The 60,948-nt window shown below is 41.3% G+C and overlaps 4 protein-coding genes across 8 annotated transcripts in view; 2 read left to right on the forward strand and 2 right to left on the reverse strand.

Moving 5' to 3' along the window:
• Window positions 1-2,854, reverse strand: part of LOC139447222 (E3 ubiquitin-protein ligase TRIM45-like) — a 12,334-nt gene extending 9,480 nt beyond the window's left edge. For both annotated transcript variants that reach the window (XM_071228455.1, XM_071228454.1), the window contains exon 1: window positions 2,838-2,854. The gene's annotated coding sequence lies outside the window, so the exon portion shown is untranslated. The remainder of the gene's footprint in view (window positions 1-2,837) is intronic.
• A 10,652-nt stretch (window positions 2,855-13,506) lies between these two features.
• On the forward strand, window positions 13,507-56,751 carry LOC139447223 (peptide methionine sulfoxide reductase MsrB-like). Of its 4 annotated transcripts, none has more exons than XM_071228459.1 (4): window positions 13,507-13,589; window positions 44,854-45,078; window positions 46,052-46,224; window positions 54,792-56,751. In XM_071228459.1, the coding sequence occupies exons 2-4, from the start codon at window positions 44,870-44,872 to the stop codon at window positions 54,929-54,931; spliced, it is 522 nt and encodes a 173-aa protein (XP_071084560.1). In that variant the 5' UTR covers window positions 13,507-13,589; window positions 44,854-44,869; the 3' UTR covers window positions 54,932-56,751. The 4 variants fall into 4 exon arrangements, with proteins under 4 accessions (XP_071084560.1, XP_071084557.1, XP_071084558.1 ...); XM_071228456.1 differs by lacking the exon at window positions 54,792-56,751 and adding an exon at window positions 47,255-47,473; XM_071228457.1 differs by lacking the exons at window positions 13,507-13,589; window positions 54,792-56,751 and adding exons at window positions 21,105-21,151; window positions 47,255-47,473.
• LOC139448847 (uncharacterized) lies at window positions 28,279-29,181 on the forward strand. Its single transcript, XM_071230371.1, has one exon. It carries the CDS (start codon window positions 28,279-28,281, stop codon window positions 29,179-29,181), a length of 903 nt encoding a protein of 300 aa, XP_071086472.1.
• LOC139448848 (mucin-6-like) lies at window positions 41,989-42,852 on the reverse strand. Its single transcript, XM_071230372.1, has one exon. It carries the CDS (start codon window positions 42,850-42,852, stop codon window positions 41,989-41,991), a length of 864 nt encoding a protein of 287 aa, XP_071086473.1.
• Window positions 56,752-60,948: the final 4,197 nt, after the last annotated feature.

Here is a 60,948-nt window from a genome sequence, read left to right on the forward strand (position 1 = left end):
TTGCCAGACCACCGTTAAACAACAAACAAACAAACAAAATATATTGCTCCTTGAGATAACCTCCCTGAGATCAAATTCACTAGCCTAAAATCAACAGAATAATTTAGGATTTATATCACTGGCTAGAAAAATGTTTGGCACTATCTTGTTGCAGCACACGACATGTGCATTCAGATACACCATATACGCTTCATGCACTCAAACAAAAAAGAACCAGTTCCTTCACTCTGCATTCAGGATCACAAAGCGACCACAAATACCATCACAGTAACAACGTGTGTGTTTCCATGCAGGATATGTCATGGCAGTACAGCTGCTGAACAAAAGTTTGTTACATTGACAAATTTCGTAACAGTTGTTGCATTCGTTTCCCCAAAAATTATTAAAGATGGTCTTTTCTTGTCAAAATAAGATAGTCCACACATTTTACATGCAAATAAGGCAAAACAAATGTTGGTATTATGCAGAACATTGAGATTATGGATGCATTACAATTACTGCTCAAGTTGCGGAGGTAATTTCTACAGGTATCGCCAGTCTCTCTCGGTGAGTACATTCATTTTGAACATGTACTTTCTAATGTTTATGAAACAACTAAACTGCATATTTCTTCGAAACACTAATGCTTTTGAATGTAATATACTCATTTTGGAATCTAATACAAAGATTCCTACACTGTACAAAGGATTTCATGACTTGATGTCCGTAGCCATTAAAATTTGGCATTACCAAAAAAGATTTTATCTGTTTTCTTTTGCAGAATTTTCTTAGATAACGGATTTTTTCAATATCTGCTGCCGCTAATATGACAAAGCAAAGAAATTTAACTTTTAGTGAAAGAACCCGGATTGTCACCCTCAGGCATACTGGACTGAAATGGAAGGAAATTCAGAAAGTGATGGCCGAAAAATACATTTGCAGTGTCACAATACATGGTATGATGAAAAAATTTGATGGCACAGGAGATGTTATTGATGCACCCAGATCTGGCAGACCAAGATGCACAACAGAAAGAGAAGACAGATTGATACGCAAACAGTGTATGATAAACAGATTCTCAACTCTCAACATTTTGAGGGGTATTGTGCGGAAAAGTGTTGGTTTGCGGATCAGTCACATGACAATCTCAAGACGTCTACAACAATTTGGGTTGAAATGTTACGTCCCTTGTAGAAAACCCCTTCTAAATGCAAGGCACAGAAAACTGAGACGGGACTGGGCAAGAGCACACGCACATTTCAGAGTGGCAGATTGGAACCGTGTACTTTTCTCCGATGAATCTATTTTCAGATGTTTTAGTAATAGGCGTAGGATGAAAGTAAGGCCTCTCCAAAATGAGAGATACCGCAGTTATTGTTCACAGGTGACCGTAAAACACCCACCCCAGGTTCATGTTTGGGGACTCATGTCAGCAAATGGTACCGGTATTCTTAAAAAGGTGCATGGTACTCTTAATTCCCAGAAATATCAGACTGAGATCATCAATGACCTCAAAACACAGTGTGAATGCCGAGTAAAACATTCCTATTTCAGCAAGATAAAGCCCCTGCCCATTTTTCCAAGAACACTCGTGTATTTTTGGCTGTCAGAAACATACCATTATTGGAATGGCCTGGTAATTCCCCTGATATGAGCCCTATTGAGACTCTCGGGGACATTATTGGCAAGAGAGTTGCTAGGGAAATGCCTACATCAAGCCAGGAGCTCTGGAATTTGGTAAAGAAATATTGGTATTCTGTCTCAAAAGATGCCTGTCATAGTCTCTTGGAATCGATGCCTAAAAGAATAAAGGTACTACGAAAAGCAAAAGGGGGTAATACTCCTTATTGAATGTACTTTCTTCTGATACCAAATAGCGCTACAATAAAAGTATTAATAACCTTGTAATATGTGTATAAAGTCTTCATAGCCATGTAAACATAGCAATGTAACAAACTTTTGTTCAGCAGCTGTACAATCAATAGCAGTCTAGTGTTAAGAGGTACATGTCTGTACACAGCACGTGTCAACGGTTATCCGACACGACCGAGGTTTATCTATACACAATATAACAATAGTTAAAGTGGGCCATGACTTGTATGAATAACGACTGCACTCGTTGTAAACCGAAAGTAGGAATGTGTGGCAGTCAGTCAACACTAATATCTAGTCTATACACTGTATGAATAGAGGTATAGATACCACCTTCTGCAGCCTGATAGTGTCCTGACATATACATGGAAGACGTGACCCTGATTATCGAACTGTTATCTGTGTGTTTGGGGACAAAGTCAGAGACGAGACACAAAACACCTACCTGGACATTTAACTTCCTTCACTGTTGACACGCAGGTCACTTCAGGGATGTGACGTGATTTTACAAGTGTGTTATATTAGACGTTGTAACACGAGTGGCATGGCCATGAGAGAAAATATTTCCTTGCCACCCGTCACGAGATCAGAGAAACATGGTATATCACGAGTCACATTAAATATCTTATCTATCGTATATTTTTTACAAACGTAAACCTTTAAAACGTAAATTCTCCCTACCTACACACCCTTCCTCTGTTAAACACGGCGACACGGCCGAGGGTTTTCGATTATGCACTTTAAAAGTAAAAGTGGGTCAATACTTGTGTACATGAAGCCCGGCCACGGTGTAAACCGAAAGTAGGAATGTGTGGCAGTCAGTCAACACTAATATCTCGTCTATACACTGTATGAATAGAGGTATAGATACCACCTTCTGCAGCCTGATAGTGTCTTGACATATTCATGGACGTTGTTACCCTGATTATCGAACTGTTATCTGTGTGTAGGGGGACAAAGTGAGAGACGAGACACAACACACCTACCTGGACAAGTAACTTCCTTCAAGGTTGACACGCAGGTCACTTCCGGGATGAGACGTGATTTTACAAGTGTGTTCTCTGTGACACAAACGTCACTTCCGGGGGATAACGCGGGAACGCTGTCTTATTACAAATGTGTCTGAACTGAATTTAATAACAATGCCTATTTCTTTTACGTACCATGCATACCTCTTTAGTATCAGTATAAAATACGTGGAGAATGATGTATATATGCCTTTTTAATGTGTAACATAGCCAATTTACGAAAGCCTAAATATTTCAGCCATTTTACGGATCAAAAATTAAAAGAAGAAAACGCGTAATTTTCTCCTGTTGGTGGAAATCTTACACATCGTAACTTTGGAAATAAATAAATCTACATTTCAAACATTGTAGGGGTTATGTGGTTGCAAATTCATTTCCCAAGTCTTCCTTGAAACATTTTATTATTGCAAAAATTACCCAGCCACAGATCACCTTTTGCATACTGTTTCAAGAATGAGTGATGGGTAAATAGACACACATGTAATCACATTTAACAACAGTTCTTTCAACTTTCAGTTTTCAATAAAAATAAAACAAGTTGGGTGTACCTTACTTGCCCTTAAGAAGTCAAACAGATATTCATTTTACATCGTCAAACAGCAGTACACAGGAAGATACTACATGTTTTCATAGGAATTAGGCGATGGCATCTTTGATTAATGGGATTTTTTCAGATTTTGGTGAAACTATCTGAGTGAGTACATGTTCACTGCATACAACCCAGTAACTTTTGTAATTCGCTTTGGATGGTAGATGCATTTCCCAATTTTGACAATATGTTCCCATGTTGTTTTTTTCAGGTAACAGTTGACTTGCCTTTGCATGTGTTTGTGACGGGTGTCTTCGGTTGGGCAGGATACGCCAACCTTTTTCATAAACAGCTGGTATGATCTCTATTCATTTTGATTCATAAACACATCTTATGATATAGTCGGAATCGTACCGCGGAGGCCCGTTTATACATATCAGGATCAGGGCTAGTTTGTGTTCGTTGTTCTTCTCCCAATGTCAAATGCATGTCACCCAAGTCGTAGCATGGATTAGTCCCGAACATGTTCCATTTGATTTGTCAGACACGTCACGAAAATATACGACATAATTAACAAATGGGCTTTAATAATATTGATAGGCGTCAATAGGCACACAACTAACTAAGAGCCAAACCAGTTTCACCAGTCTGCACACAGCACCCAAATACTGCATTGCGGTCTTGACCCAAAGAGTCAACTGGTCTTTGAGTCTACCAAGGCGGTTTTCTATCTCTCGGGAAACTCCGAGGTGGGGGAGCCCAACTGACCAATTTTCATTTTGTCTGCTTTTTCGATTCGCTTTATGATCTCGATAAGACGGAAAATGTTTTGGTATCTGCAGGACAGACTGGCCTTCAGAAGACCGTTGAAACCTTCAAGGCTGTTGTTGATTCTAGGACCGTATGTCTCATGGTGTTTCCACATTGGAATAGTGAAGAGTGACGAATCGTCAACCCAGGTGGTGTCAAGGGGTGAATGTGATGGCAATGATGGAGGCGTCCTGAAGATCGTACCTGAGCACTACGTCTTGGTAGAGGGCCATAGGCAGTTCTCGGGCTCGTTTCCTCATTGTGCTCATGAACTTGGCACGGGTTGTGTCAACTGGTGGATGGCTGTGTTCATTGTGACTCCTCACAATATCACCGACTGTCGTGCACATCCCTGTACATGTCTTAATTACGCATCTCCAGTGAACACATACTTTCCTAATCTTGTTCTTGCTGTAGAGGTGATGTTGAAGTAGAACTTGAGGCGTACCTCTCTGCGATGTTACAGGTCAACTTTCTGCAAACCTGACAAATATCTCTTTCGATATATGCACCATTTACGGAAATCATATAAATTTAGAAAATTCAACATTTTCGTGGAGAACTGTACATGTAAGACACAAGATCGTGACAGAAGTAAAAGGCGACGATGCTTTTCCTACGAGGCGACTAACGGGGTCGGGAGGTCAGGCTCGCTGACTTGGTTGATGCATGTCATCATATCCCAATTGCGCGTATCGATGCTCATGATGTCAATCACTGGATTGTCTGGTCCAGACTTGATCATTTACAGACTGGCGTCATATAGCTGGAATATTGCTGAGTGCAAACAAACAAACAAATGAAGAAGTATAAATATGATGCGCGCGGACCTCAGAGAGGTTAATCTCTTCTGGACAGCCGGCGATTCCAATAGCCTGACTCGCTTAGCCAAAATGTATTTATAAACACAGGTAAAACACAAATCGCAAACTACCTTCTTTATCCATGCTTGGGGCGCACTGTGAGATGTATCAGTGGGGTGTGGAGGATCCATGCTTAGAACACACTGTGAGATGTAGGAGTAGGGCGTGGAGGATCCATGCTTAGAGTACACTGTGATATGTAGAGGTAGGGCCTGGAAGACCCATGCTTAGAGCACACTGTGAGATGTAGGAGTAGGGCGTAGAGGCTCCAAGCTTAGAGCTCACTGTGTGATGTAGGCGTAGGGTGTGGAGGTACCATGCTTAGAGCACACTGTGTTATGTAGAAGTGGGGCGTGGAGGTACCATGCTTTGTGCACACCATGTGATGTAGGAATGGGACGTAGAGGATCCATGCTTAGAGCACACTATGTCATGTAGGAGTGGGGCGTGTAGGATCCAAGCTTTGAGCACACTGTGAGATGTAGAAGTGGGGCGTTGGGGATCCAAGCTGAGAGTACACTGTGTGATGTAGGAGTAGGGCGTGGAGGATCCATGCTTTGAGCACACTGTGTGATGTAGGAGTAGGGCGTGGAGGATCCAAGCTTAGAGCACACTGTGTGATGTAGGAGTGGGGCGTAGAGGATCCATGCTGAGAGCACGCTGTGTAATGTAGGAGTAGGGCGTGGAGGATCCATGCTTAGAGCACACTGTGAGATGTAGGAGTGGGGCGTGGAGGATCCATGCTTAGAGCACACTGTGTGATGTAGAAGAAGGGCGTAGAGGATCAAAGCTGAGAGCACACTGTGTGATGTAGGAGTAGGGCGTGGAGGATCCATGCTTAGAGCTCACTGTGTGATGTAGGAGTGGGGCGTAGAGGGTCCATGCTTTGAGCTCACTGTGTGATGAAGGAGTAGGGCGTAGATGATCCATGCTTAGAGTACACTGTGAGATGTAGAAGTGGGGCGTAGAGGATCCAAGCTTCGAGCTCACTGTGTGATGTAGAAGTAGGGCGTGGAGCATCCATGCTTTGGGCACACTGTGACATGTAGAAGTAGGGCGAGGAGGATCCATACTTAGAGTACACTGTGAGATGTAGGAGTAGGGCGTGAAGGATCCATGTTTAGGGCACACTGTGACATGTAGAAGTAGGGCGAGGAGGATCCACACTTAGAGCACACTGTGAGATGTAGGAGTAGGGCGTGAAGGATCCACACTTAGAGTACACTGTGAGATGTAGGAGTAGGGCGTGAAGGATCCATGTTTAGGGCACACTGTGACATGTAGAAGTAGGGCGAGGAGGATCCACACTTAGAGCACACTGTGAGATGTAGAAGTAGGGCGTGGAGTATCAATGCTTAGAGTACACTGTGAGATATAGAAGTAGGGCGTGAAGGTTCTAGACTGGGACACAGTGTGAAATGTAGAAGTAGGGCGTGAAGGTCCCAGTATGGGACACACTGTGAGATGTAGAAGTAGGGCGTGAAGGTCCCAGACTGGTGCACACTAGGAGATGTAGAAGTAAGGCGTGAAGGTCCCAGACTGGGACACACTGTTAGATGTAGAAGTAGGGCGTGAAGGTCCCAGACTAGGACACAGTGTGAGATGTAGAAGTAGGGCGTGGAGGATCCAAGCTTAGAGTACACTGTGAGATGTAGAAGTAGGGCGTGAAGGTCCCAGACTGGGACACAGTGTGCGATGTAGAAGTAGGGCGTGGAGGATCCAAGCTTAGAGTACACTGTGAGATATAGAAGTAGGGCGTGAAGGTCCCAGACTGGGACACAGTGTGAGATGTAGAAGTGGGGCGTGAAGGTCCCAGGCTGGGACACACTATGAGATGTAGAAGTAAGGGGGCGAGGTCCCAGACTGGGACACAGTGTGAGATGTAGAAGTAGGGCGTGAAGGTCCCAGACTGGGACACAGTGTGAGATGTAGAAGTAGGGCGTGAAGGTCCCAGACTGACACACAGTGTGAGATGTAGAAGTAAGGCGGGGAGGTCCCAGACTGGGACACACTGTGAGATGTAGAAGTGGGGCGTGAAGGTCCCAGACTGGAACACATTTGGAGATTTAGGAGTCAGGACGTGCTACTTGTGGATGCAGTGATCTGTTGTTATCAGCGTAATATGTAAGTTGTCCTTTGTGTATGGAAGAATGTGTGAATTATAAAGTTAAAGAAACGCTAATAAAATCCACATGATTTCCCAACTTCAGACGAGGTTCTGGTCATTGTGAAACGTGCAGGCGAAACGGGTATTGCTGAACCATCAATAAACGTCAGTAGGTGACGTCACGGGATTTAACCCGTTCAGAGAACAGTGGGATGATGTTACAGAAGTTTTATATCAATCTTTATTTCCAGTACTGAAAAGGACATAGGCCTAAAGTACATAGTATACATGCATACAGTAGCGATGGGTGCAATAGGAATTACATGATCGAAAATATCACATCTATAATGCAGAGGATCTGATTTCATTGCATGGTCTATATACATTGCAAGATATTTTGTGACTGTTTGATTTTGTGATGACATGAGGATATAAAATTTGTCTATTCTATGATTCAGATAAAAATATTGTATGTATGTATTTGCAGACCAGGCCAGCAAAAAATGGAAGTCATCTATGTATCATGCAAGTACAATATTTACACAATCTGTTTTCCCTTGATATCGCTAAATGTCTACCTTTTTTTCTATTAAAAGGTCATGAGAACTGAGTTGGGTGAGTGTGTATTACGTTCAAGGTATGAGTTGGGTGAGTGTGTATTACGTACAAGGTATGAGTGGAGAGAGTGTGTATTACGTTCAAGGTATGAGTGGGGTGAGAGTGTATTACGTTCAAGGTATGAGTGGGGTGATTACGTTCAAGGTATGAGTGGAGTGAGTGTGTATTACGTTCAAGATATGAGTGGAGTGAGTGTGTATAACGTTCAAGGTATGAGTGGAGTGAGTGTGTATTACGTTCAAGGTATGAGTGGAGAGAGTGTGTATTACGTTCAAGGTATGAGTGGGGTGAGAGTGTATTACGTTCAAGGTATGAGTGGGGTGATTACGTTCAAGGTATGAGTGGAGTGAGTGTGTATTACGTTCAAGATATGAGTGGAGTGAGTGTGTATAACGTTCAAGGTATGAGTGGGGTGATTACGTTCAGGGTATGAGTGGAGTGAGTGTGTATTACGTTCAAGATATGAGTGGAGTGAGTGTGTATTACGTTCAAGGTATGAGTGGAGTGAGAGTGTATTACGTTCAAGATATGAGTGGAGTGAGTGTGTATTACGTTCAGGGTATGAGTGGAGTGAGTGTGTATTACGTTCAAGATATGAGTGGAGTGAGTGTGTATTACGTTCAAGGTATGAGTGGGGTGATTACGTTCAGGGTATGAGTGGAGTGAGTTTGTATTACGTTCAAGATATGAGTGGAGTGAGTGTGTATTACGTTCAAGGTATGAGTGGAGTGAGTGTGTATTACGTTCAAGGTATGAGTGGGGTGAGTGTGTATTACGTTCAAGGTATGAGTGGAGTGAGTGTGTATTACGTTCAAGGTATGAGTGGAGTGAGTGTGTATTACGTTCAAGGTATGAGTGGGGTGAGTGTGTATTACGTTGAAGATATGAGTGGGGTGGGTGCGTATTACGTTCAGGGTATGAGTGGAGTGAGTGTGTATTACGTTCAAGATATGAGTGGGGTGAGTGTGTATTACGTTCAAGGTATGAGTGTGGTGAGTGTGTATTACGTTCAAGGTATGAGAGGAGTGAGTGTGCATTACGTTCAAAGTGAGAGTGGAGAGAGTGTGTATTACGTTCAAGATATGAGTGGAGTGAGTGTGTATTACGTTTAAGGTACGAGCGGAGTGAGTGTGTATTACGTTCAAGGTGTGAGTGGAGTGAGAGTGTATTACGTTCAAGGTATGAGTGGAGTGAGTGTGTATTACGTTCAAGGTGTGAGTGGAGTGAGAGTGTATTACGTTCAAGGTATGAGTGGAGTGAGTGTGTATTACGTTCAAGGTATGAGTGTGGTGAGTGTGTATTACGTTCAAGGTATGAGAGGAGTGAGTGTGCATTACGTTCAAAGTGAGAGTGGAGAGAGTGTGTATTACGTTCAAGATATGAGTGGAGTGAGTGTGTATTACGTTTAAGGTACGAGCGGAGTGAGTGTGTATTACGTTCAAGGTGTGAGTGGAGTGAGAGTGTATTACGTTCAAGGTATGAGTGGGGTGAGTGTTTATTACGTTCAAGGTATGAGTGTGGTGAGTGTGTATTACGTTCAAGGTAGGAGTGTGGTGAGCGTTTATTACGTTCAAAGTAGGAGTGGGGTGAGTGTGTATTACGTTCAAGGTATATATGAGTGGGGTGGGTGTGTATTACGTTCAAGGTATGAGTGGAGTGAGTGTGTATTACGTTCAAGGTAGGAGTGTGGTGAGTGTTTATTACGTTCAAGGTATGAGTGTGGTGAGTGTGTATTACGTTCAAGGTAGGAGTGTGGTGAGCGTTTATTACGTTCAAAGTAGGAGTGGGGTGAGTGTGTATTACGTTCAAGGAAGGAGTGGAGTAAGATCGTATTACGTTGAAGATATGAGTGGGGTGAGTGTTTATTACGTTCAAGGTATGAGTGGGGTGAGTGTTTATTACGTTCAAGGTAGGAGTGGGGTTAGTGTTTATTACGTTCAAGGTATGAGTGGAGTGAGTGTTTATTACTTTCAAGGTATGATCAGGCTGAGTGTTTATTACGTTCAAGGTAGGAGTTGGGTGAATGTGCATGAGATGGTTGCTTTACTCAAGGTCCTAATCTGTTTCCCTCTGGGGGGACGACGGAAACTGACGCAAACGACGCGTCGACTACGACATGGACTACCGAACATCCTCGTCAGGCAGGGGCAGCTGGGCCATTACAGGATTACAGACGGGGATTTTTCAATGGAGTTAAAACAACAGAATTCAAATAATGTTAATTAAAAAAATGGATATGCTTGTAGATGACGATGAGCCGTCTCGATGGGATTTCGGGGAGTGAAGCGCAACGTCGGCATCACTCTTCCAGAATATTTATGGAGTAGATGTGTCTTGCATGCAACTCCCACAGAGGTTATAGATACGTTGGCTATGGAATCGAATAGTTATAAAGAACATTACTTCATTTCAAGTTACAACATATGCATATTTTCCAGCCTGGGAGAAGTTATGTAGATAATACCATCGTCTCAAACATGAGATGTATAGCCTAATCATATTTATATAACTAAACATGATTATATATGCAAAAGTAGTTATTGCATTCTGTTACTGGCGGTGTATTGTTTTATCTTTCCTTTCAGCCAAATGTGCTGTGGGTAAAACCATATATGTCATTTGTTTGTCAGTCGTCAGGTTTTTAATTCTTTTATTTTAGAAAAAATTCAACAGTATTCGGTAATAAGCACGTGCTATGTGGTTCACGCAATCTTTATACATAACATCATTAATAACTGACACCTTCACACACACACACACACACACACACACACACACACACACACACACACACACACACACCAGTTATAGTACCGTACATCCTACCCTAATTATTGAGTCACCGAAAGAAGTACACACCATCTTGAATAACTCCGGGAGCATCGACGCAACTAAAAAATAAACGTCTGCTTGTTAAAATATGTTTTCTTAAAACTTGGAGAATAGAGATGAGATATTGAAACAGAACTGAACATAAAAACTGGTGAAAACGCCTCTCTGAAATATATAATGACCTGCCCCGAACAAATACCTGTCTAAAACAACGCCCTCTAATAACCTACCGAAATATTATTTTAAAACATGACCTCATATAGCGTTTTTTCGAGGAATTACGTAAGGTATGCCAACCCTACGTTTGATTAAAACACAGATCCAAGTTCTCAAACGAGAAGAAAAAGGAATAGGGCCTACTTTTGATCCCAAACATAGCATCAAATTATTATTTTAGCACCATTTTAAAATTGTAATTTAAGTACTGTGAAATCTTAGCTAATGACGATCATAATAATATAATCTTCAGTTTAGCCTACTTTACATGGATCTATGTCTATCACGTGACATTGAAAACTTTTCTTTTTACTTTTATCTCAAAATGTACATGACGTCATTCTTCAGAAGACACAAATTAATTAATACTATTCAAAAGCAGGGCGATTTTAATCCCAAATATCATTTGAGGCTGTTATTAATTATTATCTTTCCCGTCTGAATATCTCAACCTGTCATTCGAAACCAGTTTTTCCTAGAGGTATAAACTTACACCAGAAAGTCCTATCAGTTTTTAGTGTGAACCGCTGAGCGTATAGCTATCAACGTTGGAATAAAATGCATTTGAAAGGCAGAATTTAATCAAGCCTACTGCCGGTTGCGTGAAGTGGGGCGCTCTTAGTATTAGTTATAGATTTGAACTGCGCAGTATCTGTGTGTGCGGACTGCCGCTTGCCAAATATGTACACTCCCTCAAGAACAGCAGAAGAAATGTTCCTGGAGATCGAAGACCTTGCTACTATCCTCACAACTAGCTGTGGTATTGTAGGCTGTCGTGAAGGCGTCAGCTGAAGTACGGATATACATTGCGTGGTGGCGAGTGACAAAGCCAATATCTTCAGAATTTGACAAGTAGAGTTTTATAGCTCTGTTTGCTAATACCTTGCAGAAAAAACGATAAATCTCACCGCCATCTTGACAACGACGTCATATTTGAGTATGATGATCATCTCTCGTGCGTTTAATTCCATTTGACAGTGAATGTTACTATGACAGATAGATTGTGAAATAGACACAATATATGGATAACAACCCCTTTATTACAATAAAAATGTATTTTACAATAAAATAAAGAAGTTGTCCATAAATTGTGTCTACTTTGTGATTCGTCAACTTCTAAGAAATGCCATTCATACAACTCAAAAGATAGAGTGTTGATGATAACTTGACGCAAAACTTAAAGCACATCACAATAAAGAAGAAATGACGACCAGCCTTCATATCTGCTACCCACGTACTTCACATAGGGATGTGACCCAAGGAGATCAGGGTTAGAATAGGTCTTCAGCAACCCGGGGCCATGCTTTCCGTAAAAGGCGACTGGCGGGATCGGGTGGTCAGGCTCGCTGACTTGCTTGATGCATGTCATCTCATCTAGTGAAACAATCCAGGCAATGTGTGCGTGCGTGCGTGCGTGCGTACGTGCGTGTATGTGTGTTATATGATTTTCAGTTGACATCAACATATTAAGAATTAACAGTTACAATTGCTTATTAACGGGCACGTGTGGTCCCAAGTGTAGAGCGTCTGCCCGTAGAGCGGAAGGTCTGTGCAGGGAGATAATACAAATACTCCCTGGACTGTGTTTCGATCCCGCGTCATACCAAAATACGTTGGAAATGGCACCTGCCTGGCGCTCGGCATTGGGGAAACAATGCCTGGCCGACTCGGTGTCAGTATACGGTGTCTGAGTGGGGAGTCCATGTTGAAACTGCGGCATGATATCTCAGTGGGTTGGCACTATAAACCGTTGTTTGTCCGGACTAATAAACACACATGTCATCGTACCCAGACGGGGTTGATGCTGTGCTCTCGCCGACACTGGTTTGTCGCGTCCGGACTTACTAACAGGCCGCGTTGCTATTGGGCTGAAAGTTTGCTGACTACTTGGAAACACAGAAAACAAACCATGAAACTATTTTTCAATGTGTGGTAATGATGTTAGTTTGATGGGTGCTAAAATGTACACACTAACATAGATCCAAAGCACATATTTTGAAATCAAGTCTTAAAGATTTATATACCTTTAAAGAAATTTATCATCCAAAACTGGCTCCCACAGGAGATATCGCTTGGATTAGATCAAGCGATATCTACACTGTAGATATCGCTGCAATGAAATTACATCACAATGCTTTGCAAACCATTGTGACGTCACTGTTACATGACGTCACTATCAAATGACATCACTAATGACTCTGCTACTGAAGCTGTTAGCAGTACGTTTTACACTGAAGACACTACTAATTACTGTCTACAAATTGAAAAAGTTGGAAGAATGATGTTGGATGATAAATATAATCTCACCCGATTGTCTTTTGATATCAAATATATCAACACTCGTTGATAAAAGTGGCCAAAATCCTCGGCAAGCCTCGGAATGTTTCCACTTTTATCAACTCGTGTTGATATATTTGGTATCAAAAGACACTCGGGTGAGTTTCTCTTTATCTAAACTATTACATACTATATATTCATTTAGAGAATGTAGAAGAAAATGCTCGCCACGTCTCGGTAATTAAAATTTAATTCACTGTTATGAACAAATGATCCGTAATTCCTGCGTAGTCATTTCAATTATTCTAAAAAAATAGATTATCTCAACAGACGCCCCCTAGCGTCAAGCTGTCTGTAGTAAGTTGTACTACTAGCATTATCTGTACCGATAATATGGCTGATGGGCGAAGAACGTGAAATACGGAGGCATCTACCGGAATTTGTGCTTTAATTAACAGGTAAGAGTCCGTGACAGTTTAATTAGGCTGTAGTAATTAATCAACAGTGTTATTTATGACGCGCTCTGACGCTCTGGCTACCAAATCGCGGAAGAAACGCAATGAACAACACGACTTGATGAAATTGTTTATTGAAAGTGGAAGTGTCAGTTGTATCAAGCTGACGTTTGTGTAGAAACTGTTTCTATATCCATAGAAGGTATCCACGTGAACTCAACCACTTTATGTGCTCTGGTTGAGCCATCAGATAAACATATGAAATATTACAATAATATACACCACGGCCAATGTTTGTGTGAGTTGTCTGGTAGGGCCTAGGCTATTGTAGATTCTCTTTCATCAGAGCCCGTGAAGGTCCGGCTTAGAATTGGATTTCAGCAACCATGCTTGTCGTACGAGACGACACAAGGGATCGGGTGGTCAGGTTCACTGACTTGGTTGAGGCATGTCATTGTATCTCAATTTGAAGATCGATGCTCATTATGTCAATCACTGGCTTTCCTGGTCCAGACTCGATTATTTACAGACCACTTTAACCTAGCTGGAACATTGCTGAGTGCAGCGTTAAACAACAAACCAACATTTACAACGAGTCAAGCACCATTGTGTCAAACTTTGATGTGTTGAAGTTACAGATGTCTCGAAGTAAAAACTTTGTCCCTGTGTATTCCCTATTTATTCATTATATAACGGTTGTGTTGAACCGCTGATGACGCGGAATATTAACAAAGGTCCCTTCAACTGTGACGCAACAGTGTTTGACTAATACTGAAATCAATGGATTGCTAAGTCATGCTATGACAGGCGATATGCTCTAACCAGAAACATCTTTCTCCAATCTGCTGTAGTGTTTCCATTAGGGCTGGGAAGGGTAACTCGGGTACTCGAGTCGGGTGGGTACTGAGAAGGGTACCCACAGAACTACCCGGACCCGTGGTTAGTCATGTGATATTGTTGAATGACAATAATGATCTTGAACTATATCGTTTCACGGCAAGTCACTAATGTTTGTATTTCTTTCTGACAATGCACCCAGACGTTTATATGTTTGAAAAAAGATATACTTCAGTCAACTTCAGTGTATGCATGAACAAATCGTTCAAACGTGTATCTGAATACATTTTGTCCCGGGCTACAGTCAAACTATTCCCAATCGGACATTTTGTACCTATCTCTTGAGACCTACAGCGGGTACCCGGTTAGGGTTGGGTAATAGGTGGGTACCCGGGTAGTAAATTTGGGCTCGTCCCAGCCCTAGTTTCAATCCACGTGATGGTGATAGGGGTAGTCCACAAGGAAATAGGACTAGTACTTCCTGACTTGACTAGTCTTTGACTAGCAGACTTATGTGAACCATGTATCTGGATATGTAGCTTCCGTTTTAGAAAATCACAATTGACCCAACTTGACAAACCAGTGAGCTTTGTTAAACTGACAGTGAAAATCTATCCTTTCTCATTGGATGTTGGATAAAATTTCTCATTTTTCATATTCACAGTGACATATTTCGTTTGGAGGCAAATTCCTATCAATGCTCAGTTGCTTGTTATATTCCACTGAGTAATCTACCGTATTCGACGTAATAAGCGCCCCGCTCTAATAAGCGCCCATGGTGATATTTGCTAATATATTTGCTAGTGAACAATCCCAATTAGCACCCCTTCCGAATGATCAATGTACACAAGACTTATTGATTTGTGTATAATACGCACTCGTGTGTTATATATGAACCCTTAATTGTGGGCAATTAAATTCTGGAAAATATATCTGTTGTGAATGATACACACATAATTTTCTTTTGTATCATGTCAGGCTGTCAGCATAAACTTCGAAATTTACAATTTTTCAACTCTGTTTAAGAGTCCACGATTTCCAATTTTGAGAGCGCCCCGGGCGCTTATTAAGTCGAATACGGTATTTGTTATTGGCTTGAAATCAGCAATGTCAATTTGAGTTAGATATGTAGAACACAATAGAATTGTAATGGAAATCGTTCTGTTGCCTTACTGATGGCTTGGTGTTTATCAACAAAACACTTTTAATGTTTTTACTTTATTCTGTCTTTATTCTTTATTCTGTTCAGCTATTTACATAGTGGCATATATACAATATTGGCAGAACGCAATTAACAGTATATTCCTTGAGCAAGAAAATGTATCTACGTGTAATGGTTTAGCTGTATTAATTTTTAAGGAGGCTGGAGATAATTTGCTCGCTAGTGAGTTTGACATGCGCTTCTTGCTAAACCCAAGAACATGTCAACCTGCAGGTGACGTTATGAACACTGTTTGTCTCAAGATTGTAAACCTCATCGGCTTGATGTTACCATGAAAAGATCTAGCATGGTCACTGACATGTTTTCACACAAGCCTAGTGGATATTTAGAACAGGAGCATGTTATTGCAAGTCCAGCCAGGGGAAACCATCTGCCGTAGCATACAACATAAATAACGTCTATATTATCAGTGCACATTGCTGCATGTGCTGTGGGGAGGCTGGGCCCTTAGTTTCCAATGAAATACGCCCATTATGTGGACATGGGTTAGTGTTAAGTGATATGTAAGTTAACCTGGGTTATCACTTGTGTTCAAGGGATGCATGTTTCCGTGGTTTATGTTGGGGCAGCATGAAGTGAAAACATCGCAACAGATGCTGAAATTACAGACTTAAGTGAAAAGTTTGTTTGGACAATGCTGAAGAACATGCCGTTAGGAACTTCATTGCAAGCTTGCTTGAATTTCACATGCTACATGAAGCAACATGTTGGTATTCTTTAAATGAATATTGATGGTTTTGGGGTGTAACGTTTCAGTCATATTGCACTACGATACACAGCTGTCTGCATTAGGGCTGGGATGGGTAACTCGGGTACTCGGGTCGAGTGGGTCCTGAGTAGGACACGGTTACCCACCGGACTACCCGGACCCGTCACGTGATATATTGTTTAATGACAAAAATTATCTAAAACTCTATGGTTACACTACAAGTAACTAATGTTCCCATTTCGTTCTGTTGATGCATGTCATCAATCCCAATTGCGTGGATCGATGCTTATGATATTAATCACTGGATTGTCTGGTCCAGACTCGATTATTTACAGACCGCCGTCATATAGCTGGAACATTGCTGAGTGCGTTGTTAAACAACAAACCAACCAACCAACCCATTTCGTTCTGACTATGCAGCCATTCCTTCTGACTTTTATATATTTGATTTAAGATAAAACTTCATGCAGTAAACTTCAGGGTATGCATGACCAGATCGTTTTACATGTGTATCTAAATACATTTTGCAAGGGCTACAGTCACACTTTTCCAAATCGGCAGTTTGTACTTATCTCTAGATATCTACAGCGGGTATCCGGGTAGGGTCGGGTAATAGGGTGATGGGTACCCGGGTAGTAAATTTTGACTCGTCCAAGCCCTAGTCTGCATTATGAATTCATTTACAACTGTTGTATTTGTGATACGTGTGAGGAGTGTCTTCAACATAGGTCCCTGATTATAATAGGTAATAGAAGACATCATGTTATCTTTATCCTGTTTTTATTTCAAATTGTCCGTATAAGAAAATATGCAGATTCCTGTTAGGGCTGGGACGTGTAAATCGGGTACCCGGGGCGGGTGGGTACCGAGTGGGTTAGTCACGTGATATATTGTTTAATGACAAAAATTATCTAGAACTCTATGGTTGCACTACAAGTCACTAATGTTTGCATTTCTTTCTGACTATGCACCCATTCCTCCTGAACTTTATATGTTGGAATAAAGATATAACTTAGTCAACTTCAGTGTATGCATGACCAGATTGTTTAATACATGTATCCAAATACGTTTTGCCAGGACTATGGTAAAAAATTCTGAATCAGACATTTTGTACCTGTAAGTGTGATGGCAAATGATCATGATGTAACTGTCATCGTGGAGTTTGGCAAGGTTGACGGAATGCCCGTTTATAATTTCAAAATAAGTTGATGATTTGCTAATCAAATACGCAGGGTTTACTTCACAATATTTTGATGATACGCACAAGTTTTATTTTTGTAGCTTATCTGTAATGTTTGTTGCGTATTTGATACACTTGGATTTTATTTTACTGCATATTTCTGCATTTCTGATATGTATATAACACAGATAGGCAGCTTATCTGGAGCTCTGCAAGTGTAATGATAAACTCATGAAAATGACCATGGTGACTAAGGGTGTGCGGTATTACAGGTGAATCGGTGAATTGAGATTCATTCTTACCATGATACGTATCACAATATTATTTTTTCATACTCGATATATCATGTGATTTCAGATAGTGATCTTCCTGCATTACCACAGGGAATGTAGTGGTGATATATGTCATACAAAAGGGAATATCTGGAATACAGTCAAACACTGGTGTGTCGAAGTTGAAGAAACCTATTTAAATACTTTGAGCTCTCGGATTCGACGCAACCGAAAAATGATGAATAAAAATTGAATTGGCAGGGATCAAGTTGTTTTTTAAAAACAACCGTAAGTTCAACACAACGGTGTTTGACTTTGTGTGAGAAAAAAAGGACATATTTTTTTCAGAATGAATATGAGTTATCCTGTGTTGTGGTAGAGTGTATCACAGTCACATTGTCTGGACATGAGAAAGACTTTTTGTATCATGACAGGGAGAATGGGGATGACATATATAATTTCATGTGAAAACAGACTTTGAAATTCATTCACTTCATCATGTGGCAGTCATGTGATATATAGTCAGAGGCGACTACCCAGGGATCAGGTGATCAGACTCGCTGACTAGGTTGATCCATGTCATTGTTATCCCAAGTGAGTGAATCAATGCTCATTAATCGATATATCAATCACTGGATTGTCTGGTCCAGATTTGATTGTTTACAGACTGCACTCATATGGCTGGAATATTGCTGTGTGCGGCATTAAACAACAATATATACAGGCAATATGGCAGTCATATATGTTATAACAAGATTTCCTGTGACATGACAGGGAATATGGTAGTTATATATGTTATAACAAAGCTTCCTGATATAAAGGCAATATAGCAGTCATATATTACAACAAAGCTCCCTGATATATAGGCAATATGGCAGTCATATGTTACGACAATGTGTTGGGATATGCAGGTTATGTAAAGTGACAAGACAGTAGGTAAATAAGTGTTATGCATTAAAACCAAGCCTTCTTTCCTGGAATATAAATGATATGACCTCTATGACCTAGCTGGGACAACCTGTTCCTGGTTGCAACATGTGGGATGTTTCACGTTTGCCCTTTAAACAGGCAGACTTGCAGCTGCAGGCAGCGTGGGGAAAGGTGTATGTGAGGTGAAATGGGAATTAAGGTTGCGTTCAGGATTATTACACTTATATAGGGATGTGTGTGTGTGCATGTGCATTTGTGTGTCTGCTTGTACTAATCCAGACTGAGGCCGATTTTAAAGTGCTAGCCCACTGAGATACCATGCTTCACTTTAACCAGAATACTCCTTTCAGACACATTTGTTAATGTTAATGTTTGTTAATGTTAATGTCAATGTTAACTCCTTAATGCGGAGTGCCTGCAGAGTTTCAACGAGTACCATCTTTTAATGTCTTTCGGTATGATGAGGATGAGGATCGAACCCCCGCCTTTCCACTCTCTGGGCATATTCTCTATCTACTGGACCCAAAGGCGGTTGGAGGTGTGTGTTTGTATGTAGAGAGTATTGACACATAAGGGACTGTCCATTTGAAACAATAACTTTTTCCAAAGATGCCAGAAAAAATGGTTGACTCATATTTTACAACAGGACTGTTTCCTCTACACCCTTAGAGAAAATGTGCTTTGAGTTTTAGAAAAAGAATTCTTACAGATGTGGCAGAAAAAATATTCCGTTTCTGACTGCACCATGACAACCATGAAACTGGGTCCCAAATGATCGGTGGTGTATATATGTACAAGAGGCAAGGTGATTAAGTCCTCAGGATGCTAGTGTGATTGTTACCCACACAGATTTGAAAGCAGTGATAAGGGAAACTCCTCAACAGAAGGACCTCGCTAAATCAATAATGTCAGTTTGTGGGATGTGATAGGTATTAATGTTTTATGTCAAGAAGTGAGATTTCCAAGTTGTTTGCCAGGAGCTGAACATCAAATGACATTGTGGGATGGCCACACCATCGTGACTTGAGCGAGACTGAGGCTCACATGGGTGACAACAGATCCTAACATGTATGTAGCTGGCACCACTGATGTAAGATCGCTGATGGTGCTCGACAAGTCTCTATATCCACTTTCTAAATGTAGGATTGAAGTTTGCCATAACAGGGAGAAAAATCTAACATTACTCGACAATCATGATATTTGATGTGCATGGTTATAAGGTGATCTGTGAAATCTTTGTAGCACGGGAGACCTGTATCAAGTCTGTATACATGTGACTCCCCCCAAACTGTTTCTTCCTGTGTTGATAGTAAAACCTGTATCAAGTCTACATTGAGTATCATTATGATCACTGATCTGTCTCTTGAAACTGCTAATATGTGACAAATGATAGGCGATCTGCATTATGTCAACATAATCATGTTATAATCACTGTATTGTATGAGATTTTCTGTTACTCTGACTGTAACACTTGATGGCAGACCTGTATCAAGTCTACATGTTATTCCCCTGATACTATTCCTGTATCAAGTCTACAAACGATGTTTCTCTGTGTGTTAATCTGCAACATGATAGGAAACCTGTATCAAGTCTACATATTAGTCCCTTGATAATATTCTGGTATCAAGTCTACCAATAATGTCTATGTTAATCTGTAACACAAGATAGGAAACCTGTATCAAGTCTACATATTAGTCCCCTGATAATATTCAAGTCTACCAATGATGTCTGTGTTAATCTGTAACATGATAGGAGACCTGTATCAAGTCTACATATTAGTCCCCTGATATTATTCCGGTATCAAGTCTACCAGTGATATCTGTGTTAATCTGTAACATGATAGGAGACCTGTATCAAGTCTACATATTAGTCCCCTGATAATTTTCCGGTATCAAGTTTACCATTGAGGTCTGTGTTAATCTGTAACACAAGATAGGAAACCTGTATCAAGTCTACATATTCATCCCCTGATACTATTCCTGTATCAAGTCTACAAATGCTGATTCTCTGTGTGTTAATCTGCAACATGATAGGAGACCTGTATCAAGTCTACATATTAGTCCCCTGATAATATTCTGGTAATATTCCGGTATCTACCAATGATGTCTGTTTTAATCTGTAACACAAGATAGGAAACCTGTATCAAGTCTACAAAATGCTGTTTTTCTGTGTGTTAATCTGCAACATGATAGGAGACCTGTAGCAAGTCTACATGTATACTCTCACCCCACCATTTCCTGCAGCAAGGAGTGTTTACCTTTATCACTGCCTGTTAATCTCAGCTACTTGTGGTATCTCCCGGATACTGCTCTGAGCTTCCGTGTTCTGGCTCCTGTTGTGAGACCAGTAGTATCCTGTTTTCTACATGTAAGCAGTTGTACAGAGAGCAGTGTCTGTAACTGGGACTCAAGCAAGGTATGTAGGTGTTGTGGGCGGGCAGTCTTGTCAGTGGTTGCTTGTTGCTTGTTCTGTTCTAGAAACATGGGAAACTTCAGTTTGGAAAATCACAGAGGGATAAATCTCCTTTGATCAATCTTTGTTGATGATACATTACCAAACATTAGGGAAACAAAACCAAAAGCATTTTTTTTTAAGGTTGTAAAAATATTGTTGAATGTAGGTATGGAGAAAAAAATGAAATTTTCAGATAGATATTTTTTTTAGAGTTTACTGAACGACGAGTTACCATTGTTATCAATCAGACTTGCAATTGAGAAGATGTTCATTGACCGGAAACAGTGAGTTCTGTTTATGTATTGTAGAAATTTAAGTACCGTATTCGACGTAATAAGCGCCCCGTTAAAAATAATAAGCGCCCACAGCGATAATTGCTAGCTTATTGGCTAGTGAACAATCCCAATTAGCACCCGTTCCAATTGATCAATGTACACAAGACTTATTTATTCGCGTATAATACGCACCGTGTTATATGCACCTTTAATTATGGGCAATTAAATTCTGGAATAATATATCTTTCGTATATGAACATTTCAGGCTGTCAGCATAAACCATGAAATTTATCTTTCAACTATGTTTCTTCCACCAAAATAATATTCTAATAAGAGGCCCCTATTTCTAATTTTGAGAGTACCCAGGGCGCTTATTACGTCAAATACAGTACCTTTTTGGTTAGATCGCTGACTTTGTGTGCTGGAATTAGGTGCCTCACTCTGGCAGTGTGGGTTCAAATCCTGTACTGGGACTCAACCCAAAAAGTAGAATCTGTACTTTACTAAGAAAGTGTTATCTCAAATATACCATTTGTAACATTTGACCACTTCCTAAATGGCATTATGTGTTCCTAGAAATTTCAAATTTGAAAAAGACAGACAAGAAAAATTAATCTTCTCTGGATTACCGTGTCTGTTTAGTGACTAGTCATTTGTTATGTTACATGTATTTTTGAGAGGCATGACAAAATGTTATATTAAGAGGAGGGGAGGGTGTGTGTGTGTGTGTGTGTGGGGGGGGGTAATGATACAATCCTAAGATCACTGATATTCAATGCATAGATTTCTTCAAAGACAACACTCTTTTTCTTTTATATTTAATTTGACAATATTTTTATCTCTGGTCATTGTCACATTTGAGCAGATACTAGTACCTGGATAAGTGCAGTATATAACTGTATAATAAATTGATAATTAACAAACAAAATTTATTTTGTTATTGTTTCACTGAATATCATAAATAATACATCAAATGCTGACTTGTTATTGTATTCGTGAATGAATATTTGTATTCGTTACCCTATATCCATGATATGAATCGTATTCGCCTGATAGTGTAATCTTTTCAGCCCTAGTGACAGTTAGGTTTATACATAAAATAAGAAGATAATAGGATTAGATTCAAAATGGGAAATAAGTGGTTTTGTTTGTCATTTCTTTGAATTTATGTGATTATTGCCTTGAAAATATTTCGTTCTTCTCATGCAAGATGTCAGTGCAATTAATTCTGAACATTACGATCAGGTTCTGCTCCACCTGGTCAGCTTTCAATGAACTAATTTGATAAAGTTTGAGGTTTATAAATTACTATTGATCATGTGAGTTTTGCAAGGAAAGTGTCCCATCCACTTTTATCAATGGAGGCATTAGACTGGAATCAATATTCCCCGACATCTAGTTGGGGCTTGTGGAGATGCGAGATACAGTAGCCTTGCTGCTGGAGGGGCAATGTTTCACATCCTCCAGAATCAAAATAATCACTTGACCTTTCTAACTAACTTCATTGTGCTGTGACATTGCTGTTATTCAATTATCCTTTTTAACGGATTAGTTGTCACTTGATGTCGTACTCCATTTTGGTCAATTTTCAATGCGGTCAGGCCGTCACTAGGTGATTTATGGCTGCAGTCTTGTCAAGGAAATTGCTTTAAGGAGGTGAGATTTTTCAAGTTGTATTCCTGAACATGGATTGTGTCAAGTCTCAAGGTACATGGCAGTTAACTGCTCAGAGTTCCACTGTTCCAAAGTGAGCTGTGAACGAGTTGCATTTAGCAGGGTTTCAGGATTAGAAACTAACAGTTTTCGTCCACTAGTCCTTATAATGATAACATACAGCAAAACACTTAAAAAGGGCAAATTTCTACTAGTCCTTATGATACCTTTACCATTGGGTAGTTAGGCAAGGACTATAGGACTAGTGCCAATTTCTAACAGTGGGTTTGCCTTGACTTACGAAAGTAGGTTGGTTTGTTGTTTAACGCCTTACTCAGCAATATTCCAGCTATATGACGGCGGTCTGTAAATAATCGAGTCTGGACCAGACAATCCAGTGATTGACATCATGAGCATCGACCCACGCAATTGGGATCGATGACATGCATCAACCAAGTCAGCAAGCCTGGCCACCCGATCCTGTTAGTCGCCTTTTACGACAAGCATAGTCACCTTTTATGACAAGCATGGGTTGCTGAAGACCTATTCTACCCCGGATCTTCACGGGTCTACAAAAGTAGGGGTCCAGGAGACCCAGTCATTCATTTGAATGATCCTTGCAGGCAATATGATGGTCCTGTACAGTAATGAAATGGCGTAGTGTACTGTGTGTTTTGATAATTACTCTTAGAGCCGGGAATGAATCAATGATCATGTGGACAGTGGTCATTATTGATGGATGAAATGAATGTCACCATTACCACTCTTGATGCGCTGTGGGCACAATGAATATTATTTTGTGTCCCTCTGGATGCACTATATTCTTTTTAATTTTAACACTTTTGTGTACTGGATGCCGATTTGTGTGTCACGTAAAACTCTGATTTAATCAATTATCATGGCGTCTTTGTTCAAGAACTAGCCACTCATAATACCTGCTGACCCGTGAAGGTTACGGGGTAGAATAGGTCTTCAGCAACCCATGCTTACCATAAAAGACTTGTCGTAAAAGGCGACTAACGGGATCAGGTGGTCAGGCTCGCTGACTTGGTTGATGCATGTCACGATCCAAAATGCGTGTATTGATGCTCATGATATCAATCACTGGATTGTCTGGTCCAGACTTGACTATTTACAGACCGCCGTCATATAGCTGAATGTTGCTGAGTGCGGCGTTAAACAACAAACCAACAACAACAACATAATACCTGCTATTAATGATTTCTTAGGTTGAGGGGTGCACAGTGGCCTAGTTGTCTAAGTTGTTTGACAGCCTCACTACTAAACCTGTTTTCCAGACTTATTACTTCATGTGTTCCATAGCTAGTAGGGGTCACGGTGGCCGCTATTCGCTTTGTAGAGCGGCGCCCCTTAGGTATGGGAGAAACCTATGATCGTGGATTTGAATCCCAGATTCTCACTGATTATGATAATTATTTGTCAGTACCAAATCCCTTCTTGTGGGTTTGTACCAAAGTGGTAATGAGTTAAAGCCAGAATCACTTCTGACACCAGGCTGTGATATATCTGAAATACTGTTGAAAGCTGCATTATACCTAATTTACTCACTCCTTAGGGACCTGTGAAGATCCGGGGTAGAATAGGTCTTCAGCAACCCATGCTTGCTGTAAAAGGCGACTATGCTTGTCGTAAGAGGCGACTAACGGGATAGGATGGTCAGGCTTGCTGACTTGGTTGATGCTTGTCATCGTATCCCAATTGCGTGGATCGATGCTCAGAATGTCAGTCACTGGATTGTCTGGCCCAGACTTGATTATTCACAGACTGCCGTCTTATAGCTGGAATATTGACAAAACAACAAACAAACAAAGAAACAAACACTCCTTAGTTCAGGGCTCAGAGACTCACATTTTATCCACATTTGACGTGTGGCGTCATGTTGAAGATAAGTCGGTCCAGCAGTGTGAGCAGGTGATTATCAGGTTCCTCAGCACAGACTGCATGTCGTTTTGTCAGCTGACATTCTTACCCCAGCTTTCTAAAACATGTTAGAGAGGCAGTTTTGGAATATAGGCGCTTCTTGTTTCTATCACCAGCCGATTGTCATTGTCATGCTCAGTGTCATTGTCTACGGTGTGACACTTTTTAATTGCCCGGATTTGTCAAAGCTGTAATGAGGCAACAGTTGATAGTCACGTTAACAGATAAGGCTACGCACAGTATCAAGATGGATATTGATAATGTCTGCAGAACTGGTGTATGCATGGAGCTCATGATTCGGTAACAAGACATGCAGTTTGCTTTTATCATGTTGGTGACATTGAACCAGGGTATGCGTTTATGGTGAGTGTGTGGAAACATGGTAATTGTTTTCTCCTGATTTATGATACAGACACTTGATGGTTGAAGTCTCCAGTTGTTGTGGTGTACGCTAGTAAACATACCTGACCTCATTCGGGCTGGAGGTTCCTGGAGTATAAAGTACAGTACATGTGCCCGGGTCTATATATATATACCTGTGCTGTGTTCATTCTACACTGGTTATTCCCAGGATTGCAGACAGACTGATTATACATAAAAGAGGGGTGGTGGTTGTGTCACAGACATTCTACACTACCGTATTCCCAGGGCTGCAGACAGCCTGATTATACATAAACATAGGTGTGGAGTGGGGGTGGGGGTAGTGGTGGTGGTGGTGGTGGTGGTGGGAGTGTCAGAGACATTCTACACTACCGTATTCCCAGGGCTGCAGACAGCCTGATTATACATAAACATAGGTATGGAGTGGGGGTGGGGGTAGTGGTGGTGGTGGTTGTGGTGGGAGTGTCAGAGACATTCTACACTACCGTATTCCCAGGGCTGCAGACAGCCTGATTATACATAAACATAGGTATGGAGTGGGGGTGGGGGTAGTGGTGGTGGTGGTTGTGGTGGGAGTGTCAGAGACATTCTACACTACCGTATTCCCAGGGCTGCAGACAGCCTGATTATACATAAACATAGGTATGGAGTGGGGGTGGGGGTAGTGATGGTGGTGGTGGTGGCCGTGTCAGAGACATTCTACACTACCGTATTCCCAGGGCTGCAGACAGCCTGATTATACATAAACATAGGTATGGAGTGGGGGTGGGGGTAGTGGTGGTGGTGCCAGATGGTGGGAGTGTCAGAGACATTCTACTCTACCGTATTCCCAGGGCTGCAGACAGCCTGATTATACATAAACATAGGTATGGGTTGGGGGTGGGGGTAGTGGTGGTGGTGGTGGTGGTGGTGGCAGTGTCACAGACATTCTACTCTACTGTATTCCCAGGGCTGCAGACAGCCTGATTATACATAAACATAGGTATGGGTTGGGGGTGGGGGTAGTGGTGGTGGTGGTGGTGGTGGTGGCAGTGTCACAGACATTCTACACTACTGTATTCCCAGGGCTGCAGACAGCCTGATTATACATAAACATAGGTATGGAGTGGGGGTGGGGGTAGTGGTGGTGGTGGCAGTGTCACAGACATTCAACACTACTGTATTCCCAGGGCTGCAGACAGCCTGATTATACATAAACATAGGTATGGAGTGGGGGTGGGGGTAGTGGTGGTGATGGCAGTGTCACAGACATTCAACACTACTGTATTCCCAGGGCTGCAGACAGCCTGATTATACATAAACATAGGTATGGGGTGGGGGTGGCAGTGCCACTTTTGCAACCTGTATTGTGTACATTCTACACAGTGCCAGTTTGGAGAGGTGAGATTTTTGTTTATCAGCAAAAGGGTTGTGAGGTGGTTGTAGAAGGGGTTTGATGGCCACCATAACCGGTGTGTTTATGTTTCACTTACTGACAGGTTGATGGTAGAGTATCGATGCACTCTGCAGAGACCAGTTGTTAGCCAAAGGGTCAGGCAATTATTGAAACATTTCTAATTCTGGGCAGGGAATGGCAAAGAATGTCAGGTATGGTGGAGGGGAGATGCAGGATAGAGGGACTGAGAAATAACATGTTGACACAGAGTACAGGTCAGTCTGACTTACATTTCAGGCTCCAAAATAAAATACTAGTATCTCGTGAAGCTGATTGTCGCTGTATTTCAGTGGTTAACACAAATGTTTTTGTCACATCTTAATCAGGCAATCCGCTGTCAAGAAAACTCATACAAACATAGATTTGATAATCCTAATTCTCCTCCATATTGGTATGTGTGTGTTACCTGTAACACAAGTACCGTATTCGACGTAATACAGGTCCCGCTCTAATAAGCTCCCACGGCGATTATTTGCTAATATATTGGCTTGTGAACAATCCCAATTAGCACCCCTTCCGATTGATCAATGTACACAAGACTTATTTAATAGTGTATAATACGCACTCGTGTGTTATGTGCACCCTTAATTATGGGCAATTTGATTCTGGAAAAATATTTCTGTCTTATATAAACATTTCATTGTGTCAGCATAAACCACAAAATTTACAATCTTTACGATCTTTCAACTTTGGTTTTTTCACCAAAATGATATTCTAATAAGAGCCCCCTATTTCTAATTTGAGAGCGCCCTGGGTGCTTAATACGTCGAATTTGGTATTTGTTTATTTTTGTCTTACGTAGTGCTGGGACAAGGCACATGGTCCCAGTCACACAGCCATATGCACACTTGATGTAAGACTGTTGCACACTGCAACAGCACACCTGCCACAATAGTGTTGCTGTACACTGTAAACAGTTCTGCAATCCTAATGTAAGGACTTGTGGTATGAGGTTAATGTGGCAACCTTCAGACCAGAAGTATTTTTGGAACCAGTGCATCTGGGCTGACATCACTGTTGGCAACACAGATCTATATGGTGTACACATGGTGAATATGAGAGGTCCCAGATGAGCCTGATGTATCTGCGTTGTTTATCTGGGGTCACTAACACTGGATGGAGTATTGGGTTGTGTCAGTGACTAGATGGAGACATATAGATCCCTGCTAATGTAGTCCTGTAGTTATCCTTGCTCCATGTCTGTACTGAATAATATGTCCATAGTTGTATAGTAACTCTATCCTTATAATAGGCAAGTCTAGATAAGCGGACAGTGCAGTCTTTTATAGGCACAACTTGTAATTTATATAATCTACAAAGTATGATTTAAACAATTAATTATTGCCTTAGAGACTTGTGCAAGTCTATCTTGTTTCGTGCTACTGTGTTGTCGGGTAGTCCAGATGGGGATACAGGACATGGGTAGAGCATTGCGGGTGGTCCAGATGGGGATACAGGACATGGGTAGAGCATTGCGGGTGGTCCAGATGGGGATACAGGACATGGGTAGAGCATTGCGGGTAGTCCAGATGGGGATACAGGACATGGGTAGAGCATTGCGGGTGGTCCAGATGGGGATACAGGACATGGGTAGAGCATTGCGGGTAGTCCAGATGGGGATACAGGACATGGGTAGAGCATTGCGGGTAGTCCAGATGGGGATACAGGACATGGGTAGAGCATTGCGGGTGGTCCAGATGGGGATACAGGACATGGGTAGAGCATTGCGGGTGGTCCAGATGGGGATACAGGACATGGGTAGAGCATTGCGGGTGGTCCAGATGGGGATACAGGACATGGGTAGAGCATTGCGGGTGGTCCAGATGGAGATACAGGACATGGGTAGAGCATTGCGGGTGGTCCAGATGGAGATACAGGACATGGGTAGAGCATTGCGGGTGGTCCAGATGGAGATACAGGACATGGGTAGAGCATTGCGGGTAGTCCAGATGGGGATACAGGACATGGGTAGAGCATTGCGGGTGATACAGGACATGGGTAGAGCATTGCGGGTGATACAGGACATGGGTAGAGCATTGCGGGTGGTCCAGATGGGGATACAGGACATGGGTAGAGCATTGCGGGTGGTCCAGATGGAGATACAGGACATGGGTAGAGCATTGCGGGTGGTCCAGATGGAGATACAGGACATGGGTAGAGCATTGCGGGTGGTCCAGATGGGGATACAGGACATGGGTAGAGCATTGCGGGTGGTCCAGATGGGGATACAGGACATGGGTAGAGCATTGCGGGTGGTCCAGATGGGGATACAGGACATGGGTAGAGCATTGCGGGTTGTGAAGTAACAGATGAAGGATGGGGATGAGGGATGGGGGTGGCGGTAGTAGGTGTGAGAGGGTGTGTGTGGGTTGAGGATTGATTCGCGTGGCAGTGGCTGGGGGTTGTAGTGGTGTATTAGGGTGCTTGTTTGTTTGTTCATGTTTTATGTCACTTAACAATATTCCTGCTATTAGATGGCGGTCTGTAAATAATCAAGTCTGGACCAGACTATCCAGTGATTGACATTATGAGCATCCATCTATGCAATTGGGATACGATGACATGTGTCAACCAAGTCAGCGAGCATGACCACCTAAAGCCTGTTAGTCGCCTCTTATGACAAGCATAGTCGCCTTTTGTGGCAAGCATTGATTGCTGAAGACCTATTCTACCCCGGATCTTCACGGGTAAGATAAGTGATGTCATTTGATGACATCTTGGTAACCAATGACATCACTTTGGTCTGCAAAGCAAAGTGATGCAATTTAATTGTAGTGATATTACCTTGGAGATAATGCTTGACCCAAGCGTCATCAACTGTGAAAGCCAATTTTGGATGATGAATTAAATTTCCTCCACATTTTACCAGCAAAGGTTGCTGGGGACCTACTCTAGCCTGTAATCGGCTGATGAGGTGTTATAGTCACTTGTGGAAGTTAAATATAGGCTGTGGTCGTTGCAGTGCAGTTGTGGATGAGTTGGTTGAGGAGGTAGGTGACTGTACGAAGGAAGGTGTGTGTGCAGGGTGGCTTAAGTGTCAGTGGTGTGTGTAGGGTGGCTTAAGCGTCAGTGTGTAGGGTGGCTTTAGCGTCAGTGTGTGTGTGTAGGTAGGCTTAAGCGTCAGTGTGTAGGGTGGCTTAAGTGTCAGTGTGTAGGGTGGCTTAAGCGTCAGTGTTTAGGGTGGCTTAAGCATCAGTGTGTAGGGTGGAGGTTGTAGGTCGTCTATTATGAGGAGTTGCTTGGGGTGGGAGTGGAAAGTGTGGCTGTGGTCGTTGCAATGCAGTGGTGGATAAGTTGGTTGAGGAGGTAGGTGACTGTGTACAAAGGAGGTTGTGTGTGCAGGATGGCTCAAGTGTCAGTGGTGTGTGTAGGGTGACTTAAGCGTCTGTGTGTAGGGTGGCTTTAGCGTCAATGTGTAGGGTGGATTAAGCGTCAGTGTGTAGGGTGGATTAAGTGTCAGTGTGTAGGGTTGATTAGGCGTTAGTGTGTAGGGTGGCCTTAAGCGTGAGTGTGTAGGGTGGCCTTAAGCGTCAGTGTGTAGGGTGGATTAAGCGTCAGTGTGTAGGGTGGCCTTAAGCGTCAGTGTGTAGGGTGGCTTAAGCGTCTGTGTGTAGGGTGGGCTTAAGTGTCAGTGTGTGTGTGTAGGGTGGCTTAAGCGTCAGTGTGTAGGGTGACTTAAGCGTCAGTGTGTAGGGTGGCTTTATCGTCAGTGTGTAGGGTGGCTTTAGCGTCAGTGTGTGTAGAGTGGAGGTTGTAGTTCGTCTTGTATGAGGAGCTGCTTGGGGTGGGAGTGGAAAGTGTAGTTGTGGTCGTTGCAATGCAGTGGTGGATGAGTTGGTTGAGGAGGTAGGTGACTGTGTATGGAGGATGGGAGTGGAAAGTGTGGCAGGTATTCTTCAAAATCTTCATGCGGCTGCTCTTATGCCCTTGGCTGGTGATCTCATATCAGTACCATAGTTTCAAAGTTTTGTATTGGTTCTTCTGGTCTGTATCTTCACCAATCATGGTCTGAATCTACATGTCAACTTATTTTATCACAATAATCTGTAGGTTCTTAAATGAGGGCCTGAAGAGTTCAGTCAGGGCCTGCAGCTTCTATTAGTCTGTGGGTCCTGATAGCCATTTGTTTTATTTCAAACACTGGTGGCAGTTCCCTAGATATCAAACTATGTTCCCAACACTATGTCATACATCATGTTCAGGCCTATAAGCGCCAGGTGACAGGCCTAAGGCTTGGAAGGATTTGTACTTCAGAGATTTGTCAAGTTTGAAGTTTAATATGAATAGAATATTTGATTAATCTTTGTCAGATGACACATTTATCCTATTTCAAGTCATGCCAAGATTGATATTTTCTCTCATGGTTATGGTCACCTACTTCGTAGGGCAAGCTGGTGAGACGGACATGTCAGGTGACAAGACTTCCTTAATACCTGCTATAGATGTCCTCTTGTGTTGACTGTAGTAGTGGGACGATGCTTTGGGCGATTGCGATTTTCTTTTTCTTCTCAATGCAAATATTAATCGACAGTCGCATGCTATGTAAAATATATTGATGCTTATCTTCAGTGTTTGCTTAGTAGCCGTTACACCAAACAAGAATTAGTTGTGAAAAGTAGTACTATATAATAGTGAAAACGTAAATATTTACATCTATTGTGCCATACTTGACACTGCCAACTGTAAATCGTGTGCCAGGTATTTGGCTATCCTGTCCATAAAAAAGATGGCTGACACACCACAGATAAGAGCACATGCAAGTATATCGTGATACGTATCAGATTGTGAGCAAGTATCGTGATACGCATCACATCGTGAGCAAGTATCGTGATACGTATCAAATCACACAGTTGGTGTATCGTCCCAGCCCTAGCATGCAATGTATTGTGGTACTTATCGTAATAAATCGAGCTCAATGAAACATGACCAATTACACATAACACAGGGATTAGTTATGTATGGTAAATAAGTTTTACAGGTATTGAGTATAATCAAAGATTGATGTTGTGAGAATTTTTTTAAATGCCATTGGTGCATCATGGTGCATGTAGACATAAATATTACGATGCATTTTTCAATAATAGGTTGCGCTAGTGCATGTTGTACATAGCTAAATCGAGCCATGACAAGACAGGGACAGCCTCCTTTCAGGGGGAATGTTTTAGTAATGTCATGTGTGGATACAAAACAATAGCCCTGTGAGGAATTGGTGTTAGAATTGGTTTCCAGGAAGCTTATATTAATGCTTGTCATAAGCAAGACTAACAGGATCGGGGGGTTAGGCTGACTGACTTGGTTGATGCATGTCATCGTATCCCAGTTGCGTGTTTCGATGTTCATGACATCAATCACTGGATTGTCTGGTCTAGATTCGATTATTTACAGACCGCCGCCATAGAGCTGGAATATTGCTGAGTGCGGCAGGAAACAACAAACAAACAAACAAACAGATATGAGGTCCGACAGTGAGGGATGTTGCTCATATTGTTGATCATTGGCTTGTCTGGTCCAACCGAATTACTTACAGGCTCCTTGGTTGGTGCATGTCATCAATCCCAATTGCGTGGATCGATGCTCATGTTGTCAATCACTGGATTGTCTGGTCCAGACTTACTTACAGACCGCCGTCATATAGCTGGAATATTGCCGAGTGCGGCGTTAAACAACAAACAACACACTAACTTTCAGGCTCTCGTCTGCGGCTTTAAATAAGCAAACAAATCAATGCACTAGGGCTGCAATCAACAAACCAGGCCTGCAGTCAGTCCAGTTGACACACAATCGTCACTTGTATTTCCCTTGAGTACGCATGCTCTGCCCTTGATTCTGTCTGTATGTTTGTAGTGTATGTTACATTTACACACTAGGCTTTGTTTTTACACACAATGCTTAACTTACCTTGAAACAGGAAGAAACAGGTATTCTGTTTGGTTCCCCGTGATATAGATCTCAACACAGGTGATTAATGTCTGACAGTGTGATACTGTGTTTGCTGGCAGACAGGGGCCTCATTGTATGTGGGGGAGAGTCTGTAGGCTTGTTGGCTGTTCCCCTTGCGGAGACAACACAGACAACAGAGGCAGTACATTGTACAGATCACTGTACATAAGTCACAGACGAATTCTGTGATTCCGGAATCGCTGAATGATTTGCATATATTGTAACTCACCGCTGAAGTGCAGGAGAATCTCGGAATACAATACACTAAATTTTCATTATTTTTTAAAGCTTTTCTATTGAATTTTGCGCTTTAATTTAGAATTTAACATGTGATTCAAACATACAAAATATCAATCCTGCAATAACACAAAATTTGAACTAAATAATTTTATGTTCACAGCTTTTTCCCTAAATTTGAATGGTTGGTTGTCAAGATATAAATGAACATGACATTTTGTCAGTCACATGAAATAAATGACAAAAACTGAAATAAATGGAGTTTTTTTGCTCCAATGTTGAACTGCTCTTCATGTTTGTCATGACTGAAAGCATTGAAAAGACTACTAAGAAAAAAAGACATTTTGCAAAAATCATATTTTTAATTCCACATCCATTTTATGAAAATTTAATATGTTAAAGTTGATAAAAACACGGAATGACTTTAAGGAGTTTTCCCCAAACACCAGTGGTTGTATACTGATAGCTTCACCTTGGGGTGCAGTGTGGAACAGTCCATGACAGGTAACTGGCATAGAATGTAGCAAGTGTCAAAACAAAACATTGTTTGTCTGAATATTTCAGTGCTTAACTTCCAGTAGCCTGGGAATATTTAGAGTGAGTGAGTGAGTGAGTGTTTTATGCCTGTGATCTTTGAAACTTTCGGAAACTTTTTCATTGCTTTTTTAGACTATGAATATGTTTTTGATGCATTATATTGAACCCTCAGGGTGCATTGTAAGCAAGGCCTGTTGACTGATCCACTGGGCCATGATGGTGACCAGATCTACTGAGCGAGTGAGTGAATATGGTTTTACGCCGCTTTTAGCAATATTCCAGCAATATCACGGCAGGGGACACCAGAAATGGGCTTCACACATTGTACCCATGTCAGGAATCGAACCCGGGTCTTGGGCGTGACGAGCGAATGCTTTAACCACTAGGCTACCCGACTGCCCCCCCCGATCTACTGACCCTTCACGTTCTAAAAAGTGTGGACATAAAAATCTGAAAACTTTGGGTGGGGGGGTTATGGCAACTGCAATTATTCCCCACAAAATATATGCTAAATTGTAATATATGTTGCTTTGTGATCATTATTTAAAAACACTGCACATGACATAACGACATGTTTAAATAAAGTTCTTCTTAAAGAATGAAAATAAATTCTAAGATGTATTTTCTAATGTAACCACCTGCCTACCAGGATTTTTCGCAAAAAAGTTTGTAAACACGAAAATAATAGCCTGGCCTAATGTCAACTAACAGAGGGCCTCTTCTGTTTGTGCTGGCCACAGGCCAGTTAGGTAGGACCAGCAGTTATATCAACTCCTGTTTTGTGGGTATGTGATTGTCCCAGGCCTCAGCCAGATTGGCAAAGGGCAAATAAAAATGATTTTAACATTAAGCCCAGGTCCCCACGGCTATCGATCTTGGAACATTAGATTTACATGGGGCAGCTTATTTGCATTCTTCAGTCGTGAAGAAGTCTTCTCGAACCTCTGCCTAACAGTCCCAAGCAGACCATCTTGACCGTGACTGACCCCTACTGACCCTTTAAATATCACCTCAAGTGTTGGCATGAAATACAGGAGATAACATGAACTCTCATCACCATAAAAACATGATTGCCTGGTCAGCTGATTCCTCCCAACACTGCAGTTGGTAGCACAGTCTGGGCTACACAGCTCGTCAGTGTAGTCACTGGTCAGCCATCTCCCTGCTGTAGGGCTTGAGTGTACGTCTATCTGCTGAAGATCGCATGTTTACTGCAAACACAGGTATTGTGTTGATTCTCTTGATTGTATTTAGCGTGGAGACCCTCGAGTGGTATACTCACTGATTTATTGCTTTGTGTTTACTTTTATGTGGCTACTCAGGATCTGCTTGTCATGGATTCAGACCTGCAAAGATCCGGGGTAGAATAGGTCTTCAGCAACCTAGCTTGCTGTAAAAGGCGACTATGCTTGTTGTAAGAGGCGGCTAACGGGATCAGGTGGTCAGGCTCGCAGACTTGGTTGATGCATCTCATTGATCCCAATTACGTGGCTCGATGCTCAAGATATTAATTACTGGATTGTCTGGTCCAGACTCCATTATTTACAAACCGCTGTCATATAGCTGGAATATTGCTGAGTGCGGCGTTAAACAGCAAACCAACCAACCAATGTCATGGATTCAAATCCCATATTCACTTGTGATTGTCATGTCTGTAACTATTTCAAAGGTAAACTGGTCAGTGTCTGTGATCTGCAGCTTTTTGTTTTTCTCTCCGTATTCAACTTCGCCATACGATTGTATACCGTTTAACATCACTACTGCCCGTGTGAAGATCGGGGTTTGAATTGGTCTTCAGCAACTCGTGCTTGTTGTAACTTCTTTGATAGGCATTTAGAAGTTGGAGCACTAAGTACCTTGCATGATAACGGTGGTAGAACCTACACCGAAACATCGCTCTTAATTGTAATAAAGAAGTTGTTCATCCATAAAATCTTATCCTTACATAGTGTTTGTTGTAAGAGGCAACTAATGGGATCAGGTGGTCAGACTCGCTGACTGGGTTCATGCATGTCCCTGTGTCCCAATTGAGTTGCTCGATGCTCATGATGTCAGTCACTGGATTGTACTGCTGTCACATAGGTGGATTGTTACTGAGTGCAGTGTTAAACAGCAAACAAACAAACAAGCAATGTTACATCTATACTGTGCAGAGTTGCCTCCATCAGACACGCCTGAAACATGTGATCATTGGTTCGAATCCCTGAGTCACCCTGATTTAGTTTCTAGGTCTGTGAAGCACCATACCAGTGCAAGTGTGTTTCACCAAAGTGGTAGTAAACCCAACACACACCTCACTCAGCATTGTTTCAAAGTTCACTTGCTTGAATAGTGATAACATACCGTATTCGACGCAATAAGCGCTCGGCTCTAATGAACGCCCATTGCTATACTTGATAGTATTTTGGCAAGTGAAGAAGCCCAATAAGTGCCGGGGCGTTCCGGTTGATCAATGTTCACAAAACTTACTTATTTGTGTAGTATACACACTCATGTATTATACGCACCCTTAATTATAGGCAATTCAGTTCCGGAAAAATATGTCTCTCGTGTTTAATATACACAGATGTTTCTATAGCATCATTTCAGGCTGTAGCAGTACAGTTATTAATCATTGTATCTTCTTAAACAGACTAACATGTCTTGTATAGATGGGGGGTGAACCCATCCTCAGGACTGGAGTTTTGCCCATGTTGGCATCATGTTAACAATTTCTCTTGTCATATTTTATGTTCTCATTTTATCTCATGCTGCCTTAATGAAAGATTAATGTCATTAATAACAGAAATGACTTCTTTGTTCCCTGGCATCATTTTTCTGATCAATATTAATGGTGGACATGGCTTGATAACTTTGTGTGACTCAGTGTGTTACTGCTGTTGTGATATGCCCGTTTCACATTACCGTATATCGCTATGTATAAGGCGAGTTGTTCGTACCAAGAATGAGGGGGCTAAGAAAGGGGGTCCTCTTATACACGGAGTCGAAGATCTCATGTTTTTTTCCAGTTGTTTCACTTTCAGCTTCCACTGGCGATGTCAACCTGCGATCGATAGCCAGCCCACCATTTGACAATAAAACTTCGCATTTCGTCCTAAATAACTGTTTCAATAACTATTTCCAAACATAAACATAATTTGTATCTGATTTCCTTGAATAAGGTTGGATATTTTCTGCAAAAAAAGTTGAAATGACCCTCGCCTCGATCCAGATTGTCAAGCCAGCTGACACGGTAAAACAATCAACATCTGTGAGTAGAGAGCCGGAAGTCCCGGTAAGCATTTGCATATTGCACATGTGACCTAACATGTGATAACCGGTGAAGCTGAAATCAATTCCTTTTGTTTTTACAGTTGTATTAACAACTGTTGGAGATGATGTGTATAAGTGAATGTTGAATAAGCATGCTGAATGTGAAGCAAACATAAGCCTAGTTAGTTACAACATAGTTAATTGGTGATTATATTACTCACCACTATCTCTTATGTTATTACTTTATGAATTATATTTTACTGGCACCAATTTGGTGTCGCACTGTGTTGGCACACAGTCACACAAAGTGGCGACGTGTGCTGGAGTGATGCACGCGACCAATCATCGTAGAAAAAAACAATGCAAGATAAACACATTTTTTATTGCAGATATAAAGTTTGTGTGCGCACTTTTGATGTGCTTCATTCCAAGTCGCTTAATACTCAGAGTATAGGATTTTGGGTCGATTTCGAAGGAGTGTACAGGGGGGTTGTCGTATACGTGGGGTCGCTTTATGCCACATAAGCCTAAGTGTGTATCCTACTACCAGTAGCTGATGCCATGATGCCCCTGGTATAAGTCCTGTATCGCACCTTGGTCCTATGTCTCTATCACCTGGTAACACGTCCACATCCCACTACCAGTAGCTGATGCCATGATGCCCCTGGTATAAGTGATGTATCACACCCTGGTCCTATGTCTGTATCACCTGGTAGCATGTCCACATCCCACTACCAGTAGCTGATGCCTTGATGCCCCTGATATAAGTGCTGTATCACACCTTGGTCCTATGTCTGTATCACCTGGTAACATGTCCACATCCCACCATCAGTAGCTGATGTCATGATGCCCCTGGTATAAGTGCTGTATCTCACCCTGGTCCTATGTCTGTATCACCTGGTAACATGTCCACATCCCACTACCAGTAGCTGATGCCTTGATGCCCCTGGTATAAGTGCTGTATCACACCTTGGTCCTATGTCTGTTTCACCTGGTAATATGTCCACATCCCAGTAGCTGATGTTATGATGCCCCTTGTATAAGTGCTGTATCACACCCTGGTCCTATGTCTGTATCACCTGGTAGCATGTCCACATCCCAGTAGCTGATACCATGATGACCCTGGTATAAGTGCTGTATCTCACCCTGGTCCTATGTCTGTATCACCTGGTAACACATCAACATCCCAGTAGCTGATGCCGTGATGCCCCTGGTATTAGTGATGTATCACACCCTGGTCCTTTGTCTGTATCACCTGGTAGCATGTCCACATCCCACTACCCGTAGCTGATGTCAGGATGCCCCTGGTATAAGTTCCTTATCACACCTCAGTCCTATGTCTGTATCACCTGGTAACATGTCTACATCCCAGTAGCTGATGCCATGATGCCCCTGGTATAAGTGCTGTATCGCACCCTGGTCCTATGTCTGTATCACTGGGATAGAATATTTGACTTCAGCAACCCATGCTTGCCATAAAAGGTGACTATGCTTGTAATAGGCGCCTTACGGGATCATGTTGTCAGACTCGCTGACTTGGTTGATGCATGTCATCGTATCACAATTGCATGGATCGATGCTCATGATGTCAATCTCTGGATTGTCTGGTACAGACCACAATCACATAGAGGGAATATTGCTGTGTGTGCCGTTTAACAGCAAATAAACAAATATCCTTCTTCCAGTAGTCATGGTAGCTGATGCCATGAAGCCCCAGTCCTGGCACACCCTTGTCACATACTTTAACCCCAGTGAGAATTCCAGGTTAGAATAGGTCCCAAGGCAATCAATGATTTATTGGTGACTTGGCTTGATGACTTGGCTGATTGCATGTCATCGTACCCCAGTGGCGTGGATCTTAACAATATCAATCAACAAGGTGTCTGGCCCAGATTAGATTTTATGTACAGGTCACTAACATATAGCATGATATAGTTGTAATATTGTCGAGTACGGCTTTAAACAACAAACAAACATACATGAAGTCAAGTCAACAAAAGAAATTATTTGGTTTGACTATTGAGCGTAGGTATGTGACTGAGCAGGATGTTTTGAATGTAAGTACACAATGTTGTGTTTCCATTAACCTGCTCCACGCCTGATGTCACTGTACTTTACACACTGGTTGAGCAGTGGGTTGCCTTTAATTATGAATTTGACAAGGTTGCTGTCAGCGAAGAAGCCATCATACACAGCTGTTGACTGTCATAACTGCTTGACCAACTTATGTAAACAAACTGAGACTCTGCAGTGAAGATTATAATTTTATCAGGAGCTTTGGAATGATTTTTGTGTGATTGTTTTATTGCAGTGAATCTCAGTAGACAATAAACTCCAGTAAATATGTCCATATCTCCCTAGTCCTTATTACCTGAGTCCAGCATGTCCATATCTCCCTAGTCCTTATTACCTGAGTCCAGTTTGTCCATATCTCCCCATTTCTTATTACCTGAGTCAATTATGTCCATAATCTCCCCAGTCCTTATAACCTGAAAGAAATATGTCCATATCTCCCTAGTCCTTATTACCTGAGTCAATTATGTCCATAATCTCCCCAGTCCTTATAACCTGAAAGAAATATGTCCATATCTCCCTAGTCCTTATTACCTGAGTCAATTATGTCAATATCTCCCTAGTCCTTACTGGTGAGCTGTGAACACTTCCTGTATTGTGGTACCAGCTGGTTGAACACTTCTTTGCATTGTGGTACCAGCTGGTGAGCTGTGAACACTTCCCTGTAATGTGGTACCAGCTGGTGAGCTGTGAACACTTCCGGTATCGTGTTACCGGCTGGTTGAACACCTCCCTGAATTGTGGTACCAGCTGGTTGAACACTTCCTTGCATTATGGTACCAGCTGGTGAGCTGTGAACACTTCCCTGTATTGTGGAACCGGCTGGTGAGCTGTGAACTCTTCCTGTATTGTGGTACCGGCTGGTGAGCTGTGAACACTTCCTGTATTGTGGTACCAGCTGGTGAGCTGTGAACACTTCCTGTATTGTGGTACCGGCTGGTGAGCTGTGAACACTTCCTGTATTGTGGTACCGGCTGGTGAGCTGTGAACACTTCCTGTATTGTGGAACCGGCTGGTGAGCTGTGAACACTTCCTGTATTATGGTATCGGCTGGTTGAACACCTCCCTGAATTGTGGTACCAGCTGGTTGAACACTTCCTGCATTGTGGTACCGGCTGGTGAGCTGTGAACACTTCCTGTATTGTGGTACCGGCTGGTAAGCTGTGAACACTTCCCTGCATTGTGCAACCGGCTGGTGAGCTGTGAACACTTCCCTTCATTTTGGCTTCCGGCTGGTGAGCTGTGAACACGTCCTGTATTGTGGAATCGGCTGGTGAGCTGTGAACACTTCCCTGCATTGTGGTACCAGTGATTGTCTGTTAGTCATTCAACACCAGTATTAGTATTCAAACAGCAAGGTATGTCAGATCATTTTTGTGGCCAGTTTATGGCACCAGAACCTTTGAACCTCATAAAACAGGAAGTGGCTTCAGACTAGCGGCACTAATATAATCCTGGCATAGCTGATGGAATCACTACTCAATAACTGTACAGACCTTCATTCAAGCATGGATGTTTGTGTCCAGTGGTAGGAAGGAGCACCTTGTTGTAATTAGTTGCAGGCAAGCAGCACATGAAAAAGCGTGCCCGTCAGTGACCAGTGGTAGGAGGTCATATTAGTTAGTTAGTTGCAGGAAAATAGAACATGAAAAAGCATGCACATTTGTTATCAGGAATGTAGGCGGAGGTTGTAATTAGTTGCAGGCAAGTAATACACGAAAAAGCATGCACATTTGTGATCAGGAATGGAGGCGACAAGTGTAATTAGTTGCAGGCAAGTAGTATATGCAAGACGTGTGCACATGTATGACCAAGAGATTAGATGACAATTTAAATTAGTTGCAGGCAAGTGGTACATGAAAAAGCATGCACATTTGTGGTCAGGAATTGAGGCGACAAGTGTAATTAGTTGTAGGCTAGTGGTACATAGAAAGCATGCACATTTATGATCAGGAATGGAGGTGACAATTGTAATTAGTTGCAAGCAAGTAGTATATGAAAAAGTGTGCACATTTATGACCAGAAGAGGAGATGACAATTGTAATTAGTTGCAGGCAAGTGGTACATATGCAATAGGTACAAAAGCGATTGCAGCTATGAACATGTAGGGATGACTTGTTATTAGTTGTTGGCCAGCAGCACCTGGTGAAAGCGTGTGCCCCATCTGTTGATGGTTTATGTTGTATGTGTCATGTCCTGGCCTGGTTTCCCACTGCTGTGGAGGTAATCAATGAACAGCCAATAACCCATGCTGGAAAAACCAGGGATGTGCGCCACATGAACACAGTTGATGCGTTATTTGGGCAGTCACACATTGTTCCTTTTAGTAACACTATCCTCGTATGAATCGACAGAGAAAAGAACTTGATTGCAAAGGAATATGATACATTTAGTTTGATTGAACATGCTGTAGATCTGAGGCAGAATAGTTCTCTATAACATCCTGTGGTGAACCAAGGGCAGAATTAATCATCACGGCATTCTGTGTATATCAGTTGTGGTAGTTTACTTGAAGGCAGTGAGCGGGGAAATAAACTCAGGAAAATTGGCTCCCAGTTGGCTTCCAGTTGTGTCCACATTGAAGAAAAGCTTCTTTCTTTGGTAAGTGACTAATTCAAAATGTTTAACGTTTATGTTCAAGATTATTGCTCTTATTTACTGATGTGTTTTTAAATAGAATAGGAAGGTAGGTAAAGATGGTGACTTCATTCCACACTGTCTCGCACCTTCAGGCAGCTTTTGTTGTATACTCCCCATGGAGCTGAGAATGCTTTTTCCAATACACACTGATTAGTTTGTCTGTTTGTTTGTTTTAACTCTGTACTCCAGATATTTGCAAATATTCAATCTCTAAGACTAGTCTGTTGATAATTATGTATGGACCAGACAATCCAGTGATCAGCATCATGAGCAACAATCCCAAAACTGACATCAATGACATGCTATCAACCAAGTCACTGAGCCTGACTACCCGATCCATTTAGTTGCCTGGTATGACAAGCATAGGTTGCTGGGGACTTAATTCTTCCCCTGAATCAACCTGGGTCCACAGCGATCACTGATCTTTTGATGGGTTATATTATGTCCTGGGTTGTCAGCATGACCTGAGGTGGTGTGGAGTGACCTGCTGTGGTGTGGAGTGACCTGCTGTGGTGTGTGGTGTGGAGTGGCCTGCTGTGGTGTGGAGTGACCTGCTGTGGTGTGGAGTGACCTGCTGTGGTATGGAGTGACCTGTGTTGTGGAGTGACCTGGTATGTGGAGTGACCTGTGTTGTGGAGTGACCTGCTGTGGTGTGGAGTGACCTGCTGTGGTATGGAGTGACCTGTGTTGTGGAGTGACCTGGTATGTGGAGTGACCTGTGTTGTGGAGTGACCTGCTGTGGTGTAGAGTGACCTGCTGTGGTGTGGAGTGACCTGCTGTGGTATGGAGTGACCTGCTGTGGTATGGAGTGACCTGCTGTGGTATGGAGTGACCTGCTGTGGTGTGGAGTGACCTGCTGTGGTATGGAGTGACCTGTGGTGTGGAGTGACCTGTGTTGTGGAGTGACCTGCTGTGGTGGGGAGTGACCTGCTGTGTTGTGGAGTGACCTGTGGTGTGGAGTGACCTGTGTTGTGGAGTGACCTGCTGTGGTGTGGAGTGACCTGCTGTGGTATGGAGTGACCTGCTGTGGTGTGGAGTGACCTGCTGTGGTGTGTAGTGACCTGCTGTGGTATGGAGTGACCTGCTGTGGTGTGGAGTGACCTGCTGTGGTGGGGAGTGACCTGCTGTGTCGTGGAGTGACCTGCTGTGGTGTGGAGTGACCTGCTGTGGTGTGGAGTGACCTGCTGTGGTTTGGAGTGGCCTGCTGTGGTGTGGAGTGACCTGCTGTGGTTTGGAGTGGCCTGCTGTGGTGTGGAGTGGCCTGCTGTTGTGGGGAATGACCTGCAGTATGGATGCATGATCCTAGTGACAGCTGCAGTGCCAATGGCCTGGGTCTTCAATGCTCATCAGTCAGCTGCTAGTCTGTCTCACAGTCGCTGTTTAGTATTTACCCCTCCACCCAGCCCTTACTGTTATATGCTGTAGTAAAGAATCTACTCTATATTTTCCAAGACTAAGTGTTAGTCTAGATTTGCTGTATTTTGTTATCATCTGGGCATGGCATGGAAGGTGAAAAGTCTGTTTGGTTGTGTTTGCTGTTTTGATGAAACATATGAGGGCCATTTGAGGTTACGAGGATCACAGACAACATATAGGGTAGATTTTGGATTTGAAACACATAAATGTCTGGATCTTCTCGAGTCAAGAGAGTTAACTGACTTTAAAAGTCCAGTTTCAACACTTGCCGAACAAGGCTGAAATTCCTGGGCTCGATCGTAGCACCACCAGTGGTTATTGTGAGTTATGTCCCTTCTAAGCATCTCCTATGGACCAATCATATTTCACCTCTTGTATCACTTGCATTTGTTTCAAATAAATTGGCGGCACCAGGCAAGACGATCTGATTGATAATCAAGATCTATACTGTGATAAAAAGGGTCTTACATAGCGAAGTGGATCAAATCACGAGAGCACCTTGATTAAAAACATGAAAAGATTTGGCAAATATCTGTAGACAATGAGTTGGCGATGCACATGCTTTGCAAATCCTGCCATCGACCGTAATCGTCATGACAGTTTACCAACCGGATTTTGATTTCATTGCGCGATTTTGATTGGACACGCATGGACTCGTTAGTCCAGCAAATTGTAATGCCATAATTCCTGCCTAGTTCGGCAAGGGTGGAAACTGGACTTTTATAGTCAGTTAACTCCCTTGCCTCAGGAAGATGGTCATTTGTTGTGAAGGTGAAAAGTCTGTTTGGTTGTGTTTGCTGCTTTAATGAAACATATCAGGACCATATGAGGTTATGAGGATCACAGACAACATATAAGATAGACTTGGGATTTGAAACTCATAACTGTCTGATAATACACAGGGCCTTACCATGTTAACCTGGATGCAAGCTATTATAAGTTGTAGCAGTATCTACTGTAGCAGATACTTCTACAGTGAATTGATCTCACAGACATGTTTCAGTCTGCCATTGTAAAAAATTAAAATAAATTGAAAACTGATAGAAAACAGTTATTCGATTTAGCTAAGGTCAATTTGAGCTGTGTCACATGATTTTCATTGACTTGTAAACAACTTCAGCTTTTTGTTTTTTAGTGGGAAACAGAGGATTTATTCTCCCTCCACGTGCACGCTGTTTCCCCATGGTGGGGTATAAGAGATTTGTTGCCCACTCAGAATGTTTTTCCCTCCTAGGCGGGATACATAGTACTTTATCAAGATCATGTGAACCAATCAGATCTCAACATTCTGAGATGGAGGTTAGATAAAATACCGTATTCGATGTAATGAGCGCCCTGCTCTAATAAGCGCCCACGGTGATATTTGCTAATCTATTGGCAAGTGAACAATCCCAGTTAGCACCCCTTCCGAATGATCAATGTAAGCAAGACTTATTTATTCGTGTATGATACGCACTCGTGTGTTATATGCACCCTTAACTATGGGCAATTAAATTCTGGAAAAATATATAGCATAAACAACAAAATTTATCTTTCAACTCTGTTTTTTCCACCCAAATAATATTCTAATAAGAGCCCCCTATTTCTAATTTTGAGAGTGCCCTGGGCGCTTATTAGGTCGAATATGGTATGTTTTTTATTAGTAATGTCTTTTGAAATTAAGATTGTCGCTTGTTGCCAGCCTGGATCTCCCATGTTAATGCTTTTATTTCTGAGTGAGTGAGTGATTGAGTATGGTTTTACATCATTTTGAGAAATATTGCAGCAATATCACAGCAGAGATTTATTTATTTCTGAGAGTTGCCTTGACTCGAAAATATAGACCCAGATAGATCATGTTAAGTTGGTGTGTGTTTCTTGACAGTTGTTTTCCTTTGTTTCAGTCTTCCATCGCTGCGGATGCTGGTGTATGGGTGGGTCTTGACATTCGTCTGTATGAACATCCTCCACGCCGTCACCACCAAGCAAGAGGTGTCTCCCAAGATCCGGAAACTCCAGGCATCATGTGCCGATGAGAACTCCTGCCAGGTGGCGCTGGCCAAGGAGGAACTGAAAGAGAGGCTGACCCCGCTAGAATACCATGTGACCCAAGAACGGGGCACGGAGAGGTGAGTGAATGCTAGAGTTTAGTGTTACGCCAATATTCCAGCTGTAAATAATAACAGCATAGGAGACAGTGCATGATGACAGCCAGGTCTCACATTGTAAACACAAGATCCTTCGTTATCTCTTAAACAATTGGGGGCATGGGTGGCCCAGTTGTCAAAGGCACGGCAGTTCTCAGTGCAGATAGTCTTTGTTTGTCGGTTATAACCCCGTTCACCTGGATAATGTTTACAGGTTTGTAAGCAGCATACCCGAGCTCGTGGGTTTCATCAAGTGGTAAACGTCTGAGACGTGCATAACTTTGGGTTTTCCTCCCAAAGGGGATCACTCACTCACTCACTCACTCACTCACTCACTCACTCACTCACTCACTCACTCACTCACTATTTTAACAAACATGGGGAACAGCGGACAAGGGATTTACCACTGTTACACATTAAAATACAAAGTGTGACCAAAGCTTAAATGTTTAGTTCTGAGAGCTCTTGACTAGGTTGATACTGCAGCGGTAGAAACTAACATGTTTAGTCCATTAGTCGTTATATGTCTACAGTGAATTGATCTCACCGACATGTTTCAATCTGCCATTGTAAAAGAATTACAACTAATTGAAAACTGATAGAAAACAGTTGTTCGATTTGGCTGAGGTCACATGATTTTCATTGACTCGTAAACAACTTCTGCCTTTTGGTTTGTAGTGGGGTACAGAGGATTCCACGTGCAGGCTGTTTTCCTCGTGGCTGGGTATAAGAGATTTGTTGTCCCGCTCATTTTTTTCCCTTCTTGGTGGGTTACATAGTACTTTAGTCCTTATAATGATACCATTCTGCAAAACCCATAAAAATGGCAAATTTCTACAAGTCCTTATGATACCTTAACTATTGGGCAGTTTGACAAGGACTACAGGACTAGTGCTAATTTCTTACGCTGTACTGACGGAGAAAGATGATGATGGCATCATTATTTGCACTGCAGACCCTTCTCCGGGAAGTTTGTGAGCACGAAGGATGAGGGCATGTACAACTGCGTCGTCTGCGGCAACCCCCTCTTCTCCTCGGACACCAAATACAACTCCCGATCTGGGTGGCCTTCCTTCTACGATGTCGTCAACAAGGACAGGGTGGTGCTCAAAGATGACACGTCACAAGGTGAGATATGAAACAGAGTTACCTCCCTTCAGGGGTTGATACTGAAAAATTCAATACCACAAAATCGGTTAGGCAGGACAGCTGATGTCACAATTGCATCCAATAGTCAAGTGTAGATGTTTTCAGTGTTCTGAGAGTTACCTCCCTTTTTTACAAAAGAGTTATCTTCCCTAACTCTTTGATAAGAAATTTGTATTTTGACAATTTTGGCTTTGTTATTCATGTACCAAAACCTCACAGACATCCAGGAAGTTGATGAAGGACTTGCTTCATGACCTAACATGACATGTATTATGCCCTAAATTTAAAATTAAGACAAAGTAATTAAACAATTGCTTAGGGATATTTATCAAACTAAAAATCATTAATGCCTAAGTCACTAAGTCAAATTTTGAAATGATGAATGAGTTGTCAATCATAATGACACTTATCTCCTTTCGTACTTATCTACCTTATTCGACGTAATAAGCGCCCCACTCTAATAAGCGCCCACGGCGACATTTGCTAATATATTGACTAGTGAACAATCCCAATTAGCACCCCTTCCGATTGATGAATGTACACAAGACTTACTTATTCACGTATCATACGCACTCGTGTGTTATATGCACCCTTAAATATGGGCAATTAAATTCTGGAAAAATATAACTGTCGTACATAAACACTTCAGGCTGTCAGCATAAACCACGAAATTTATCTTTCAATTATTTTTTTTCTACCAAAATAACATTCTAATAAGAGCCCCCTATTTCTAATTTTGAGAGTGCCCTGGGCGCTTATTACGTCGAATATGGTATTTTGTATTTTCCTGACAAGTGGTATTTTCACAAGCAATTGGAAAAATCAAGAAAAAAGAATTTGAAACCTGGTCATGCCAAACATGGTTGAATGAAATGTTGGTGTTGATACCTAAGGCTCTGCACACATGCTTTAGACACTATCAATAATGACAGCCTATCAATGATCCTTTAACAAAGAAGACAGACTACCAGTAGAGCAAAAAGTAAAATTAGGATTTTGGTATCGTCAGGTATGGAACGCGTGGAGGTTGTGTGTTCACACTGTGGGGCCCATCTTGGTCATGTGTTCGACGACGGACCAATGCCTACAGGACAGCGATATTGTGTCAATTCAGCGGCCTTGGCCTTTACTTCCAAAAATCCTCAAAGGGAATCGTTGCGCTCCAGCGGTGATCTGTAGAAGTTCCGTCCATGTAACTGCTGACTAATTTTAGAAGCCAATAAACTTGATGATCACCTTAAATCTGATTTGATTATGAATCATGTGAAGAAGGTTGTAGAGAAGTCATTCCTTCTTATTGACTGTGGACTAGTGTTAGATGGCGCCACAATGCACTGCACTGATTTGATTATGAATCATGTGAACAAGGTTGTAGAGAAGTCATTCCTTCTAATTGACTGTGGCCTAGTGGTAGATGGCGCCACAATGCACTGCACTGATTTGATTATGAATCATGTGAACAAGGTTGTAGAGAAGTCATTCCTTCTTATTGACTGTGGCCTAGTGTTAGATGGCGCCACAATGCACTGCACTGATTTGATTATGAATCATGTGAACAAGGTTGTAGAGAAGTCATTCCTTCTTATTGACTGTGGCCTAGTGTTAGATGGCGCCACAATGCACTACACAGATTCCATGCTGATGCTCATGGTTTGTCAGTACCATACTAGCCTCTGCTTGTGGGTTTCATCAAAGTGGTTAGCTACCAACCATTTGATATACAGTGATCCCTTGCTACCACGTTACATTTGGGGTCCAAATAATTGATTAGCTTTATAGACGTTCAGCGGCTTAACCGAGGTGGAGTCGTAGGGGTAGATGACCAACACAACAGTGCATGCTCGATCGGCCTTCCTAACACAATCTATGCCGCACATTGCATATCAGAGTCTGAAAAAGATTAGAATATTTAAGTTGTTTATGATTCACTGCATGAAAAAGATTTAGAGAGTGTTATACACGGTGAAAGCCTGCACATTCTCTACGATCAAAAGATCAAAAGATTCCAATGTGCTGGCCCACTGCCATGGAACAATCAGCCATAACAAAATTAGAGATACAGAAACTTTAAAAAGACACTCACAACCTTTTTCTTCAAGAGAGGCTTTGAATAGATCAATCATGGTCTAAGAACATTTGAGCAGGTGTTAATTGGAAAATGCGTTATAAAAATTCTTAATTTAATTTTAATCTTAAAAAAACGACATCGTATCCCTTCAGCAAATTCTGGTTGACGAACAGTTGTAACAAACTTGGTCAATAAAAATTTGAAAATTGAGTTAAAACATTACTAGACATGATGATTTACCAATTAAATTGGTTTTCCTTCTCTCCAAGGCATTGTTTTATATATACAGATATAAATTGTATCTGAAATTAGTATTTTATCAGGAATAATATTTTCCAATATCATGTTATTATAGTTGGAGGTTTTATTATATATATTTAAAATTATTAGAACCATAATCGTAGCACTTTGGTACACCCAATTTCTATTGCTGGATATTTGTTATGTGTGGAACAATTTGGCCCGTCACCATAGGAACTTCACACGCTACATGCAAAAATGTTATGTTGACATATAATAGTCAAACTGCCACAAATATGAGTTTTGACAAGCCAAAGTATGGCATTTGTGATATATACCTCTTCTCTGACCACTAAGGTTTGTTCAAAGCATTAAAAGTGGTAATGTGATTGTGGTTGGCAAGTAAGTGGGCTCTGACAATCAGTACTCACATGATTTCTCCAAAATTGATGTAAACAACATGGAATAAAAGTTTGAATAAAATATTTTACAAACATATGTTTCTATAAGATTTATAAGAATAAAAGAATTTGTTCTCAGGCAATGGTTTTTGAAAATATTGTGCGGGCTGGCGGTGTCTTTTTTTCTTTTTTTTTTGGGGGGGGGGGTTGTTCAAACTTTTATGTTACCAATAAACAATTGTGTACAATCAACCCGGAAAAGAGCCTCCCTACATGAATATATTCCTTGATGAGTAAAATACTGTACCACAGTGTTTGACTACTGTTGGACTTAGAATATTTAAGGATTTTTTTAAAATGAAAATAAAAACGAAACGTGCGGCGAACTTTATGATGATGTTGGCGGTGCCTGAGAACCAAGACTATTATTTTGTTTAGCCTAACAAGATAGTGTATTAATAGGATTAAATTGTGTACTTCAGTTCAGATTTGATGACTGGTATTTCCGTGTTACGTGCTTGTGATGATCAGCTGGTAATGTATTTTTGTGATAGAAAAAACAGTGTCAGTGTAAAACTTGAGTTTATCAAAACTGTACATAATGTTTGGGAGCCATGTGTTACCATGGGCTGTAACTGAGTTAGCACTATATTGAAGTGCACAATAGCGAGGGAACACTGTAGTTTCTTTGAATTCCTTACCTCTTTTACATCAAAGCAATAAATCCCATATTTTGGCTATTATCACACAATAAAATTTTTGGTTATTACATTAGACATCCTCTTCACTCTCAGCTATTCATTATTAGTCTACAGGGGAACCCTGTCTAGCGCACACTGCTTCTGTGCACGCAAGTGATGGGTAAACCATTTGATATTTCTGGTAGGGAGGAGGGATTCTTTTGAAAGTATGATTTAATTCAGGATGTGATGGAAAAAATAACAAGTTTGACTCAACTTTTAAAAAAACCTTAATAACTGTTCACTAGATGTTCTCAATAGAAATGTGATGTTGGTCCCCACAGAAGTGTTTGGCTTCTCCTTTCAGAGAAAATATGTCGGTGCAGTGTTGAAAAAAATATTTCTTTCCAACAACAATTGGTTGGTTCCACATCTTCTATCATCTGCATCACTTCCTCCGACTGCATCATCGACTTGCAATGAGTGCAGTGCTTGTATAGAGTATAGACTCATGAAGATCTGGGGTAGAATAGGTCTTTAGCAGCCTATGCTTGCCGTAAAAGGCGACTATGCTTATCGTAAGAGGCAACTAACGGGATCAGGTGGTCAGGCTCACTGACTTGGTTGTTGCATGTCATCGTATCCCAATTGCGTGGATCGATGCTCATGATATCAATCACTGGATTGTCTGGTCCAGACTCGATTATTTACAGACCGCTGTCATATAGCTGGAATATTGCTGAGTTCGGCGTTAAACAACCAACCAAGCAACCAACTATAGAGTATCACAACATCTAACTCACTCACGAACACACTCAGGAGTGTAGCCCATTTGACAAGACAATTATTGGGCTATACAAGTAACTGAACTTCAATTCTAATCCTAAAAGTTCATTTAAGTTCATTTAAGTACAGTAATAGAATCTCTAAATAATATATTGATGCATGGAGATCTCGGCTCCGCTTCATAAACCCTGCTGTCGGCAACAGTACGTGTGTATGTCACAGCAACCTGCAGTGTGTTACCAAGTACAATGGTGTTATCAGACTGTAATGGATACTACCAGAAGCAGTTGTGTCGGCAGACTTTGTGTTTCATGAGTGTGGCACACTGGAATTGTTCTTTGAGAGTACACTGTGGCAGATTTGAAGAAAAATTTATTTTAATCTTTGTGTGGTAGGACACATGCTCGCTCGGCCTTCCTAACACAATCTATGCTGCACATTGCATGTCAGAGTTTCAAAAAGATTAGAATATCCCAAGTTGTTTATGATTGTGACAACAGTGTGTTGTTGTCACAGGTGTTGGTGGACTGAATGAAACTACCGTAGTCGACGTAATAAGCGCCCACGGTGTTATTTGCTAATGTAATGGCTAGTGAACAATCCCAGTTAGCACCCTTTCCAATTGATCAATGTACACAAGACTTATTTATTCGTGTATAATACACAATCGTTTGTTATATGCACCGGTCCCTTAATTATGGGCAATTTAATTCTCGAAAATATATCTATCGTGTATAATACACACAGATTCTTCTTTCATATCAATTCAGGCTGTCAGCTTAAACCACAAAATTTACAATCGTTTGTCATCTCACCCAAGTTATATTCTAATAAGAGCCTCTATTTCTAATTTTGAGAGCGTCCTGGGTGCTTATTACGTCGAATACGGTAACTCTGTTCATCTGCTAGTGTGACCCGTTCATGCTATGTGTAGCCGACATAAAATGTCAGATTCCTGAGGAATTTAAGTCCGACCTTCTAATCTGAGGTTGGACATTTTGTCCTCATGACCGAAGACGTTAACCCTTTCAGTAAGCACAGTTTCATTAGTGGGATATCTCCACGCCCTGCTACACACTCCCTATCAACACACCGCACATCCTGGGCCTCATAAGTAGGATACTGAGACTTTTTTATTACGAGGGTCCTCAGTACATTGTAATCACCACCGACCCACTCACCCACTAGGCACACACAACAAAGCCAATTGCTAGTCTGATGCGACAGAAAGCTTGGTAATTCTTATGACACCCACAAGCACATCACCTGTGCATTTGAACCAGGAAGTAGATAACATTGTTATGAAGCGAAAGAGTCACTGAGCAATGATCCACGATAACCTGATGGTTCTGTGTGAGACTTGATAGTTCCTGTTGGTGTTTGTCGCCTGTAGGGAATAGGTGACAGGAGAGACAATAAAGATTTGATTGGTTTGTTGGTGTGTTTTCTGATAAAGCCTTGTACATGTTACAGTTTGTTTTCTGAAAAACTTTGAGTCCATAGTAAAAAGGGAAAACTCATTTTATTAGATAATCTTTTGTTGTTGTTGTTGGTTTGTTGTTTAACGCCGCACTGAGCAATATTCCAGCTATATGACGGCGGTCTGTAAATAATCGAGTCTGGACCAGACAAACCAGTGATTAATATCATTAGCATCGATCCAGGCACTTGGGAACGATGACGTGCATCAATCAAGTCAGCGAGCCTGACCACCCGATTGTGTTAGTCGCCTTTTACAACAAGCATAGTCACCTTTTACGGCAAGCATGGGTTGCTGAAGACCTATTCTACCCCGGAATCTTCACGAGTCTATTAGATAATCACTTAATGGTATAGTAAATAGGTTAAAAAATATTTGAATAGTTTTACATTAGTGCTAAACATTCCGGTACCAGTGATCAATGGTACCAATTATTACACACATTCTGCAGCGATAGAAACTAACTGTTTTAGTCAACTAGTCCTTATAATGATAACATATAGCAAAACCCCACAAAATGGCAATTTCTACTAGTCCTTATGATACACAGGAAATATGGGCAATTTGGCAAGGACTATAGGACTAGTGCCAATTTCTAATACTGATTCTGTCTGTTATACCACTTGACAGGCCTACGCAGCCTTCTTGAGACAAAAATAATGACTGCCCTCAAAATTAGGGCTGTAATGATTCTCTGACACCTATGATATCATCGATACTTAGGTGCCCACGGTACTTGAATCGGCAGTATGTGAGATAAGATACGCTATAAATAGAACAGGAACTAATTGAGTTACCTACCATAATGGCAGAAGTAGCACAGCGCCACCTGTGAGCATGGCAGAACACAAGGACGTGGTGACTGAGGACAAGCCCACTAGCTGTTTCATATTAGGACAATCGCTTCATCCAAAACTTTTTTTCTTGTGGTTTTCATTGTTAAAGATTTTCAAATAACAATAAATAAATGCATGAAGAAAGAGGTTTTAAAAAAAGAGCTGTATTTAAATGATTTCACCATTTCTTACTGTTCGATGTGGTGTATCGTGGTACGTGTAGTATCATCACTCTGTATCATGATACAAATCGTATCGCAAGATACCAAGCGATACCCAGCTCTACATATATAATATTGTATTCCACATTGGTGAAATAGCTAGTGGGTGGATCTGTAAGCAGGTAATAAAAACACAAACGCTTATGTTGAAATATGGGTTGGTATGTATACTGGAAAGAGGAACAAGCCACTTGCTGTGTAGTATACGCAGTAGATACACGATATCATTTCTGGTATAACTCTTCGTCATGTATCAATTGGTTGAGCCCTCAGTATGTGATATTGTGTAGACCAGATGCTATCATTACTTTGGTCAACTTAAATAAGAGACACTGACTCTGAAGTGTGAGGATTGAGAAGAATGAGTAACAGTACTTCTGCAGCAGCTAGCAAACTGATTTTAATTAACAGACCCACAATAGCACAAACATAAACATCTTATGCTAAAAATAGTCTTGGTTATCAGGCACCTCCTGCATCATCATAAAGTTCGCCGCACGTTTCGTTTTTATTTCCATTTTAATTTTTTTTTTTAAATCCTTAAAAATTCCAAGTCCAACAGTAGTCAAATACTGTATTCCAGTATTTTACTCATCAAGGAATACATTTATTTAGGGAGGGCCTTTCCCAGGTTGATTGTACACAATTGTTTATTGATTACACAACTGTTTATTGGTTACATCGCCCACGCGCACTATATTTTCAAAAACAGACTGAGATCAAATTCTTTTATGTTTTAAAGCTTATTACTTATTAGTTGTCAACTTGTGACTAATGGCAGCCGTTGAAAATACACTTTGCTGGTGATATTGAACAGGCTGGTCAGGGATAGACACCATTTGTCATATCCAACTAGTCACAGCTCATTTGTTTTGTTTTGTTTTGTTTTGTTCACGTCATGATTTAAGTCGATATGAACACTGTCTCTGAATCCACCCACAAGGATACGATGATTAATCGTTGAAATGGTCAGTTAAAACCTGAAGCACAATACACATTCAATTATTAATCATGGGGTCGGTGGGTCTTTTAAACCACGGCCAACTTTCAAAGAACCTATCACCTGACTATTTATAGACAACATTGTTTTGATAACTATATTTAAGAAGATATTTAAGAACTCTATCTTTAACTGTGAGAACATCGTGTGAGTCGGCCGTGGGTAAGGCACAGGAAATATGTTACCTGAGTCTTTTAGACGTTCATCGTGACTTGGGGCAAGTACAATTGAAGCACATTTATCAATCACCTAAATATTACTTGCCCATGTTGATGGGCCTATTATATTTATAATTATATGGGACTATTATATGTATTATTCATAGCCCCAATCAAGAAAAGCAGCGTTAGAAATTGGCACTAGTCCTGTAGTCCTTGCCAAACTACCCAATAGTTAAGGTATCATAAGGACTAGTAGAAATTTGCCCTTTTTAAGGGTTTTGCTATATGTTATCATTATAAGGACTAGTGGACTAAAAATGTTAGTTTTTAACTCTGAAAAGTTTACTGAAATGCTACCAAGTCAGTGTATGGAATAAACTGAACAACAAATTTCCTGTTCATAAACAGATTAACTCTTTGTCTTGATATCAGTAAATATATCATTGTTAAGTCTACCCCGGTAAGTAATATCTTCCATCTTGCCTTAGCAGAGACCACATTGGTTAATGAATGCTGCTGGCAACATTTGGGGGAAAATTGTCCGTCAAGGTAAATGATAGGGAAATCATGAAATTGCATCGTTTCCAAGTTGTGTTTATCTGACAGTTCAGTGTTGTCCAATCAAAGAAGCCATGGTTTAGATGATGTTGTACAGGGGATGTTCTAATTCCAGGTCTGAAGAAGATGGAGGTTCGATGTGCAGATTGCCAGTCCCACCTCGGCCACGTGTTCGACGATGGACCCAAGCCGACCGGTGTCCGATACTGTGTGAACTCTGTCTCATTGGAATTCAGGAAACACACAACTGTATAGCACAGAGTTATCTCCCTTGCTGAAGGCAATCTCAGGCTCCATGACCATGCTACAGACAGCCAAAGCTGATTGGACAGTTTGAAACTACTGCATCATGGGATAATATGCAATATCATTGATAGTTTTCAAGACATGTTTTACCATTGTTATGTAGCATAATGAGTGGAACAGATTGTGGATGGCAGGGTGGAGGGCACCTGTTAATGTAACACACAAATCTTCTGGTGATTGTGATGGAAGACCTGATATTGATTTAGTACAAACGATTCATCACGTATCATTATGGGAATGTTTAACTGCAGACTGTTGATAGGAACATGTTCATAAAAATACCCTGTCCTAGTCCTGAGACGAATTATGACTACTGATTTAAATTAATTTTAAGAAAATTTCTGGATTTCATCACGGACCTATATAACAAGTCCGTGATTTCATGAATCTCTTTGGACTGAAAGTTAATGAAAATATTCTTCTCAATATTTGGTACCATGATACTTAATTCTGTGACATAAGATGACGGCAAAAACCTATTGAACTGTGTGTTTATGTTTTATCAACTTGAATTGATAGCTCAGTTCCAAAGCAAAGTTGAATACTATTTGCATGACAACATATCTGATCAATCAATCCCATTGAGACCCCATCTGGATTCTCCCAATCCCTCTCAAAAGTTGAGTACTGTATTGTAGGCCGAAAGTTTTTCATTTCTTGGTTAAGAGATTTTTGTTGGTATATCGGACGATGGACAGAGTGTTTATAAGATTTAAGATCTGAGAAGTATAAAGTTTGAATGAAATCTTGAATCAGAGTTCTGAAATTGTAATGATATTAAGCTCACCGAGGCAGTTTATTTGATGGCCTTAATTCATCATTGTACGTACAAGTAAGATGAAATTGGTTGGTTTGAACAGGGATATTTACAATGATCAATGGACAGATTAGGTGTGAGCTTTGGTTGGTGGGATAAAATACTGTAGACAGTTTACGCTAGAAGTGGCTGAAGTCGTTGCAGAGCTGGGTAGTTTGATTCTGATTGGTGAAGAGCAAGTCACATGACTGGAGGCGGCAGCAAGGAGATGATTATTTATTTGCAAAGATTTTTTACAATTTATGTGATTACATTTGTACATGTAAAGGTAGTGATATTGTTTTGTTTTATAATTTACTTGTTTATTTTGTTGTTACAATTATCGGCATATTTACATGAAATGATAAAAATATGATTTTGACTGGTAGGTTAATTGCTTCAGTTCTTGGCATCTCAATCTTGAATTCAGTTAAAACCTCTTTTTAAACATTATAAAGCTGCAGACTCAAAATTTCCTATTTAAACAAAATAAACGTTTGTTAGAAAAAAGATAATGCTGGTGTCAGTAAAATAGCCATATCAACATGGCGACTATCTGGGAAGAGGTAGTTATGAGAAGATTATTGTTATGAACCCTTAAAAGTAATACTACGGACAAAACCAATACATATTATTACGGTAGTGTACGTCATTGATTCTCTACTTGACAGACCAGCAGTAATACTTACACTGTCAATTGTGCAGTCTGTGAGACACTTTGGAAGAGGATCTTATGCCATAGTTCTTGGAACATGCAGTTGAAAATGTAATTTTGTATTTGCCTGATGTAGAAAGAATATATATCTGGGTTTTATTTTTCATTTAGCCTTTTTGAACTTGTGCCTTTTTTGTTATATTGTTTATTTTGCAAATGGCTTTGTAGATGTTTTCCTTCCATTATTTATATTGGCTGTGTTACTGCTTTGTACATAACCTATTATTGCATACTATTTTCCTACCAACTGGTCCAAACACTTGGTGTTGACGTCAGATGGAATATATGCCAGTCAGCTGCCATCGGTCAGTGGTGATGTAACATTGGTGATGTAAGGTGTTACCATGGTTACACTGAATACTTAATGTTGCCTGGCAACACCCTCCATGTTCACACAGATGAGCGAGAACTGTTTGTGCAGAACATCTGTGTGCAGGTCCAGGTGTATGATGCATCAGCTTCCACACTGTGTTGTTGTGACGTTGTGACGTTGTGACGTTGTTGTCATGTTCAGGGTTTTACCTTGTTGTTAAACTGGGTCCAGAGCATCCTTTACATGTCCAGGGTCCTGGTGAGATATGTGAGGGGCCATACTACACAATAATAAAACTTAAAACAATTAGATATGACATGACATAAATGATATTGTGATCATGATAATGAACATGTGTTTATGAAGTGACAGACTTTCAAATCAGTGATATATATGCTTGTCATGAGAGGCGACTAATGGGATCGGGTTGGTCAGTCAACTTGCAGCAACATTAGTTGTTTTTAGTATTTTCTGGAAAATATTTATATTCCAAAACTCCCAATTCAATCCCAGAATATCATGTCCGGCCGCTTATTCCAGTCCAGACCGTAAAAGGTGACTATGTTTGTCGTAAGAGGCAACAAACTGGGATCGGGTGGTCAGACTCGCTGACATGGTTGATGCATGTCATCGTATCCAAATTGCATAGATCGATGCTCATGATATCATTCACTGGATTGTCTGGTTCACACTCAATTATTTACAGACTGCCGTCATATAGCTGGAATATTGCTGAGTACGGCATTAAAGAACAAACAAACAAATTAACAAACCAAGATTAAGATTGAATAATTTCATGAAAAGTGTTTACTAGTTTGTGCATCCCAGTTCATTTATTTTTTGTCTGTAAACCATGCTTTTGCATGTAATGGACGCACGTTTACACATCCTGTAAAACCCTGGACATTGCAAGAGCGATGATGCTGTGAGGATGTTGTGACACGGTGTGAGCTGTGTATCCCACGTCCAGTAGCCTTATACGGTGTGTACACGTCCTTTACACACAGCTAGCCTTACTTCTGTACACCCAGGCCAGTCCCAGCAATAACATGTGATAACATGTATAACCCTGTGAGTTGTCTGCCCTTGATCATATATACACCCTGTTGTATATCCCTTATATCTCCCTGTTCGTAGACATTAGAAGACGTTTCAGCTTTAACTGACATGACCAGTAATAATATACGCTGTTTCATGGTGCTACGTCATGTTGGATAAATGTCTTATATTCCCACGTTTGATACACTTTATAACAGCTACATTTAGATACCAAAGTTAGCCTTCATGTATCTGTTTCTTCTCAAGTAGGTGTTTCTGTTAAACACCAGGACAGATTATTGTAGTCGTTATGTACTATCTCACTAACAGCTAGTCCCACATAATTCGTCATCACAATGTAATTTGAACAGTTTATCATCTGGGCCCGGTGATTTTAGCACTTATTCGTGTAAGTCTATATTAAGGTATATGAGTTACAGTAGACGTAGTGCTGTGATCACTTTGTAGGACCCTGTGATTGTCGCTCTACGACTGTCGTAAGTCTATGTTAAAGTATGTGAGTTACAGAAGACGTAGTGTTACAATCACTTTGATAAACGTGGCCCTGGTAGTTATTGAATATTTTGATACCCCTTCGAGTAAATAGCCCATGTTCAAATGAGGATAGTGATCCTTGTGGTTGAAATAAATGGAGATGGTTAACAAGGATGGTTGATCTACTTTTGGATGTAGTTTAGCAAGAGACTGGTGAAGTTAGGTTAACAATGGCTTCACAGAAGGAAGTAGGATGCTCAAGCAGCCACTAAGGTTGGTCCATGGGCCCAGTTAGTAAGATTTTCCATTTGGAAATGACAGTCTTGTACAAACTCTTACACAAAATGTTAAAGCTAAAGAATACTGTGTTTGTAATTATCATTTAAGAAGTCTATTGGTCAGGGCCACAAGAGGACCAACAGCATCAATATATTTTCCTATATATATATCTGTTCGTTCTTTGGACTAAGTGTTGACAAGATAGGACAAGAGCTTTTGGGCCTTGTTCCACCAAGTGGTCCCAGAACTGGTGTGAGCCTAATGTTTAAGTATGGGACTTTGGATTGTCTTAGTGATAAGATTGCTTTGTGAAATAGGGCCTCGCTCCGAGAATTATGATAGCTATGCATGGGGAAGTAGCCATGTCCTGACGGTGGTGTGTGTCTGGGGGTTAGGTGTCTAGTTCTCAACAGTCCATCTACTGCACATTTCTCCACACAGATTGGTCTGTAACTCTGGTTGCTTGGCAACAGCATGCACATATTGGAGTACTTCTGAGGTTTCACTGCTGATTTGTGGGATCAGTGTTAAATCGGGTGAGTTGACTGAGACAACAATGGCCAGCAGCACAGTAGGTTTGACAGAACTTGTTTCCCATGGGGTCCCAGGCTGGCCCCATCACCTGCTGGAAGCATCCTTCGTGGGGACTGGTGGCAGGCACGTTACATCGCAAATATTGCGACCAGTGATAACTATGTACTGAAGGTATGAATTCTTCATCTTTAAATGAAGCTAATAGTATTGTGAACATGATGCAAACATTTGTGTTATTCTTCTTGAAAATATTTACACACTTTAAGAACTCGATATTTGTACTTGTTAATTTGAATCAACACTAGGTTGGTGTCATTTGATAGCTTAAACTCAGAGAGTTATTTGAGTGCTGTTGGTAGGCTGCAAATTTGAGAAGTTTGTATACTAGGTTATGTTAGTATATATTTAAGGGGGCAGTGGGGTAGCCTTGTGGTTAAAGTGGTTATTTTTGTCTCACCGAAGGCTCTGGTTTTATTCCCCACATGGGTAAAATGTGATGCGTATTTCTGATGATATGGCTTGACTACAGCAAAAAGTGGCATAAAATCACACTCACTCACTCTTCAGGGTAAGATCTGTAGTGATTAGGTATGATTGTAGTAGCCTAATTAGGACAACCTATAATACAGGTACAATATTTTTAAACTGATATTGTTTTGGAATGCCAGAAAAGTCACATTAGTAGGTTTGGAGTTCAATTTTGTATCCAGCTGTTTTGGGGTTGATCCAGTTGGTTTCAGTGTCGAAAGAACAACATGACAGCATTTTGTCATTATTTTCTCCTTGACATAATGTAGAGGTACCCCGTGTCCTATTGAACCAGTAGCTTTACAATCCATCACCCTCAGCATTGTACCCCCACACCCACAGCATTATACACACACACAGGAACCAGTCGCAATCTCCAAATGAAGTTTTTATTCTTTGGTGTGTCTCAAATGCATCAGGGGCACGGGTGGCCCAGTCGTCTAAGGCACTGTGCAGAGTTGCATCCCTTGGGCACGCCAGGAACCTATGATTTAAGGTTCGAATCCCAGTTCGCCCCGATTGTTTCTAGGTTTCTAAGCACCATACCCGTGCTCGTTGGTTTCACTGAAGTGGTAAATGTCTGAGACCTGCATCACTATGGGCTTTCCTCCCACATTAAGCTGACACGCCATGATATCACTGGAATACTGTTAAAAGCGATGTTAAACCCAACTCACTCACTCACGCTCAAATGTATCATGATTCTCAGTTATGAAGGTTTGTGTTTAAGGTAATGTCCGACATTCATCTGACTCAGTCTATCGCCAATAAACAGCATTATATTCCGACATCCGCGACCCCGTTCCCCTACACACTGCCTGACCTATGGACAACCCCAACCCCTAAGTATTACATGAACACATTGTCCCCGATACCAAGGTGGTAAGAATCAGTGAAACAAGCATCTAAACCAACTGGTTCTGTTCCATGGAAGGTGTCCAGGGATCTAACAGAGAGACCATACACCACAAGCTGATGTCTCTGTTTCCAAATAGTTCTCTCTAAAAAACAGAGCCAAGAATAGTTTTTACACTACGGGTTTTTTATAACTTTCATCATATCCACTGAACAATATTTTTTAAAACTTGCAGCAAAATTAGTTGTTTCCAGTATTTTCTGGAAAATATTTATATTCCAAAAACTCCCAATCCAATCCAAGAATATCATGTCTGGCCGCTTTAGAGGCAACTTACTGGGATCATGGGGTCAGGCTCGCTGACTTGGTTGATGCATGTCATCGTATCCCAATTGTGTGGACCGATGCTCAT

Source organism: Haliotis cracherodii, unplaced genomic scaffold (assembly GCF_022045235.1).
Source record: "Haliotis cracherodii isolate W230 unplaced genomic scaffold, xgHalCrac1.p SCAF_7, whole genome shotgun sequence".
Lineage (NCBI taxonomy): Eukaryota > Metazoa > Mollusca > Gastropoda > Lepetellida > Haliotidae > Haliotis > Haliotis cracherodii.

Bases quoted from the DNA above. Each gene is read 5' to 3' on its own strand.
- LOC139448847 (XM_071230371.1), top strand. From the start codon at position 28,279: ATGGGGATACAGGACATGGGTAGAGCATTGCGGGTGGTCCAGATGGGG.
- LOC139448848 (XM_071230372.1), bottom strand. From the start codon at position 42,852: ATGCATCCATACTGCAGGTCATTCCCCACAACAGCAGGCCACTCCACA.
- LOC139447223 (XM_071228456.1), top strand. From the start codon at position 44,870: ATGCTGGTGTATGGGTGGGTCTTGACATTCGTCTGTATGAACATCCTC. The intron at 45,079-46,051 runs GTGAGTGAATGC...TTTGCACTGCAG, and splicing joins CAAGAACGGGGCACGGAGAG to ACCCTTCTCCGGGAAGTTTG. The intron at 46,225-47,254 runs GTGAGATATGAA...TGGTATCGTCAG, and splicing joins CAAAGATGACACGTCACAAG to GTATGGAACGCGTGGAGGTT.